This window comes from Cyprinodon tularosa, unplaced genomic scaffold (genome assembly GCF_016077235.1).
Source record: "Cyprinodon tularosa strain WSP-4 unplaced genomic scaffold, ASM1607723v1 ctg1348, whole genome shotgun sequence".
In the NCBI taxonomy this organism is placed as follows: domain Eukaryota; kingdom Metazoa; phylum Chordata; class Actinopteri; order Cyprinodontiformes; family Cyprinodontidae; genus Cyprinodon; species Cyprinodon tularosa.
In genome coordinates, this window is record NW_024038166.1 from 1 (window position 1) to 70,232 (window position 70,232).

Below are 70,232 nucleotides of genomic sequence, written 5' to 3' on the forward strand. Positions count from 1 at the left end.
GTACAAATATTAGAGTGGGGTTTAACTTGCACAATTCTATATCTTCAAAAGAAAATACTGTATTTACCTTCTCTCTAGGCGTTCAAATGAAACCGTTTTCAAAGTGGAAAACAGTCCTAATTCCACATTCATCAGAGCCGGTGATACTTCAAACATTGATAAACAGCATCTAATGAGTCTAGAGCTTATAACAATTTTTATTAATGGAGCAAAATGTTGCTTTTCTCTTTTAACAATGAATTCCTCTTATAAGTACAGATACTCACATCAAGCATAAAAAAGGGCATGCATATTGCATAGCACCGATTACACCAGACCAATAGTGTCCCCACCAAAGTTCAAATCAAACCTACGCCCTTGGGGAATACAGTATGATGTTATCAAGCAAGTTGAAAACACACTGCATATCCTTGATAACAAGGCTTTCTTTTTTAACCAGGAAAAGCTCAAACCATTTTGAATTAAATGAAACGTTTTTTTACTCCAAATTTGTGCTGGGGATGGTGGGACAACTACACTTGTTTAGGACCATCATGCTTTCCCCCTAAGTCACTAATGTCCCCTTCTTGTTTGTGGAAGCTGGTTGTTGCATCCTCATCTCCTTCATGGTCCTGTGTCTCTCCTGTCCTTCACCTGTCTCTCCTGTCTCTCTCCTGTCTCTTGCCTGTCAGTCTCGCCTCCTCCCCCCTTTCCTACTCCAGCACCTGCATTCTCATTCTCTACAGCAAACATAAAAAAACGAAAATTTATAATTATGTAAATATCTATCATATTACTTATAACGTTCCTAATGTAACTTGTTACATTAAATCACTAATTCATTACGGGACCTTACCTCCCTCTCTCTCATCTTGTTTTACTGCTTCCCTGTCTCTGCTTCGTGTGAGGAATTTCCTGATATCCATCTACAAACCAATGCAGTAATTTTCAGTTAGTAGCCTATAAATCATGTGGTTTCACTGGGAAAATAATACAATTGACAGGTAAGAAACATTACCAGAACTAAAAATGCGTCGCGGCCGCACAGTGTCCCATCCAAAACAGCTGAGAGCAGCGTGTTAATTTACCTGCAGTTCATGCAGTGACATGCGCTGACGTGGGGGAAGCTAATTCATCCTCAATTTGGAGTTACCAACACACTTGCTGCGCATTTGAGTAGAAATATACGTCTCCTCCCGTTGGAATTATCTAAATTGATGCATTAAAAAAAATTTAATACTGTTGCAAATATTCATGAGATTTATACTGGGGCACAGCTCATTTATACTGGGGCACGTGCCCCAGTAAATGGGGTCTGGCGACGCCGATGGGTGAAGGACAGGAGAGACACAGGACCATGAAGGAGATGAGGATGCAACAACCAGCTTCCACAAACAAGAAGGGGACATTAGTGACTTAGGGGGAAAGCATGATGGTCCTAAACAAGTGTAGTTGTCCCACCATCCCCAGCACAAATTTGGAGTAAAAAAACGTTCATTTAATTCAAAATGGTTTGAGCTTTTCCTGGTTAAAAAAGAAAGCCTTGTTATCAAGGATATGCAGTGTGTTTTCAACTTGCTTGATAACATCATACTGTATTCCCCAAGGGCGTAGGTTTGATTTGAACTTTGGTGGGGACACTATTGGTCTGGTGTAATCGGTGCTATGCAATATGCATGCCCTTTTTTATGCTTGATGTGAGTATCTGTACTTATAAGAGGAATTCATTGTTAAAAGAGAAAAGCAACATTTTGCTCCATTAATAAAAATGTTATAAGCTCTAGACTCATTAGATGCTGTTTATCAATGTTTGAAGTATCACCGGCTCTGATGAATGTGGAATTAGGACTGTTTTCCACTTTGAAAACGGTTTCATTTGAACGCCTAAGAGAGAAGGTAAATACAGTATTTTCTTTTGAAGATATAGAATTGTGCAGAGTTAAACCCCACTCTAATATTTGTACCTACTTTTCTCTCTCTGTATCAAGCAAAATAATACATTCATTAAAATATTAACTTCACTATAAAAGTTGAACATCTGGACTGTAGTTACTCTGTGTAGCCCATTTCATGTATTTTATCTGGGGCTGAAAAAAATGAATCATATTAATTGATTATTTCAATAATCGTCAACTAATTTAGTAAGTGATTCATCATTAACTGGAGTATAGAGACTTTAAAACATACAGTAATATAAATGTAAAATGTGCCTTTCCCCACAGAGCAACCCACTTAGATCAGTTATTATATCAAAATTGTAAAAATAAAAACAAAAAAATGAAAACAGTAATATCAACTTAATATCGGTAAAATGGAAACCCTCACATTTTCTTTTTTAGTTGGCTGTGTATGGGAGAATTATCCTGCCATGGCTTACAGCCTTAATTTGCCCATTTTTCCAGCAGTCTTCAGAACTCCTGGCTGACTCAGAATATTTCGTTTTATAAAAGAAAAAAAAGATTTTTGTTTTTTAGTGTACATGATATTCATTTTTTTTTTTTTTTTTTTTTTTTTTGGGACTAGTTTTGTAGCCTAATATTAATTGTAGTAACCGCGGCATTCTAGTGTGAATACATTTTCAATGTTGTGCTCCAAGCACACGCGGACTAGAAAACAGCCAATCAGAGAGAGAGAAGGCGGAACTTAAGGCAGAACAACCAATGAGAGGGGCGTTAAACAGCGCAGCACAGTTCCATGCGCTGCTACATGAAAGGGACAGGAGAGACCAGGCAGAGGAGCTGCGAGAGGAACAGAAGCCACTGCTGCAATAACTACTGCTGTAAATTATAAACATTTTCCTCACATCCAATTATTGGTAGGGACAATTAGGTCGGTTCAAAACTTTGGTAGGGACATGTCCCTATGGTCCCTATGCAAACCTACGCCCATGGTATTCCCCACACTAACGTAGGTCATCCAGATCTCCCTCACAATCCCAGTCTACAGCTGGAGTTGTGAAAGGTCATTCAGTGTGTTGAGAAGGCTCCACACTTGGCCGAGGTGCACAATGGGACAAGACAGGCTCCATCATCTTGCTATTTTATCAGTTGAAAAGGAAGAACTTTCTAAGCTGAGTCACAGTGAAGTGATTGACCACTTTGCAAAAATGATAAATAGGAGGTACACTTTAATGCTCAAAAAATAAAAGTAAACTTAGCTCAGGATGAGTTAAAATGTCCCCCGAACTAAAACTCTGTAACCTAGGAATTAATGATTACTTTAGAATGTGTAGAAGGAAACTTTTTATTTGTCAAAGTTGTTGATGTCTTATTTTTTATAGCTGCAATGTTGAAAATGTTCATGTTTGTTAAAACAAATATGCTCTTATACTCATTAATATCTCAACTGGTAATTTTGGTAGGAATGTATCAGGGTTGGGCAGTGTGCTTGTCTGTATTTATGTATGGAAGGAGGGGCATATGCACTAGGGGGCCAGTGCCCCAGTAAAGCTTTGTGCCTAGCAACGCCCCTGCTTTCTTCTATTGGTCTGAAGCACCTCAGTCAGCAAAAAGATTATAAGGATTTTGGGATTTAGCCATTAGTCACCTGTTCTTCGAGGCATTAGGATAAAAGCCAAAAGAAACAACATATTGATTTAATGATCCATCTAACCAGGAAATACAGCAAGGATAAAGCTAAGCTTAAGCAAATTGTATTGAAAAAAGGGTAAGTTAAGTTAAATACAGTGCAGAATGAAATAATCAAGTAATTCTTGAGTAAAAGCATTGATACACATTGTCAAATATTACTCAAATACAAGTAAAAGTTACTCGGTCAAAAATCTACTCAAGTTAAAGTATTTAAGTACTCACTTTTGAAAATACTTAAGTATTCAAAAATACAAATTACATTTTCTAATATCCGTATGTTACTGTATGATTTATAGAGTAATTTTAAAGAACCTTGGAACTTTCAGACACCATCTAATGATGCATAGAGCCACTGTTACAGATTTTACACCATCTGTAAAGAATTTCAGCATAAAAATGCCACAAAAATGAGGATAGATATTTTGATTATTATTTGTTATTTGAAAAGAAACCAAAACAGAAAACAGGAGTATCTTGATTCTCACATGTTCACTCTGGAATAAAGGTTTAAGTTTGAATTAATTACAGCAGAGAAACTAGAACTCTGCTTTGAGACTCATTCTACTGAATAACATGGCCACATTAGCCTGGGTGCCAGTCAGAACTTAGCCCCGCCCACAAGGTTTGAGTTCGGGGAAGTTCGGTCTGGCTCTGCTCCATAGTAGTGTGAGTATTATCGCCCACTGTCAGGCGATCCAATCAAATTGTCAGGGCAGACTTTATACGATGATGGACAGATGATCAAGAGTAACGTAATCAACCACGTAACCAAAGCGCGCTTGGGTGACAACAATAATGGCTGCCGCTGGAGAGTTTGGGTGAGTAGATTCTGCTATTAGGTCTGTTCTAGAAGATATCGACAGCAAATACATTTTAAAAGAGGAACAGAGAAACGCGATCAAGTCTCATCTTCTTATTCTAGGCGTGAAACTGCACGCTTTGATTTTTGTGGACAACAGCTATGCCTCGCTTAACATACGTCACGCACTCCGTTGCTCTTATTGGTTGTAGGTCTATCCAATTGAGTGCAGAGGCATTTTTTTTCCTGGTTCGTTCGAAACACGCCCCATAATCACAGCTCTATGGAGCAGTATCAGACTCATATTCTGACTAGAATTGAGTCGGACTACGTCAGGCTATGGCCACATAGGAACAACTAATGTCTTTATAAAATGTATAAAGTACAAACTATATCTGCCTTGAGTTTCTCACATCTGTGGAATGTCATGCAAATCTCTAAAACAATGGTGTCCAAATTCAGTCCTAAGTGCTGCTTTGCTATGTTGAAATTGCATTTAAAGGGAGAAAAATGGCAACAGTGGGTTACAAATCTAAGCTCAGCCAAAAGGAACAAGCAACTAGCAGCTTCCTAGAAATGTGGAGTAATGTAGTCGAAATGTCGAAATGTAGTAAAGTGGAAGTTAAAAGTATCCCCCAAAAAATTACTCCAGCAAAGTAAAGATACTCAAAAAATGAACTTAAAGTTGTAGGTAAGTCATATTTAAATGTCAAATTATTCTGGCTTAAACATATCAATGTAGATGTGTATTTATTCTTTATGAGACGATACTGTCCCAAAAGTTAGAAAATTTCTATTTAAAAAAAAATCTTGTCTTAAATTTGTTGTTTTTTTTTTTACTTATTTTATGCAGGTCAGTTAGTTATACATCAGCCTGTACACCTAAATTCGGCCAAGAGATCCTCATGAACTTCTACCGCTGCACCATCGAGAGGACCCTCACCAACTGTATCACAGTTTGGTATGGGAACTGTTCTACCTTGGACCGGAAGGTGTTGCAGAGGGTGGTGAAAACTGTCCAGCGCATCGCCAAGGAACCGCTCCCTGCTATCAAGGGCATCCACAGGAAGCGTTGTCTGAAAAGGACCACTTCTGTCTCCTTGAACCCCTGTCAGCCTCAGCAGATAGCCGCTCACACTTAGCCTGGTTCTGCTGGAGGTTGTAGTTTTTCCTCTCCACTGTCGCTAGAAGCATGCTTAAAGGGATTGCCTTCAAGTCAATGAGTCGATGCAATCAACTGGTTTTCCTTAGATAGAAAACTTTTTATCAATTTGACTGTTTTATCTGGTTGAATTGTAAAGTGTCTTGAGATGTGGGTGTTGTGAATTGATGCTATATAAATAAACTGAATTGAATTATTTTATAGCCTCTTACAATTACTCTCTGCTTACATATACCATTCATAGTATATGAATGGTATATGTTATTATTATTTACATTACAAATTTGCATCCATCCTGCTTTACCTCGAGATAGAATGAATGTGGGCTTATAAAAGCCTTTTGCTGCTTTTTAGTTGTACACTATAAGTACTTTAGAGCAACCGTCTGTAAATTGGATATTATGCGTAAATATTGAGTTAAATTTGCAGAATGCACTAAAAAAAAAGAAGAAAAATACCAGAAATTATCTCCATAGTTTCTAAAATTTGGAAATTCCGTAAAAGTTGAAAAAAAAAAATCACTGGACTTGGTTTCCAAGATTTGAAGACGTTTCACTACCTCTCTAGGAAGCTTTCTCAATTCAAATGTGGAAAGCAAATGCAGTTTTCAGAAAGGCCAAGGTTAGCTTATATCTCTGTAAAAAACAAAGCTATGACATTTATTAAGTTAAGTTGGACAACTGCCATTAAAATTTTTAATTAACTTAATTTTGTTTTCTTAATTTTTTTTAAATTAATGAGGAAACAGGGATATTTTTGATCAAGAATTGCAAGGTCATTGTTTTATGATCCAGTATGAACCCCCTCACTTAAGTTTTAACCAGTCTGCTGCTTGCCTGAGATGGAAAACTGCAAATCATGGTGTGTGTGCAGAAAGAAAGGTCAATTTAGGGTCATCAGTGGGTAATAAGGAGAGGAATATTAAGTATTGATACATACACAAAAAAATCTAAATAGTGCAAAGTTTTCTGAGAGATAAATATTTAAAGGCAGCATGTGAACCAAGAGAATGCATAAAGACAAAGCTCCATACTTTTGTGTGAATCATACGCAAATAATACACATGCAGAGTTGCAGATCCGTGACCAGTCAGGCAGTGTCCACGTTCTGAATACTCACCTTTTTTGCAGGTTTTATAAGTAACAGTTTGAAAACCACATAGTTCCTCATTAATGAGTGTGCACCGTGTAAATCTATGGTTGTGTATTAGTGTAGACGACACAATATGTAATTGCCTTACTTGGAAACTATCCAAAATGCATATTATAGGAGCAAAAATAACAGAAGGGTTAGACTAGTGATGAAGCCGTGTTCTTGAAGAAGCCAAGTGAAAAGTACACAACATAATGAGGGCGGTTTGTTATTAGAAAAATCATAAAACAGCCTGAGAGAGCTAATATACTGTTTATATATTTTCAGATAGATAGATAGATAGATAGATAGATAGATAGATAGATAGATAGATAGATAGATAGATAGATTTAAGGTGGACAATTGGAGTTGCCGCACAGGTGTGATGCCAAATTGTCTAATTACGCTCACTAATGTGACGTTGCCATGTTTAACTTAAAAAAATATTTAAACATTAAGTCATTTTATAACATATAACCAACTTTTTCAGTTTTTAAGGTGATTCTCTCTATGTTGAAAGGTATAACTCCTTTAAATGTCAGTAATCTCTGAAGTTGTAATTGCTATTGAACAGGAAGCAGTTTAAAAGCAGCTGTGATGTGATTTCCTCTAAAGTGAATGAGTAGTCTTCCGTTTGTGTGTTTATCTCTCTGACCACATTAAAGCTTTCTCTCGAAATAAAGCATCATGCCCCCCCCCCCCCCCCCCCCCCCCCCCCCCCCCCCATCTGCTCAGGAGACAAGGTTGCTGTTGTGGGTGGAGCTCCTGCTCCTAATAACCTGGGGGGACCCAGCGGTCCCCTGCACAGAGTGGCTCCAACCATCCCACCTGTAGTCTCTGTTTTAAACACTCCGTGGGATGAAACTAAAAGGTAAGTTTGATTAAGTGGTGGTTTTCACTGCTGGTATACTCACTTTGTTTCATCATGGAATCAAGAAATTCAAAGTATATCTTTAAATGATTAAAAGTGCACTTCCTTGTAGTGTTGCATTTTAAAATGAAAAAGACGAATAATTAGTGAATTTCTCTATATTGTATTGTAAGTAAAGTGCAACAACATAGAGAATTTTAGGCAGGTCTAGATGTCTATAAACATTAAATATGTTTTAAATGTAAGACACCAAATTTGACATTTTATTTGATAATTGGATTGGGAACCAGTGGGCGCTTTCATCAAAAAAGAAAGGGTCATTTTTTGATTTTTATTTTTTTAGCCTAAGAGTCTTACTGTTTGTTCATACAGAACCATATTTGAGCTATTTTCAGCAGCCCTGTAAAACCTTTATCCTCTTAGGTGTTGCAGAAACATCTTCCTGGAAATTTTGGTTCAACTCTCATGAGCAGCATAAGTCCTTTTAACCTAATTTTCAACAATTAATCTCTTAAAGCACACTTATCCACCTCATAACATGTCCTCGAAAAATAACAACATTTAGATAACTGAGATAATTCCAAATTACACCTGTCATCCATTCAGATGCAATGCAGCAATTTTTATTTCACACATCAGTTGTATTTTTCAGTAGATAAACTCTGACCTTAAATTAGTTTAGGCCCTTTAGCGGAGTTTTCCATATTCCTTGTGAATTATTAAATAATCATGGGAAAACATGACACACACTTCATTTTTTCATCTAGACTCCTACAAAAATACCATTTCTCTTGTTGTTGTAGGCTGTTTCAAACTTCGCCTTTCTAAAGCCTCAGACCTAAAGAAAGACATTATCACCTAAGAAAAAAAGGCTAAAAGGGTTTGTTGGTTTTAAAATGACTCACAATGTCAGAGTCTTCAAACTATATAAGCTAAATATGTGTACGGAAATACCCCAAATGTCTGGTTCTGATTGTCACTGGCCTTATAAAAGAAATAATTAAAAAATAATAATAATAAAAATCATAAAAAGAAGATATATATATATATCATTGTTTTTTTTATGAACAGCCATTGTTCACTTATTGTATCTCATTTGCTTAAAGGGACAGTGTGTAAGACTTACCCCCAACTAGTGGTGTACTGAATGAATTACAAGTGACGGACTGGTACCTCCCCATCAAGCCAAAGGGCACTACTGTAAAAGCTACTGAGGGACATTCTTCTCTTTTTGAATGGAGGGGACACATTATCCTCCCTCTCCATGGTCAAATAAAATAATAAATGATTATGAAAGAAGTCTATGTTCATTAGCCACTGTGAGCTCATCCAGTGTAGGCCAAGAAACAAAACTGTCCGTCTCTGCCAGGAAGACAGAGCCAGCTTAATCACATTTGACATATCTGCTAAAATTAAATATGAAACACATGGAAAATCTCCCTGAAAAATTTTGAAAGAAGCTTGCAGTTGCCTGTTTGTATGACTTTTGTGAGGAATAAACGTAGTTGAGGGCTGGTGTAAACTAGCAACAAACTAGCCATATCCGCTGGACTATTACACTGCATTGTTTCTAATGTTAAACCAAAATAAAATTAACGGTTAGACTCTTTTTCTCCAGATTATTGCTGTTCTTTGCTCTTTTTTTTCCTCTTGGCTCTCACGGGACAGAAAGTACAGTTGGTCCTCGGTAAGAACCTAAAGTGGAAAGCAAAATGATGCTGATGAAAGTTCTCATTCATTCAGGTCATAGTCATTCCGTAAAAATTCAAAAAAATATCCACTGGACTTGGTTTCCAAGATTTGAAGACGTTTCGCCACCTCTCCAGGAAGCTTTCTCAATTCAATATTACAGGCTAACGATGGAACCAAACGACCCATTCATCGGTTACCATTTGCATGTTTCCAAGCGATACAAGGCTTTGTCTATATAAGACTCAAACTCACTGCGGATCCAGACATTTGAATTGAGAAAGCTTCCTGGAGAGGTGACAGACGTCTTCAAATCTTGGAAACCAAGTCCAATGGATATTTTTTTGAATTTTAACGGAAAGTAAAATGATCTATGGTTGTCTTTGCTTGTCATAAAGTCCTCTCAACACATTTTTGGATTAAGGCAAAAAGCATAAGGCTGAAAAATGTGTCCTCTTTCTGCTCCTCTGATCAAAAATGGCGACACAACATGACGTCTCCCATACACTGCCCCCTATGTATTTATTAACGTATTCTAAACAATTAGAACACTTTTATTTACTAAATCAATATTTGTTTTTCAATGATAAAAGCCATACTTGTTACAAACTTGTCCCTTTAAGCCTTGCACTCTTTTCACCTCTTACTTTTCTGCTTCCCTCATATTTTATTAGCATAAACTGCCCAACATAATGCCATTAGTTGTAAGATTGCACATAAACTGTGTGAGAAACCAACCAAAGCTTAAGGAAAGCCTGCTGAACTATTGAATGTGACCTCTTTGCAAGATTAGTAATGCTAATAAATGCTATTCAATCTCTGTTTTTCTTGCAGGTTGTGAATTTTACCCTGAATTGATGGATGCCGATCCTTACTGAGTTTGAAAAGTGGATATTAGCCACCAAGAATCAGAGGTGAAGAATATTATAACGAAGTTCACAGTAAGATTTGATTCCTGTGTAGTTTCACTCATAATATGGACTCCCTTTCCAAAAGTTAATTTTTGTTTTTATGCAAGTTGTCTGTAGAAGTTAAAATATAGTTCGTCTAAACAGCCTAGTAAGTCCTTCAGCATGGCTACCAATGCCACCATGGAAGCAGCAGACATTGGTGTAGTAGCCGTCTACTTCATCCTGGTGCTTGGAATTGGTTTCCTGGCGATGCTGAAAGCCAATCGAGGGACAGTGAGTGGCTACTTCCTGGCTGGTCGCTCTATGAACTGGGCTGCAGTGGGAGCATCTCTCTTTGTCAGCAACATAGGGAGCGAGCATTTCATCGGACTCGCAGGGTCGGGTGCTGCTAGCGGGTTCAGTGTGGCTGCATGGGAGTTAAACGCTCTACTACTGCTTCAATTACTGGGTTGGGTGTTCATCCCTGTGTACATTCAGTGTGGAGTCTTCACAATGCCGGAGTACCTTTCCAAACGATATGGAGGAAGGCGCCTGAAAGTGTATTTTGCTGCTTTATCTCTCGTGCTTTACATCTTCACCAAGCTGTCTGTGGACCTCTATTCAGGAGCCTTGTTCATCCAGGAATCCTTAGGGTGGAACCTTTATCTTTCCATCATTCTCCTCATTGCCATGACTGCTGTGCTGACAGTCACAGGAGGTCTGGTCGCTGTGATCTACACAGACACAGTTCAAGCATTTCTGATGATTGTCGGAGCGCTCTGTCTTACAGGAATCAGCTTTGTCAAAGTTGGAGGCCTTGAAGGTGTTATTTCTATAACTTTTTTTATTTAAACATTTTTATCCGTTATGACTAAAGCAATAAGCGCTTTAACTTGACTCTTTTTGTCTTTTTAAGGGTTAAGAACCAGGTACATGCAGGCCAGTCCAAACGTCACTGCCATTCTTCTGTCTTTCCCTAATCTGACATATTCAGCATCCTGCGACCATCACCTGCACCCAAAACCAGATTCTTTGAAAATCCTGCGAGGCCCAAAAGATCCAGACCTGCCTTGGCCTGGTTTCTTGCTGGGTCAAACTCCTGCATCAGTCTGGTACTTCTTCTCTTGTATTTAAATCTTTTATTGTTCATGATTTTTTTTTTTTTTGCGTTACATTTACATACAGCACAGTCTAAATCAACTGGTAAATAGTTAGTCTTGACTTGTGATTACTTGAGACATGGTATTTCTGACTTCAGACTTTCCTATAACGACTTGAAATTTTTTTCTGATTTATCAAGAAGTTACTTCTTCCTACTTCAGTAAAAAAGGCAGATAAAGATCAGAGCTAGGAGTGCTTTTATGGGAAAAAATACAGACAAAGTTAATGGAATGCACTAGTATTTCAAAGGCTCTATTGGGAAAAGAGATGTGGTTGAACACATCTCAGGGTTAGGTATGATTTCATTGGGAAAAGAATTACGGACGGAATCCATGAAGTTAGGGACAGCCGAGACTGCAAAAATAAGTAAACAAATTGAATAATGTGTAGATGATATTGGGAAAATGTGTTCAGTAAATCATCCCGGAGGCTAAATTTATCGCCTTCTGTAGAAAAGGCTGAAGAGAATCTATGTCAGTCTTAACTATATGCTTGATTTAACAAAAATACAAAAACAACACAGAGCATCAGATTTACTGTTTAGGCTACTCTCTCTGCTTTCTGTAACTGTCTCAACTAAGATAACTTCAGCCAGTTTCAAGCATTTAGTATAAGTTATTTCACTCTAAAGCATCAACAAACACCAAGAAACTCAATTCTAAGAAGTCAGTACAAAAAGACCAGCAAGGATATTAGCAAGGATTTGTAAAAGACTTCTATATGTCTAAGAACATTTTTTACCCACTTGTTTTGGATGGCATTGGTTATAGCATCATCCTGTTTCATGTAATGCGACTTGAAAATAAACAATAAAAAAAATCTCACTTTCATTATAGGTACTGGTGTGCAGACCAGGTGATCGTACAGCGGGTTCTGGCTGCAAAGAACATTGCTCACGCCAAAGGGTCTACTATAATGGCAGGCTTCCTTAAAATTCTCCCCATGTTTATCATTGTCATCCCAGGTAGAGTCATCTTACCGATGAACTACTTCACTACGCCAGTGTCAGTAATTGCCTGATATGTGTATCATCTTAATTCCAGGGATGATTTCCAGGGTCCTCTTTGCGGATGAGTTGGCATGCATCAGTCCAGAACATTGCATGGAAGTGTGCGGTTCTGCAGCCGGCTGCAGCAACGTGGCGTACCCACGGCTTGTCATGTCGGTGATGCCAGTTGGTTTCCGCGGACTGATGATGGCGGTCATGATCGCTGCTTTGATGAGTGATTTGGACTCCATCTTCAACTCTGCAAGCACCATATTCACGCTGGATATTTACAAAATGCTACGAAAGGACGCCACGTCCAAAGAACTGGTGATAACTGGCAGGCTTTTTGTTGTCTTCATGGTGACCATAAGCATTGCTTGGGTACCGGTTATCATTGAAATGCAAGGTGGACAGATGTTTTATTATATCCAAGAAGTGTGCGATTATTTAACTCCCCCTGTAGCAGCGCTGTTCTTGCTTGGTATCCTGTGGCATCGCTGTAACGAAACGGGGGCTTTTTGGGGTGGAGTGGTAGGCTTTTCTCTTGGAGCTTTGAGGTTGATTTTAGGTTTTGTGTACCGAGAACCACACTGCAACCAGCCTGACAACCGCCCGTCCTTCATAAAAGATGTCCATTTCATGTATGTAGCAGCGTTTTTGTTTTGGGTGTCGGCTATAATAATTGTTGTTGTAAGTCTCTGCACTCCTCCGCCAGAAAAAGAGCAAATCAGAACAACTACTCTATGGGGGTTAAAGATGAGAAGGAAGCTAAAAGCACAAGAAAACAGTATTTGTAAAGAGGAGAGTAACAGTTTTAACCTTCTAGATCACACAACTGAAATTGGAAATGGTGTTGTTGGAGAAGAATCGCTCCATTGCGACCAAAACAAGCTTAACAGATTTAGCAGACCTGAAAGTAAAGAGGAAAACCCTCAATCAACAGATGGTTATGTTATTCCAGCCCACCCCACACTCCAAAATGGATGCTATAATCAGATCTCTGAACCTAGACTGGGGAATGAAGGAGAAAGGAGAGGAGAGGAATGCCATGGAGAGTTAGTGGAAAAAGTGAAATGTGTTAATGTTTTTGAACGTATTTGTGGTCTCCAGGACGAATCTTCACAAACGCAGGTCATTACATTCCAAGAGCAGGAGAAAATTATCAATGAGCTTCTTTACGAACCTCCCAGGACCAAAATTATACTAAACACAGCACTGGTGCTGGTTTGCTCTGTTGGGATATTTCTGTTTTGGTATTTCTCCTTATAGGCAAAGAACAGGTCAAACAAGGATTTGCACTAATCAGATCTTCTTTCTTGGGCCACAATTAGCCACGATCAGCTTTTTATCCAAATCTAACACACTGTATTTTTTAGGGATCAAGATTTTCAGGATCAAGAGTCAAGAATAGACAAAATATTAGAACATTAGTCACAGCGTAAGTTTCCTTCTGTTTCATTCCTTCCTCTCTCCTTTTGGCAGTAAACGGAGTGGATAACTGGTGCCAGAAATATCACAAGTAACACTATACACACCCACCTCTTAGGAAGTATAGTCAGGGTAGAATATATAAATGTAAATTTTACCCTTTTTTCTTGTAAAATATCTAGGGCCCAAAATATCGACTACTTTTATTCTTTGGTACCACTTTTTCATGTTTTTAAGGTTCAATCTTTTTACCTTCTTTCTTGATTAAACATGTAACTCAACCATCATGTTGGTACCCAAGCTAAACAAAAACAAAATACATTGTCCAATGACCAACAATACACTCAATGCATTATACTTAAATAGTTTTTCTCTAAACATTTGATTTACATTGTGCCTAAGTTTTTTTAAATGAAGAACTTTGTAATTTTAAATGGACTGGTGTGTGATGCTGGTAATAAATGACCTTGTCAGGATATTCATTAAATTGAAGTTCAATTTCAGTAAGTTTACCTGATAAACTTGATTGTAAAACACTGTTTTAAAGTAGTAATCCTAATATGTTGATCAAATTAAGTTGATGTTTTGGTCTCGTTACTCAACACTTTTAAGATCATTTTCAGAGTGTCCTACATAATAAAAAGAAGACTCAATAAATGACGGTTTGGTTTTGTCATTCCGAAGCTGTAAATTATGACCACTAACTTTGGTGTATTTGCTCTATATTTGACTTACTGGGTATTGAGTCACAGACAAAGATACAAATTAATAAAAGCATTTTTGTTTTGCTTCAACAGTTATTTTTTTGCAATTAGCTCTAAATATGTTAACTGGTATAGTTACGAATGGAAGACATTTTTTATCTTGGAAAAAGAAAGTTTCTATAAATGTGCTACTGACATTAATTAAAATATCACTGAATTCTTCCTTTTTTTTACCTTGACCTAACAGACATTCAAAAACACACAACTATTACTTATTTTATCCTAACAGGAACTTTATATTGACTAATTTCTATTTTCTATTCATCTCTTTGGCCTAACTAACCCTAACCCTTAACCTAACTTTCAATACTTGACTAAGCTAAAATTAATAAACACCTGGTCATAACCCCTAACCGATGAGGAGTGGATCCTTACTATGATGTATATTTTAAAAATAGGTTTTACAAAAATGTTTGACATACACATACCCTCGCAGTCCAATAATTATTGAAAAACTTCTCTTTACTCTTGTAAAACAGAGTTGCTTGAGTTTAGTTCTAGACATTTACAACAACCCTTTGGAAAAAAAAAGTCCTCTTGCTTAGTTGAATTAGACTAAAGGGTTAAATGAATGGGCTGCACGGTGGTGAAGTGGGTAGTGCTGTTGCCTTGCAACAGGAAGGTTCTGGGTTTGATTCCTGCCCTGGGGTCGTTCTGTATGAAGTTTGCATGTTCTCCCAGTGCATTTGTGGCTTCCCTCCGGGTGTTCCTACCACAGTCAGTCCAGAAACATGACTCTCTAAATTGTCCTCAGGTCTGAGTGTGTGTGTGCATGGTTGTGTGTCTTTCGCTGTCTGAAAGACACACAAGTCTGAAATTAACGAAAATGCTTATTAAGCCAGATATGTGGCAGATAATGTTTGGTTTATTGAAAGGTTTAATCTATCCCTGTGTAAATGGATTTGGTGTACATTTAAGCAGAGATTCTAGTATTTCTGCAGTGGACTATAAATATGATATTTATGATGACAGTAGTGCTGTTGAAACTCCCTAAAAATGCTATTAGCACCCCGAGCAGTAGTGAGAAGTTTGGTTATCCATCTTTGCATACTTTGTCATCAACTGTAACGGTTGCTAGGTGACAGAGCGTAAATTCAGTGAAAGCCAAAGAAGGCAGGAACTGGTTGAATCCATAGCCAAACTCTTCCGGCATCCTTATTTTCACGGACCTCGAAAGACCCAGTCCATGTAGAACGGGTCCTTGGAAGACGCAGCCGCTGAAATCGAACACACCATTTGTGTATTTCTGTGTTGCCCTGCAAAAGTCTGGCCACCTGTCCAGGGTGTACCCCGCTTCTCCCCATACACTGCAGGAGGGGCATCGGCCCCACTGCCACCCTGACAAGGACTAAGCAGGAGAAAATGGATGGATGTTAAATTAATGCTCAGTGTGTGAGTGTGTGCGTGAATGGGTGAATGACTTGAATAAATGCACTATATAAGTATATGCCATTTACCATTTACCATTTACTTTTAATATACATCACCAACAATAAAAATGTAACACATTTGATTTGTATAATAACAATACTGCGTCTTCTTCATTTTGTTTTTAGCAGTTTGTGGTGAGTTGAATGAGACGTCATTCTCATTCCCGTCAACGCCTTTTTACTTTTCATGATTCACTAAAGTTTTTTTTTTTCTGAAGAACAATTCTTATCACTTTGGGTAATCATACATGTTGTTTTCTTGTAAATGCATGCTATAGCAGGGTTTATATCTCAGAAAAACCCAATACCACAAACCATCAGTTTCTGGTAAGTATACTGTGGAACCTTACTATAAATGGAAAGTTAGTGGTTGGTTTATCGCTTCTTAGATTTAAAAGACATAAAGACATAAGAGTTGGAAATAGTTTTAATCTGGGACTTTTAGGTTCATGCTAAAATAAACAAATCTTCCAATAGAACACTGTCAAAACTCTTAAATCAGTGAAAAGTAAATCATCAGGTGACATGTTTTCCCACAGCCTTGCAGCTCAGGGTTTAGTGGACACGGCTTTCTTGCAGTGGTTCACATATGGGTTTGACCCACTTCTCTTAAGGGAAAGTCTCTTTTTGGTTTCTGTGTTGACACTTGGAAACTTGATATTTCACTACCTTAATGTGCACCTTTTTTTTCCTAAAGAAAGACAAATGTTTAGTGTTCAGGCTAAAGGTGGAAGGTTCGTATACAACATTTGATGATATATCACCATCTTATTGGCTTTTTTTTTTTTAAGTCTGGCTGGGTCAGCCCATTTTATTAAACCAAAGCTTATTTTTCTTGACAACCACAAACTCACATTTTTCCCTTTATTTTCTAATGAGTGGATCCTCCTGTGATTGTTGGTCAATAAACATCCATTTCATTTCCTGAATTCCTCTTCCTTCTAAAAGAAATTTCTCGTTAATGTCTCCAAAATTACATGATTTTCCCCATACATGAAGCTATTGCTGAACTTGAAATCTCCTTCCTCCCAGCTGCTGTAAGACTTTATAACCATCACTGTTCCCAAAAAAACCTAACTAAGGCCCCGTCCACACGAAGCCGAACCCTGGCCGAAACGCACAAATTTTTCACCAAACCAGCCTCTCATCCATACGAAGCCGGCGTTTTGGGGGTCTGTAAACGATCTTTTTTTTTATTCAGCCTTCAGAGTGGGAAGATTTTGAAACGCCGTTTTCGCGTTTCCATCTTTAAGCTCTAACCGCATTTTTTTTTTTTACGCATGCGTCATAGCGTCGCCTCTAAACACGCATGCGCGACACAGCATCACAACAACAATGGCACCGTACTGTGTTGAATGGTTGCTGCTAATGCTACTCACCCTGCTGTCGGGCTTACAACAGAATCTTCTTCTTCTGGAATATCTCCACGAAGAACAGAACAATATTGACGACATAGTTCAGCACCTAAATTTGACTGAACCGCGAAAATGGACCCACAGGGCAACCATGTATAAATATTAGTGCCCATGCCCAACATTTCGTCGCCTATTTTTGCTTTGGCACCACAGCGCCACTTACAGGCCTGGCATACATTTTGCAGCGTTTTCATGCATTCGTGTGGACGATCACATTTATTTTACGTCTCCGTCTTTACCACAAACGTCCTGGAAAATATTAGCGTTTCGTGTTGGTTTTGACTTCGTGTGGACGGGGCCTAAGTTGTTACGTTCATGCTGATTTTTGCAGTTTCTGTCTTAGTCAGATCAATAACATTCTGCTGTCATTTTTTTTGCACATCTCTGGTGTTGCTGCTGTTTTCTTATATCCATTACTGTAAAAATATCCACAGCTGTTATTGATTTTTCTTTTCTCCAGATACAGAGTATTACATAGTAAAAACACTGTACAACCCAATACTCAATTTATTTTAAATTCCTATCTGTTATTATTATAAACTTTTCTAAAGTGCACATTGTGTGATCTCTTCTACTATAACCTTTGCTGCTGTAAACACCACAATTTTCCCATTGTGGGACAATAAAGGGATTTTCTATTCTCTTCTATTTGGCAGCCTTTTGATCTTGTCGATGACAGTTGGGAGATTTGAGTGAAAAAAACTCATCTTTTGCAGTAGTGTACTTAAACTTTATAGACATAGGCTAAGGTTAGACATTTCTGTAAGCCGCAATGAAAGCTTGGCTTTAAGAAAAGCATGGCTGTCATAAAAACTGAGCAAAAGTCCAGCTGCCCCCGATTTAAGCTTATTTTGTGGTTGCCATGACCTAGATGACAGTTCCTCAAGCACCTTGGTTGTAAAGGTTCAAATAGCTTTTTGGTTTAGCTTTTACCCTACATATAATGGCTTTATTTGCTCCACTCTGACATTAAACAACCATAAAATAATTCTGACTGTTACATGTTATATGTTAAGTTTAAGACCTGCCTTTAATCCTTAAGGCAGTGGTTCCCAAAGGTTTTCTTCTGGGCCCCCCTTTGTATTACAATAAAATTTCCAACACATTGCTTAGAATGAACATTCTTTATCTCAACCACTTCCAGGAAATAAACTGGTTTGGTTGACGCGAAACAGGCCACAGGTTACGATTTAGAAACTGAACACCTTCAAGGAATGACGTTCAGGCTGCTGCTTCTGTTTGTCAACAAAGCCCCCATACATCTATCCTTTCAGTCCAGGAAATCCACTTGCTGGTGGACTTCCAGTAATGATAACCTTCAATAAAGTAGGACAGCTGAGCTGAAATACAAACATATACTGCACCAATGGATCTCAATAAATTAGAATGAGTGTAAAAAGTTGGTTTATATCAGTGTAACAGCTAAAAAAAAAAAATAATTACACAAATCATTGAGATTTTTTTTTACACAGCAATCAATGCAGCTAGTTTGTATGAAAATGTATAAATTAGGATAATTCATATATTAGGAATAAATTGACAATGAAATGAATTAGAAACTGAATACAACCCAATAAACGTTTGTCTATTTACTTGGCAGTATTTCTCTACAATAGATCACTAGGGCTTATTTTACATGGATATCTGCTTTAATGCAATTTGGTATGAAGGGGATGAGGAAGGCCAGGTTTCTCTGAAAAATTCAAGCTAGGCAAAATGATGACACCCACCTGCACCCTTTAAAAGGCATCTCGATTCATATTTTTTCAGTGGGGCAACTTTTGGAAGATGTTTTGTACCGCTGACCCCTGTTTTGCTTTGTGTGGTTCCTTTAAAGACTGTTTAGGCACTTGCATATTATTTTGGCACTGCTGACCTACTTTGCTCTGCTTACCAGTTTGTTTTAACACTTTTCTAGTTCAATCTAGACTGTTGCATTTGAGATAGGGCTGGATTTGTCATTTCTGTCCGTTGTAATGTATGTGAGGACCCTGCTTTTTGTGCATTTTTATATTAAACCCTCTTAAATGTTCTCCTTTTACCTCTGAACTTTTATGTTATCACCCCGTGATCCCCTCGACCTGGGGTTGTAAGTGTTACCCTCATTTCATAAAAGAAAAGTCTACAATGGTCACAGAAATATCTCTTTAAAAATGAAGGTCAGTCACTGTTTTTTGACAAGCCACAAAGCTTCTAGAAGAATTTCCAATGGATACAGGAGACAAAACATTTAACTTTTTGCTAAGGCACCTAAGCTCTAAGTTCATTGACGTTAATGTGAATCATATCAAGAGAAGAATACTGTCCCTACAGTGAAACATGAAGGACCCTCTGTTATGTTCTCGGGCTGCTTTGCTTCATCTGGCACGGGGTGTCTTGAATCTCTGCAGAGTACAATGAAATCTCAACACTATCAAGGAATTCTGCAGAGAAATGTGCTACCAGCTACCCAGTGTAAGAAAATTTGGGCTCAGTCGCAGATCATGGGTCTTGCAACAGGATCATGACCCAAAACATATAGCCAAATGCATCATAGAATGGGCTAAGAGGAGGTTTTAGTTTTAAAAAAAAATCAGAAGTTTCTAAAAAAAGTCATAAGAATCTGGGCAGGAGATTATTTTAATGGCATTCCATTTTTCTAATTTTACCATAAAGTTTGATTTAAAAACAAATTTATGTTTGTTAGGAAAGACTTCTGCCAGATGTTAAAGTGTATGTTTAATTTTAAATATAGCTTATGTAGTCTGACTAAGCTAATGGCTGGATTTACTCTATAAAGGATCAACCCAGTTGGAGTGAGAGACCTTAACTATATTCATGTCATTTAAACAGAAGCAGTCGTTATCCTATCAATTTATATGGTAAACCAAAACAGTTTATTTTCTATTTTAGCTGTTTCTTAGAAGAAGTAGTTTGCTAGCTGACAATAAGACTTCATGGACAGAGAAACAATTGTTTGGTGGTGTTTTAGCCTTCAAAAGCTTTTGAGCACTAGTTTCTATTTTTTCTTTTATCCTGGAAGTGAAGAGCAGAAAGCAAAGATAAGATTTAACTAACTGATCTAATATAACTAATAACAATATATCTGATCTAATATAACTAATTAATATAAGCTAATTTCATAACTAAAAAAAATGAATGTTGGAACTGTAACTATACAGTCATATGTTTACATTATCACTGCTGCTTCCCTTTATAAAGGCTGCACTGCAAAAAATGAAAATATCTTGAGAGCTGTAGTGAACGACATTTCTCTTTGTATACACTTGTGTGTACAAAAGACGAATAAAGTCTGTCTAAGTCTAAGTCTCTAAGTCTAATCTAACTAAATAACTACCTGATTTGATTCTTCGGGATATTTTTTAACCAAGTTCAAAAATCATTGTACGGAAAGGTCAGACTAATAGAAAATGGTCATGGTTTGAAATATTCTTAAACAAATTATTTCTAAGAATATCTTGGAGGTTGCTAATAATTTGCAGAAAAATTATTGCGAAACAAGGTTTACTAAGGCTGTTACATTAAGTTTGTACTGTAATAGATTACAGTACATTCAGATGTCATTAAATATCTTGTTATATGCATAATTCCAAGAGCCAAAAACACATTTAATGTGTGATTTAAAATTATCTATTTGTTAAATGCTGTAAAAATGACATTTGAGAGCTATTAAATATATATTTAGTATCATAATATATAACTATATAATATAATTCTTTTTGCAATGTCCAACAGAGCATGATAAGGCTAAACAGATTAAGACTAAGAGTGAAGGCTTGATTCTGGCTTTAGCTTGTAAGAAATAGAAAAGTGCCAATTTTACAGTTAAAAGCCTGATACAGTTTTAGTAAATCATTGTAGTGGTTTTTAGTTTTAAAATATTAATATTTTAAAAGCGGATACAATTATCTTCAATAAAATCTTGCTTAAAATATACCCCAAAAACGTATAAAATTTAATAAATCAACCCATCCCTGCATTTTTCCTTACTATTCTCAATTTAAGGCTAGTATCGCGGGAAAGCGCAACAAAAATCTCGCGATTTCTAGAAAATAATACCTTGGAGGCGTCTGTCAAGTCAGAAATTGTGTATACTGATTATAAGTGAGGAAGTTGGAAGTTGGTAAACAAAACTAAATATATATCTATTAATTAAAGAATATTTTTGTTAATTAAGAAATATAATGAAGTGAGAGTTGTACGTGCATATTTATCATTTGCCTTTTTTTATACAAGAAATTTGTTTTAAGGCCTACGGTATTTTATTTTGGAAATACCGGATGTGTTTGGTTGGATTAACGGTGCTAGCTTGACAAACTCGGGATTGTTTCTTCTCTGCCTCAGCTGAAGAACAAACCGACGCAGCTGGGTTGCATCAACTATCAATCCTTTACAGCCAAATCGAAGCATTTTTTCAATCCCTTTAAATTCGGCACCAGCTTATTTTTGCAGAATTAAATAGAAACGCTAAGCATATGAAATAACTGTCAATTAGCCGAAACCATAGAAACAGGCTAGAGGCAAAGAAGCCAAAACAAAACATTAAAACCCGGCAAACAAAGAGGTCCTTCTTTCAACGCCAACATTTTTCCTCCATATTCAATAGTTATGAGTCATGTGGCCGTCGAAAATGCCCACGGTCTAGAGCAGCAGGTAAGCAGTGTCAGTTTGCTGTGTCAGAAGCTTTGAAAGTGGGACAGCAACGGGGATAAACATTAGCTTGCCGGCTAGCCTGGTACTTTTAGCAAGATGCTATTAGGCTAGGTAGCTCGGGGTGCGTTTGAATCATACACCCGTAACTGTCTCCGCGCGGATAATTTAACACCGTTTTTATTTAAAATATACTATATCTTTTTACGTTTTACAAATCAATTTCTTTACATGAATACAAAATATCAGTGTCGGTTATTGTGTCTTTTTAGTGATATTATTGCTAAGTAAACATCAGCTAAGCCCCGCCAGCTTCTCCGTGTTGAGCATATGTAACGCACCTCTGAACTATTATGCTCACTGCGTTTTGTCTTGCAGCTTTTAACACTTCGATAAAATGGAGGTGGGGGAAATGGTGCCAATTTAAGACTTGCACAGTAACTGTGCGTGTTTTGCACGCTAAAATCCCCTGCTATGAAAAGTATAACCATCTTAGTGTTGATGGCATTTACCCGTTCACTAAATTTCTTCTGCGTCATCAAAAACGTAGCTGTCTGGTCAGGCAGTTTGGATAGCAACAGAAAAGTACTGCGTGTACTTCAATTATATTTGGATTATAAAATGCCTTCGCTGTGTTTTTTGTAACGGCTATGCACATTTTCAACTCTTAGATAAATGCAAAATAACTCAAAGCTGCATTGAGAACGATTTGTTCAGAATATCCGTTTTGCAAAAGCAAATGAACAGGAAAAAAAAAATACTAACCTGAGATGTTTTTGTTTTTCATCTGTGGCTCAATCAAGAAATGGTTTTCAAAACATTCAGATTTAGTTTTATTATTGTAAAGCTGGTAAAAATATATAATATGCTTTACATCTCTTTTAGTGTTTTTGAAAAGTAGGAATTTATAAAATTCAGATTGGACTAAATTTCTGAAATTTGCTTGCAAAACTTTCCCACTAACAAAGAAGCCATTTTACATATTTGTTTTACATTAGATTTCATTCATGTTAGTAAACCAGCTCAAACTGATGAACTAATTATATAACATAAACAATCCTGCATGCACCAACTCATTTCATAATTGCTCACTTCCAGTTTGTTCAAGGATGCTAATTTAAGTATCAGTTTTGTTTTTGGCAGTTGATGTGTTTTACTGAGTTGTGGGCCAAATAATCAGAAGATTTCATTACATTTATTTAATTATACGTTTATAATTAGATTTTCATACTTTGATTTTGAGGATTCTATACCACGAATGCTTTACTGTAAACTTGTTTGAGCCTGTTTAATATTGCCAAATTTAATACCCCTATCCCCTGATTAACCCGAAATAAGTTATATTGATACTGCATAGTATTTAATAATAATAATAATAATAATAGATTTTATTTGTAACGCACCTTACATTTCAAAGAAATCTCAAAGTGCTACAGAGACCAAAAGAAAAAGAAAAGAAAAAACAAAGACAAAAATAATAACAATAGTAATAATAAAAACAAAGAACAAACTGTAGGGCTTACAGCAATACATCCTACACCGAGCGGCACCAAAAACCAACAAGTGAAACCAACAATTAAAACTACAAATTAATCTCAAAGTGCTACAGAGATTAAAAGAAAAAAAAAAAAAGAAAAAAAAAATTTATTAGACATAACTAACTTTCCTTCAAGCAGATGATTATCAGATTAAAAGGAAGATGCATTTAGTAATTAGTTTGTATGAACCTTCGTTTTAAAATGCATTAGTATTGGTGAACACTTTTTTTTTTTTTTTTTTTTCTGGACAAAGCAAATAATTATAGTTTAAGTAGGGTGATGAATTGATGAAGAAATTAATTGAATTTTTGTTGGTTGAATTACAATTGCAGTGTCTAAAAGTCAAATTAAATTTTATTTGTATTAACAAACCTATTTGTTTCTGTTTTTGTCCTCCAGCTCGCTGTCCTAGACTTGAGTGCTCCGGATGGACAAGGCGGAGGTACTAATAGTAAGCAGTACACATGTTTCTGCTAACATGCTGTGCTTTTTATTTACATTTGCATGAATGAACTGTGAAATTAAGTCCTTACCAAAGGTTGACTTTATTTTATGTTCATTTCATAATCCAGGTACAGTCAAGGTGCTGATATGCACATTCATTCAAATGTTTAAAGTTCTAACCTTAAATGTTTTAAATTTGCCTTAACTTTCCATAAACATTTAGTTAAGAAATGTGATTTTTATTTTTTTTTTCCCTAAACTTTAAACTGTTTTCAGAGAAAAGGAGATTTGGTATTGATGAAGTGTCACATACTGTTATATGTTGCAGTTATTTAAGGCAAAATGCCTCATTTTGGAAATGTAGGCAATATTAAAAAGGTGGAAAATAATTTAGCTAATTTTTCTACAACTAGTGCAATTCAACTCGAGCAACATTGATATTTTGCTGATTGTTGCAACAATTGCTCCTAATCTAACAGATTATAAGAAGTATAATGTTCCGTGGAGCCTATTATGCCTCCTTTATCAACTTCTCTTGATTTATACTGTGCTTCAACAGCCCAATATCAGGATATCATGCAATTAAACATTTTTAGTTAGTAGCAGAAATGCTTATGTATTTATCATGAGTTTGATTGGGGGGTTATCAATTTTCAACATACCTTAGTTTATTGTAAGGCCAGCAATCCTCTTCGAAGCCGCTTTAGTGTTTATTTATATTTTGCAGTCAAGTTTTACAGGTAAAAAGTCCCATTAAAGCTGGAAGAAGCTCGGAAATTATTTGATCTTCTTTCCTTTATTACAAGCCTGACAAGTTAGCAATGTGTAAAACATTTTATGTAGTCTTTATCTAAAAGAGGTTTTTTTTTTATTGTTGCCTGGAGTGCGTTCATAAATAATGTTTTCTTACTTTTCTTGCTACAGGGCGATACATTCCTCCACATTTACGAAACAAGGATGCATCTAAAAATGGTGGGAATAGTCTAGGAGTGTAAAAATGAAAAAAAAAAACGAAAAAAAACGAGTGTGTTAAAAATCATCTGTTTGTCCTGTGTAGTGGGAAATGCCTTTGCTGCTGGCCGACCAGGGGGCTACACCATAGCGCCTGCAGCAAACTGTAAGTAACTCTGAACATTTACCACACTTAGATTCATTCAGCTTTCTCTTTGATCTTATTTTTGCAATAAGCAGAGAGGCTAGAAAACATCTAAAATCCCAATATCTAAATTCAGAGAGCAGAGAACACTTGATTGGTTTTATATTTATGCAACAAAACACGGTTTCCTCTGAGTATTTTGGAGACGGAAGGGAGGACTGAAAAACAAAATGGTGATATCAGTTAAAAAAAAAAAGTTTGAACAGCTTGCAAATATAAACTGAAAGTTAAATTAGTGATTTTATTTTTTTATTTTATATTCATTTAATTTTTAAAGGAAATGGGTGATACATTTCACCCTTAAATACTTTGCTCTACTTAATAGAGTTAATTAAATGGGCTGTTAGAATCAGAATAAAGTTTAATGCCAAGTAGGTTTGCACTTACAAGGAATTTGACTTGGTGTTCAATTGTCATAAGATCATAAATCCCCTTAAGTATTTCATTCTTATCTTGCTAAAAGGCATAAATCAGTACCTGTGAAACGATAAAAACTTCTGAAATTAGTGCTCTCGGGTATAAATCAAAGTTTAGAGCATCAATTTTCAGACCTTTGCAGAGGTAGATGAGATCTGTGGAAGAGATCGGTTTCTTATCAAAGTATCGGCTGATCAGTCGGTGCAACCCTACTACAAATAGTTTGATGTTGACAAGTTTTAGTGTTTTTCTTCAAATCCTGGAATGAAATGTAAATCTACTCATTCTCTCAGATGGGTGGGATGCAGGGCGCAACAACTTTGTCAACGGCTACCACGACAACCGCATGGCTGGCAACTCCTTTAACCGCGGTCCGCCACGTATGGAGCGGGGTCGCGGCGGTGTTGCCGGAGGCAGTTTCCGCGGTAACAGGGGGGGCTCATTCAACCCCATCAACCCAGCTCAGCCCATAAGCTTTGGTGGGTATCATGATGAAGGTAGTGCAGTTATTGGTTTTCTTGTGCCTTGTGAAAAATTCTCTTTAATTTGATTCTTTTATTGAAGCACATTTGAAATGTTGCTTATAGTTTAGTATGATTTTTGTACATTTTTTTTTTATTAGATGCTACTGGCTGGAACCCAACCAAAGAGGCTTATAGCAGCTTTGGCAACAACCGAGGAAAGTCTGCATTCTTCAACGACAGAGGCAACGCCAACCGAGGAAGGTAGGCCCTGCAACTGCTTCTTAAATCAGCTTTAGAAAAGAGAAAAAAGTTGAATCTCCTAACATGTCTGCGGTTCTCAGGTTTGATCACGGCGGATTTGGTGGCGGCGGAGGAGGAAACAGTCGCTGGGTGGAAGAGGCAAGGGATGATGGAGACTGGTCCAAGCCAATGCCGCGCAACGAGCGCCTTGAACAGTGAGTCTGCTGGACTGCTTCCACTTCCTGTTGGTGGCCTGTTCCTGGTCATCAAAGTCAGGAAGAGGGAGCACATTTACTTCAAATGAGTACTAAATCATTTCTATTTGACTAGAGTTAAAGAAATGGATCGAATTGGAAGCTTTTCATTAGAAATAAATATAAATTGCCGTCCATGTGTTTAACAATCACCTGTTGTGATGATCACAGCTCCTTTAATTATACGTAAATATATAAAAGGCATCACCTTTGGTGTGGTGGTATAATACAAGGCACTCTGAGATGGTAAATAATAGCCTGTAAGATATAAACGTCAAACCTCAGGCTGTGCTGTTGCTCGTCTCTGCAGCGAGCTGTTCTCCGGCAGCAACACTGGGATCAACTTTGAGAAATACGATGACATTCCCGTCGAGGCTACAGGACAAAACAGCCCTCATCACATCGAGAGTGTAAGCTGCTTCTATTTAAATAAAATCTGATGAAACATTAAATATGAACTCTCAAAATCTTGATTTCTGTGTAAATCTTTGGTTTTTATGCCTTAATAGTTCCAAGATGTCGACATGGGGGAGATAGTGATGGGCAACATTGCTCTGACCCGCTACACCAGACCAACTCCTGTACAGAAATATGCCATTCCAATAGTGAAGTCCAAGAGAGACCTGATGGCCTGCGCACAGACGGGTAATGACAAAATAAAGTGTCGATCTAAAAAAATATCTATGTGTTGTATTGAGATGGCTGCGTCCCACTTCACGTGACTGAAGAGTTTGACTGTATGTTGTCAGGATCTGGAAAGACGGCGGCGTTCCTGCTTCCCATTCTCAGCCAGATCTACACAGATGGACCAGGAGAGGCTCTGAATGCTGCCAAAGCCTCAGGACAGGTGAAGAACATAGAATCCCATATTCTGTGGCAGATTATTTTCAGAACATTCTTTAAATTGTGTGACTGATTGCAAATTAATGTGAGTCTATAGTTGCTACTAAGTGATTCATTGATCAATCAGATTATTTTTTTTTTTGTTTATGAAGATTTAATTTTTTAGAAAACCCGGATTATTTTTTTCTAGCTCAAAGTGACACCAGTTTATCACTTTTAGTTCTTAGATATAATTTTCTAACTGATAAACTAGCTGACTGTGACACCACTAGCTGCAATCCCATCATGTTTTCATTGTGAAAAAATATTCTACAAGCAGGTTTCACCACTTGAATTTTGTTGCCCTTAAGGTCTTCTACCAGAAGGGATGGATAAAAAAAAATCATATGGTATATATTTTATAAGTGTAAAAGAATCTATTAGAAAAATTGATTGAAAAATTATAAATCCTCTGCTTTTAATATTTTATCTACCAAAATGAAGAAATTAGAAACTGTCAAATGCTAATTCTTCTATTTAAGCTCAAATATTACTGATGTAACTGATCAATTGCAATGCAGCATTGGTATCCATCAATATAAAAGAAACTATTAGAATCTAAAATAAAAGGATATTTTGGCTTCCAGTTGTGTCTGCAGTATAAATTATATCTGGAAGATTTTCAGCTGACACATTTCTGTCATTTGAAATCTTATGTTCTGACTTTTTTTTTTTTTAGCCTGTGGCTTAACAGGCTACATAAAGTTCTTGATAGCTGAGGAGGAGCTGCCTCCTTCAGTGTCCTTTCAGCTACTTCTTCCATCATAACAAATTTCTTAAGCGTTTTACGGTTGTGATGGATCGCAGGTATATCCAGTGTATTAAACAGCTAGGTAAAGCATCGACTAACTCTGTGACCCCATCGCCTGGAGTACTGCATCTCGGTGGTGTCCTTTCCAAAAGAATTATAAAACAATGCTAAGTTTTTTTTTTTTTTTTTTTTTTCTTTTACGTTTATATTTTTCACTTTGTAATATTATTGATAACAGTTGGACACAATCATGTGAATTAAGGTTAAACTGTTTCATTGCCACTTAAGTTATATCAGCAGGATTCCTTCAGTTTATCTTGCTAAATACAGATTGTTAGTCATTTCCTGAAACATAAGTCTATACAAAAGCATTTTGATTCCATAATTGGATTAGCCTGACGTAGTCCGACTCAATTCTAGTCAGAATATGAGTCTGATACTGCTCCATGGAGCTGTGATTATGGGGCGTGTTTCGAACGAACCAGGAAAAAAAATGCCTCTGCACTCAATTGGATAGACCTACAACCAATAAGAGCAACGGAGTGCGTGACGTATGTTAAGCGAGGCATAGTTGTTGTCAACAAAAATCAAAGCGTGCAGTTTCACGCCTAGAATAAGAAGATGAGCCTTGATCGCGTTTCTCTGTTCCTCTTTTAAAATTAATTTGCTGTCGATATCTTCTAGAACAGACCTAATAGCAGAATCTACACACCCAAACTCTGCAGCGGCGGCCATTATTGTTGTCACCCTAGCGCGCTTTGGTCACGTGGTTGATTACGTTACTCTTGATCATCTTTCCATCATCGTATAAAGCCCGCCCTGACAATTTGATTGGATCGCCTGACAGTGGGCGATAATACTCGCGCTACTATGGAGCAGAGCCAGACCGAACTTCCCCGAACTCAAACCTTGTGGGCGGGACTAAGTTCTGACTGGCACCCAGGCTATAATTGGATTGTATGTTATAGATTTAGTGACAATTTAAACTTTTAATTAATTTAAAAAAAATTTTGGCAATTAAATTAAAACAAATGCCTAGTTAAAAGCTCCCAGTGAATGGAATTCCTGTAGATGAGTGAATTTTCTGAGCTGTGCTCTGAGCTAAAAAAAAACCCCACATGGCTGCTCCCTGTTGGAAAACCCTAATGCTTGAGTTCTGTTGCAGGACAATGGAAAATATGGCCGACGTAAGCAGTACCCCATCGCACTGGTTCTGGCTCCTACCAGAGAACTGGCGCTGCAAATATACGACGAAGCCAGGAAGGTATGTGGGGAAACCATGCGCACAGATTAGTGAGGCAGCGAATGGAGATGATGCATTTATATATATATATTTTTTTTTTCAGTTTTCCTACCGCTCCAGAGTGCGTCCCTGCGTGGTGTATGGAGGAGCGGATATTGGCCAGCAGATTAGAGACCTGGAGAGAGGCTGCCACCTACTGGTAGCAACACCTGGTAGACTTGTCGATATGATGGAGAGAGGCAAGATTGGATTAGACTACTGCAAGTAAGATGGAGCCAAAAGGAAGAAGTACGATATGAAATGCATTCTAGATGCTTTAAAGACTCAAGTGTTTTTTTTTTTTTTTTTCTTCAGCTATCTGGTCCTGGATGAAGCAGATCGCATGCTGGACATGGGCTTTGAGCCCCAGATAAGACGCATTGTGGAACAGGACACCATGCCACACAAAGGCATCAGACAGACCTTGATGTTCAGCGCTACGTTTCCTAAAGAGATCCAGGTGCGTTTGTTGTCACTCCAGTTTCTCCATTTAGCCTCAGACATGATTTTCTCTGCCAGCTTCTGAACGGCTGCCAGATCTGACTCGCTGAATCAGGGGTTGGTTCGCCTCAGGACAGCAACTTGGCAGGAAACTTTTTTCTTTTTCTACTTTTTTTTTAAGTTGAAGCAGGGGAATAACATTTTTTGCTTCACCTGCAGGTTCTAGCAAGGGATTTTCTGGAGGATTACATCTTCCTGGCTGTGGGCAGAGTGGGTTCCACCTCAGAGAACATCACACAGAAAGTTGTGTGGGTGGAAGAGAGCGATAAGAGATCTTTCCTCCTTGACCTGCTCAGCGCTACAGGTTAGTTTAACATGAATATAATTCAGTGGATGTAGCAGGATTTTCTGCTCACTAGAGGTGCAGAACCTCTTAACCTTTTTAAATTCACCGCAGCCTTTTAAAACGGATCCGTTTTACTGTAGCGTTCTGCATCCGTGCAAAGCCAGTTCTGTCTTTCTGCAGTGGTGCTGTATGATGTTATCCCCATCTCATTCATCGCATTGTTACCCGTCTCGTCTTGGCAAACCAGCGCGACTTTTACTGTTTACGCTGTTTTACTCATGTTCTTCCTTTGTAATATCTCTAAAAGTGGAAATATTAATTCTTGGGTAGCACTGGTGACGGATGGGTTGAATTTGATTTAAAATGTTTAATCAGTTGGCTTTGTTGCTGTTCAGGTTATGTCATTTAGTGCTGTAGAGGCATTAAATACCAGTTTAGGAATATTAGTTATAAAACTTTGATGTGGTTTTATCCCAAGTCATCCCCAACGAGGTACAGGACAATACTGGAGACAACGTAGAGAAACCTGGTAAGATTTACACCTAAGACATATAAATCTCTCATTTCATATGTTGGATAAGTTTGCTTGACTTCATGTGTTTTTGTTTTTTCGCTTTTTTTGTGGATTAAGTATCATTTCATTTAATTTAGGCTTTGTGTATCAGTTAATCTGAACTGCACAAGCCTGTTTTTACTTTAAAGATGTTGTGGCATCTATACACACAGGCCGTTTCTCAATATGTGTGCTTGTGCGTCGTCGTGTGGTCGGAAAAACCTCATCAGCCTCAGCCCGAGTACTGTTCCAATTCACAAGAAGACCGAGAACGGACAAAGTCCCCGGATTTTGTTCTCACCCCTCCCTCTTTACCCAGCATGCATCAGAGCAGACTTCTCCGTTCTTGAGATTGGCAGCTGTCCCAGCATGCACTGCGGTAGCAGCAGCTTTCAATGGGGCGCTCACAGAGCTCAGAGTATTGAATTAAAAGTTCTCTTTTCTGTTGCTGTTTTTCAATAAAAGTTAAGTTTTAAGATCATTTGAGGCGAGAACATTATACTTTTAAGGTTCACTATATGGCCCATTTATTGATTTAATGCGTAATAATAAAAAAAAAATAATAAAAAAGAAGTCGAGAGGACCCACGCAACCAGCGGAGCTCCGAGGGTAACCGCAGCCAGGGCTAACATTAGCCTGTCTGCAGCAGCCCTCTCTTGGCATAGCTGTGTGTGATGGACCGCTGCCTCATATTGCAAATATTCTATTATTTTTTTGGTCTTATTTGGCAAAATATTAATTTGATTTGTGTTTATCAGACTGGGTTAATTATTACTCCACTAAATGAAAAAAAAAAGTAAGAATTTATCTAAAGCCTATTAGTGACAGGAGGTGAAATGCAGCTCCAGATGAGCCGAGCGTGTGGTGATGTCATCAGTACGCTTCTGTTCAAATTGTCCTAGATTTATGCTGCATTCTCCCGTTGTCCCCAAGGCCATACTTTCCTATATTCCTCTCAAGGACACAATTCCATACTCACATTCTTGTGAATTGAGAAACGGCCACAGTGTCTGTGGTAGCTTCATGTTGGAGAGAATCTGGTCATGTTGGACTCCTGGTCATTCGTTGCCACTAAGCGGGTGTGAAACAAGTCACAATAGCAGAGAACCTATGGGGTGTAATGACACCTCGAACAAGTCTGGCCATCAATAGCTTTAAACGTTCAAGCATGAAAACTACTGCTTTATTTTAAGCTGCAACGCATCTTTTATTTTATTTTTCCTGTGTATATATTGTTTAATGTGCTCCGTCTCTCCCAGAAAGCCTGCATGTATCACACCACCTGTGGGACTGTTTTATTGCAGGGTTCCTACACAACCAAACAGGATAATGTTGAAACTTAGTTCAGAGTCATTTGGAACAATATAATTATTGTAAATTTATTTCCAGATATCAGTCTGCATCATCTTATCTAAAAGCTGAAAGCAGTTGCCCATAAACACCCCTGTCAACTTTCCCTTTACTGTCCTTGTTTTTGTCAAACTGTTGGTCCTCCATCTGTTCACCAGTAGGAATGGCTTCCATTGAGGATTTATTGAGACTTCTTTTATAATACTTCATAGCAACCAGTATTTATTGATACCCTTATCAATACTTCATCAAACGAAAGGGTTTTAGATATTTGAAATAGAAGTGCAAAATGGATTAATGTTACAGAAAAATTACTTTTTTAAATAGAAAATAGATAACTAACATTCTATATGAATAAAAGGCTAAAATGTTATATAAAAGCTATGTTGTATGATTATAAGAGAGGAATACACACCAAGTATGATTAAAACGAAAAAAATAAAGTAATAACAACATAAAGAGGAAAAAAAAATTATTACATAAAACACTATGATTAAGTTATATTTACATCCCACTTTGTAATCTAGATTGAAATCAGTGGAAGCTTTTCTGATGCTCTTCTTTGAGTAAACTTTTGGCAACAAGTCAAAATGCAAATGGCTTCAACAGCAAAGAAATTAGTTCCTTAATTTATTATCAGCCTAGGAAAAAAATGTATAGTACGGTTGGATGACATTTCATTCCACAATGCCCATTCAACATGTTTCCATACCCATTCTTTCTCTGGTCCTCTCATAGTTTGTATACCTTTTGCTTTAACATCAATCTGATTCTCTGCGCTTTGATCCCCTGTCCCCTTTTCTTTCATCTGTCTTTTAACCCATTTTTATTCTTTCTTTGGCCCGCTATTGGTGCATGGATCCTTCCAGTAGCTTTTAGTCTGTTTTGCAGAACATCAACCGTAAATTCATAGTGAACCGTTCTATCTATACCATTGGTTAAAAAATGCTAACTCTAGTGCTTTTAAGTCTGGGGAATTTCAGATGTGAAAAAGACAATGTGCTGGACCCCTGTTATAGAAAAGGCTCATTAGTGATGTCATACTCCTACAACACTGCAAAAAATGTAAATCTAAGGAAGTAATTTTTTTCTGTATATTTTTTTTTCGTGAATAGAGGAGATGAGCGAGACACGTTGCCAGTAGAATAAGACAATTTACATTTAAAATAAGAAAAAACTGCAGTCTAATTGTAAGGGTAAAAATTCTCAATCCATTGGCAGAGCATCGTATATTGCTACACTCAAATTAAGGGTAAATAGACAAATTTTAAGAAATTTTTACTCGTTTTCATAAATTTTTTGCAGTGTACATTTAGTTTGTTCAAGTTTCAACATTTGATCTCATATCGGCATAATACTAGCAAAAAACGGCACATCACTGCCTAATGTTTTTTGTTTCATCTCCATTGTTTCCATGATTCCTATGATCAGTTTCTTGGTGTCAATTTCCTGTTTACACAATACTGTTGTATTTTAAGGTCTATGCTACGTATTGCGTCAGACAAAAAAGTTTTTAATTTTAACTTGAGGCGTTTTTTTGTTGTTTTTTTTTTTTTGTTGTCCCGTCTCTATTTACCAGGTAAGGACTCCCTGACCCTCGTTTTTGTGGAGACCAAGAAAGGAGCAGACGCCTTGGAGGACTTCCTGTACCGGGAGGGGTACGCCTGCACCAGCATTCACGGCGACCGCTCCCAGAGAGACCGCGAGGAGGCACTGAACCAGTTTAGATCGGGAAAGTGTCCCATTCTGGTTGCAACTGCGGTCAGTAAACTACAAACTTAGTTTTTTTGGGAGACTGCCGAGTCAGCAGGACTGTTGTAATGTTTTTTTTTGTCATGTTGGTCCCTCAGGTTGCAGCTCGAGGTCTGGACATCTCCAACGTGAAACACGTCATTAACTTTGACCTTCCGAGTGACATAGAGGAGTACGTCCATCGTATCGGACGTACGGGGCGAGTCGGAAACCTGGGTTAGTGAGCACCTTTCTGACTCCTCGATAGAATGATGTACAGTAGCTCCTAAGTACAACAAATGTTAATGAGTCTTTATGCTACGCTGGTTCTCTGCAGGCCTGGCCACATCGTTCTTTAACGACAAAAACGGGAACATCACAAAGGACCTGCTGGATATCCTGGTAGAAGCTAAACAGGAGGTTCCCTCATGGCTGGAGAGCTTGGCTTATGAGCACCAGCACAAGAGTAGCAGCAGGGGGCGCTCTAAGAGGTGCTTATCAGCTTTCCTCTCACTATCCATATTGAGATCTAAAAAAAAAAAAAAAAAAAATCAGAATTCCCGTTTTGGGGGTCCAAATTTATGCTGGATTTCATGTCATCTCCAGGTTCTCTGGTGGTTTTGGAGCTCGGGATTATAGACAGACAGCCGCTGGAGGCAGCGCCGTGGGATTCGGGGGGCGAGGAGGACGCAACCAGCAAGGACATGGAGGAAACCGTGGCTTTGGAGGAGGTAAGGACTGTTGGAGGATTGCAGAAAGCAGTGCATAGTTAATGTTATTTGAATGTATTTAAAACGAATAAAATACGGTTAATACATCCATCCAAAATGTAAACTTCCGGCGTTTTCTAGGGTTAGGGAAGTAAATGAACCTGTGGATGAAGACAGGAGGTTGTGTTTGATTTAATATTTAAAAGATTTGTATTTCCTCTACTAAAAGTTTTGATTTGAAGTGAGAATTTTATCATGTATTTTTCATTACCGGTGGTGATTTAAGCCATTTGTTCACATCCACAGGTGGTTTTGGGAACTTCTACACAAGCGACGGCTATGGAGGAAATTACTCACATTCTCAAGTGGACTGGTGGGGCAATTAGGTGTCTCCATTCCACCTCACCTCGTCTTTCTTTCCCCCTTTAACTCTCCATCATTTCCCCCAACCATGTCGTCTCCATCCCATCCGTCGTGTCACCTCTATTATTCCCTGGAACCTCCATGCATGTGATTAAACTATTTATACTCATTTATATAGCCCCTCCTTCTATTCCCAGTCAGTCACGTCTTAGTAGCTTTAGATTTCTCTTGTGATTTCCATCTTCATTTTTCTCTACAAAGGTTTCCGTTCCTAATTTTCTGCCCAATCCTCGTAATGTTGGCCACTTTTTATAAAGGATCTTGGACTTCTTTTGTTGTTACATCCTGACTTCCCAGTAAAGATCTTTTCAAATCCCCAAAAATAGGAAATCTGCAGGCATTTGTCGGCAGGGTAACATCCTTTTTCTGACCTTTAGCTTCATGCATTTTGGTTGTTTTTTTCCCTCCATTTGACCACAGTCAGACAGGCTCCCTGTGTAACTGTATTAAATGCATGGCCGTGTCGTAAAGCAACGGCCAAAAAACTGGGCGAGACTGCAAAGCTAATATTTCTGCAGAAATTCAGACTGAAGAACTTTTTGTTCTCCTTTATTTAAATAGTAGAAAGAACCTTTAGCTCTTTTTCACTTAAAGCATCAATAATTGAATTACTGGTGTCTGACAAAACGACAAACCAGGCCATGAAACGCCATCTTTTCCCACTTGAAGGCAGAAAAAAACTTGCATTTCTTCCAACTCCCACCAATGTAGAGAATCTTTTTGTTTCTGTACTGTGCCTTTAAGAATTTAAACTATGTATGTTGCTTTTCTCACGATAATATCTAACTGGCTGCAAGTATAGTGTAAAGGTTACTGTATTTAATGTAGTGTGGGGGTTAAACACGCACTTCTTCACTCCCATTTGGATGAATCCAAACTAGGCTTGAAGTAAATCAAACCTTGGCAAAAAAAAAATACAAAAAAACAACCTAAAACAAATGAGGAAGGTTTAGTCCTCATGTCCTCTAGAGATAATATTAACCAGAAAGGTCTTATGAGGCATTTCCCTGAAACTTATAACCTCTGCAAACACATTTCTGTGTCGTTTAAACTTATTCGTTTTAGGATTTGGGGAATAAATCTCGTTTAAATCCAGAGCACCAATTGGAGCCTGCAGCTCGGCTTCCCACAGCCTGTGTCACTAATTGTCACCTACAGACTAAACCTGGTACTGCAGCATTAGAAATGCTCTTTCATGTTACTGCACCTGGTAAAAGGGTTGAAGTGTGCGAATAAAAGTCGGTCCAGGAGTTTTTCAGTACATCAGACAAGATTTAAAGTACCAAACAGATTTTCTTTTTTACCCGACTCTTAGTGCCACCACGCTCATGGGAAACCGAATCTACTTCCTCCTCAAACCTTAGTCTTTTTTTTGTTTTGTGTTGTTTTTATCCTGCAACTCTAAAAGGTAAGTTAAAGAAAAACATGCTCACTCTATCCTGGAGAGTTTAATGAAACATCTTCTTTAGAATAAATCTTTCCTTTTTTTTTATTTAAATTTTGGTTTATTTTCTGTTCAGTCCTTAAAATCTAAGTAAAAAGTTGGAGTTACTAATTTGTACTCTGACAACTGGGGCTTCCTGAAGATGTAATGCTTCATTTCCAGAGCACCTTGTAGCTACGTACAAGAACCACTTTCTGTGCAAACTAAACCTAATAAGGATTTTCCACCATCTTGTTGCTACCTTTTGTTTGCAACATGTTGAATTGGTCGAGGCACTGAACAGACATACAGCTGCTAATTATTCACCCACTGATTGCAGGAAGTTAACAAAAGGTCAGGTTCATGAATCTGAGCCGCTAAAATGTGCTAGTGTGTGGAGGGGAAAAAAAGCTCTGATCCTTAGGAAGCCCTGTTTGGCTTTGCAGATAAATCTAAAGCTCAAAGCCGACTCTGCACATAAGATATCCAAACTTATTTTCCTTGATTTAAATAAAACAAATCCATGTAAATAGCTGAAATCAAGAGGAATTTCCACAAAAAAAAAAATGTGAAGGATTAGAAGTGTGCAAAACGAATCACTCAACATGGACCAGACTATGTCTGGGAAGCTTTGTTCAGTGGGCAGTGGACAGGGATCAATAACATCCTTTCTTCAGTAACCTGCTGCCTCGAACAAAGCCGGACCAAGACAATAAAACATATGCGAGTGTTGTTGTTTTTTTGGTCAAGGAGTTAAAAACGCTGAGCAGATTGATGTAGATCTAAAGCAGGCTTTAGTGACAAATACCCGATTTTCCAATCCTGTAAATTTTTTTTCTTCTGTTTGACTTTTAATTGAAATTGTCCAGTTATTCTTTAGCTCCAGTTCCGTCACACGTGTAACTGAAACTATTTCGCTTTGTTATAAATGAAGCGTTTTCCGGTAAGAACAGAAGACGGCTGTTATGGGATGCTTTGTCTCACTCCACTGTCTCATTACACTTTATAGCCTTTTATCAAAAAAACAAAAACAGAAATTTAGGTGCATTCTCCGCTTCGTTAAACAAATTCACCTCAAAGTCTGAGTGATCGGTTTATGAGCTACACTTAAATGTGGATCATTAGAGCCCATCAGGTTTTTTTTTGTTTTTTGATTCTTGCAGCAATGGTTGATAGTCTCCATATTAAATTTCTTCATAGAACAGCTGCTTGATGTGAGCAAATAACCAGCACCGAGATAGAATCTGTAAAGGTACAACAGTTGCTAACGACAATCAACTTTGAAGGACAAACTTGAGTTTAAAAATTCTCGCATTTGGCTGTCATGTCTCCGTGCAGCTGTCCAGCTTCAAAGCAGTGTCTTCCATGATGATAAAAAGCAACCATAGTTGAGGGCAATCCTTCAAATCCGTAAATCGGTTTGACTCACTGAGGCTAACCACTATTAAGCTGTTTGAAATCGGAACAACCGACTTCAGTTTTTGACCGTGTTGCGAGCTGTGTTACCGTTACGTTTACCATTAAAATATGGATACCGTCAGCATTTGTTACTTGAATACGAAGCGGCTACTGCTCCCAAGCAGCCACTTTTACTTATGTATTATTCTCGTTGTTATTGTTAAAGTTAAATCACGTTCCCTGATTGAGTACAGTACAAGTTCTAGAAAATGCTGTGCCTTCTACTGACCACTAGGGGGCAATGAAGGAATAAGCACTTTGTTGGCAGCTGCATGTTTTGATATATTTTTTTTCTATTATTCTAAGCGGTGGAAGGTAAATTGTTTACTTTAATATTTGTAGGCCACTCCTGTCAAATAGAAGTCCGATATGCAATGCACGTCCGTTTTATGAACAAATTGCACTGTTAGTTGTTTTTGCCAAATAAATCGAGCTACCACTGTGTCCCAGATTTAAAACCTTGATAACACTGCTGGACACAAATTTCTACCAAAGTGAATTTTTTTTTGCTTGCTTAGATTATGTACTCAAAGCCCTTTTTGATTTTTATGCTACATTTAATTAATAATACTGTTAGCAGTTAGCGTGCTAATGGACTGACCTATTTCCAAAATGTGCATAGTGCCTTGTAATGACTGAATTACTTAATTCATACATTGCTTAGGGCTGGGTATGCTTTCAGTTGGACATGAAATCCAGACTATTGCTCTCTAAATATTGAAACTAGGTGTGTAAATGTGATATCTGTATGTGAATGTCACAGATCGACTACCTCAAGGTATAATTTAAACAACCAGAGGGGCATTCAGAGAGCTCATCCTTAAGGCTGGGGGCTTTATTTGATGTCTTTTTTTTTTTAATAAAGGAAATAGTTTTGCTAGTGTTGCCATTTCATCGGGTTTAATAAATTTCATCGCCAGTAGGGTTTTAACTCATTACTATAGGGTGTTTGCACCGTCTGCGGCACAAGCTCTTTCAGATACAAATCAGGCACAAACTGACAAAATATATTCTGGTGCTGCTAAAATGTAAACATTTTGTGTTATTACTGTTAATTTTAAACAGATTCTTGGCTTTTTTTTTTTTAGCTGCTTTACTTCAGGAATGTTTGTCATTCTCAATTTGCCCAGCATTATAGTCCCATTTGCAGTTGCACAAGGCTGATTCTCATGATTTACAGCTTTATTAGCAACACGTTTAGCACTTTAAAAGATCTGCAAATCCTTGTAGTGTTGCTTGCTAGTTTGCAACTGCAACCATGCTAATATTTAAAATGCAACATTTTGCAACACTTTTTTTTTTAATTATTGTTGACCTGTACCTATGCAGAATCTAAAACCATGTTTTTCCACTTGCTGGTAAAATGCGGATATAGCGAATTCATACAGATCATTTCAAGCACATTCTGTATTTTTTGTGACTAAAACCTTTATTTACCAGCACTTTATTTATTTTTTTTCTAAAACCCATTGATGCCTTATATTGGTGGCGGATACCCAGCCCTAAAGGAGCAGATAGTCGCGTTTGTTCCTGACATGCTCATTTACGCTGATGACTCTGTGCTTGCTAAGTTATTAGCAGGAACGCTATTAAAGATATGAAGAACAATTTATGGTGCTATGCTCCCATTGCTGCGGGCCTGCAGGCCTCCCTGTTGTGAAATAACTTTGAATCCTAACAGTGTTTTGCAGAAAATGCTGTTAAAGCTCGATTACGTTGAGTCTTATGTAGCACTCGTCCTTCATGCCTCTGGAGAGGTTTTACGACAAGGTATTTGCGGCGTAGCACAGCAAGGAGAGGTAAGGAACAATCCTTCCAGATAGAAAACAGTTTTTATTTTTATTATTTTATTTTAATGGGACCAGGTGGAGCTCTAGTCAGCAGCAACTGTAGGATTCAACCGTTTGCAGAGTCCTTGAGTCTTAGCTGCTAGTTTGTGTAATTTATCAAGCATTTTGGGGGCAATATGTTTATTTTTATAAGCCTAATACAAAAGTTGATGTTTTACAAAGTGACTTGACCAAAAGACAGTAAACAAAAACACTGGCACTTGAATGTTAAATGTCGTTGGTATGAGTGAAAAAAAAAATCTCTATTTTTCTGGGGTAGTGTGAGCTTTTTAAATGTAAAACAATGCAATGAGTGGGAGCTTCTCACTCATGTCACTGTAACAGGAAGTGCTAATTTGTGCTTTCTTTTAGAGTGCCAAAATAACTTTATTTTCATATTTAGAACTGGAACCTGTGAGGCGTTCAGGTACCTCTTGAATCCCCCGTTTCTGACAGGATCATCTTAAAACCAAAGTTTTAGTTTAATGCTATCACGGTTGGTTCACGTCGGATTGATTATAAGGTGGCTTGACCAAAGCCTGTTTGTTCAAACCTAAAATTTCAAGTAAAAGGTCTTTAAAATTGCAATATTGTCCATTGTTGATTCAATTGAGTAACGCTTTAAGTGAAGCATTGTTACCGTGACATATGAAGTGAAACGCCCCACACAGGTTATATTAAGTCATATTTATGGTCCATAAACCTGTTTGTGTGACAGGCTCCATTGCTAATTTTAGGATCAAATCTTCAATCGGCAAACTGATTAGAATAAATTCCAAATATGCCAAGGTTTGGATTAAAAACAATATGATTAAATACCATTTTGTAAAAAAAATAAAATAAAAAAACGATAAACATGCAGTACAAAAGAAAAAGGTCAAGATTCTCTTCAAGTTCTTTTTTTTTTCTCCATTCTCGTTAATACCCTCGTGAATGTTTGGCAAGTGGCCATCTTTAAAGTCTCCCTCACGCAGAATTGACTGTGGTTCTATTGCTATGTTGTTGTGATTTGCATATTTTTTTTAGGCAACAGTGCATTAATGCTGTCACAGGAGAGTTTCTGGCCAGTCAGGAAAAAATTTGGCTTTTTTTTTTTTTTTAAGCAAACTAATTGCACAGAAACAATATTGTGGTGACTTTCTCTGTTTAAAAATACTGCAATCTAAATAAGTAGAGGCGTGCTTTTGAATGATTGTGTTTTACTGGGTGGATTTAAGAGTCCAGTGCTGTCTTCATTACTGATTGGCCAGACCGCTCTACATGATCTAGCAGAAGCACCAGCCTGGTAGATAGTATTTGCTTTATGTATTAGTTTAGGAAGTGTGCATGAAGAGCACTGCACGAAAAGGAAAAGAAAAAATGTGCAACTATTCTGATTTTACCACAATTAAAAGTTTGGATTTGCAGATGTGATCGGTGTTTGTCATTTTTTTCTGCTGTTACATGTGTTTTAAGAGAAAATATGACTTACAGCAAGGAAAATAAGTACAGGTGCTGGTCATAAAATTAGAATATCATGAAAAAGTAGATTGATTTCAGTAATTCCATTTAAAAAGTGAAACTTGTATATTATATTCATACATTACATACAAACTCATATATTTCAGATGTTTATTTTGTTTAATTTTGATGATTACAAATGACAACAAATGAAAATCTCAAATTCATCATATCAGAAAATTAGAATATTACGGAAGACCAATAAAAACAAAGGATTTATAGAAATGTTGGCCAACTGAAAAGTATGAACATGAAAAGTATGAGCATGTACAGCACTCAGTATTTAGTTGGGCCTCCTTTGGCCTGTATTACTGCAGCAATGCGGCGTGGCATGGAGTCGATCAGTCTGTGGCACTGCTCAGGTGTTATGATAGCCCAGGTTGCTCTAATAGTGGCTTTTAGCTCTTCTGAATTGTTGGGTCTGGTGTATTGCATCTTCTTCTTCACAATACCCCATAGATTTTCTATGGGGTTAAGGTCAGGAGAGTTTGCTGGCCAATTAAGAACAGGGATACCATGGTCCTTCAACCAGGTACTGGTAGCTTTGGCACTGTGTGCAGGTGCCAAGTCCTGTTGGAAAATTAAATCTGCATCTCCAAAAAGTTGGTCAGCTGCAGGAAGCATGAAGTGCTCTAAAACTTCCTGGTATGTGGCTGCGTTGACCCTGGACCTCAGAAAACACAATGGACCAACACCAGCAGATGACATGGCACCCCAAACCATCACTGACTGTGGAAACTTTACACTGGACTTCAAGCAACGTGGATGAAGTGCCTCCCTTCTTTTCCTCCAGACTCTGGGACCTTGATTTCCAAAGGAAATGCAAAATTTACTTTCATCAGAGAACATGACTTTGGACCACTCACCAGCAGTCCAGTCCTGTTTCTCTTTAGCCCAGGCAAGACGCTTCTGACGCTGTCTGTGGTTCAAGAGTGGCTTGACACAAGGAATGCGACAGCAGAAACCCATGTCTTTCATACGTCTGTGTGTGGTGGTTCTTGAAGCACTCACTCCAGCTGCAGTCCACTCTTTGTGAATCTCCCCCACATTTTTGAATGGGTTTTGTTTCACAATCCTCTCCAGGGTGCGGTTATCTCTCTTGCTTGTACACTTTTTTCGACCACATCTTTTCCTTCCCTTCGCCTCTCTATTAATGTGCTTGGACACTGAGCTCTGTGAACAGCCAGCCTCTTTAGCGATGACCTTTTGTGTCTTGCCCTCCTTGTGCAAGGTGTCGATGGTCGTCTTTTGGACAACTGTCAAGTCAGCAGTCTTCCCCATGATTGTGTAGCCTATAGAACTAGACTGAAAGACCATTTAAAGGCTTTTGCAGGTGGTTTGAGTTAGTTAGCTGATTAGAGTGTGGCACCAGGGGCCATCAATTTTGAACCTTTTCACAATATTCTAATTTTCTGATATGATGAATTTGAGATTTTCATTTGTTGTCATTTGTAATCATCAAAATTAAACAAAATAAACATCTGAAATATATGAGTTTGTATGTAATGTATGAATATAATATACAAGTTTCACTTTTTAAATGGAATTACTGAAATCAATCTACTTTTTCATGATATTCTAATTTTATGACCAGCACCTGTATTTGAAGACCATAATATTTTGCAAGTTCTCTGACTTAGAAATCATGGTGGGGTCTGAAATTGTCCTTGTAGGTGCATGTCCACTGTGAGAGACATGATCTAAAAAAAACAATATCCAGAAATCACACTGTATGACTTGTTTTGTTTTTTTAAAACTATTATTTGTATGATTATAGCTGCAAATAGTATGTGAACACCTGAGAAAATCGGTGTCTGGTACAGTAGCCTTTGTTTGTAATTACAGACGTCAAACGTTTCCTCTAGGTCGTAGGTCTTCAACAGGGAGGTACGTGAACTCTATGGAGGTGCTGCATGGGGTCGCGAAAGCTTTGGTTGATTTTATTTTTTATATTCCCCCTGTAATTTTCCACCAATTGAAATGTTTTTAAATACACATTAACATAAATTTAACACACTGTAGTAAACAGATAAATGGAGGCAGATGTCTTTAATCATCAATACACACATTCAGCGACACACATGAGCTCTTTCAAGCTGGGCACCATTTCATTCACAACACCTGTCCCATCAACCAGGAATCCGGATCAGAAATACTCTAATAATCCCAGGGAGAAATTACTTTCTTTACATCACTCCATCTGTAATAGTCACCAGAGGACCAGTTTGATATAACACTATATAATTAGGGGGTCCCTACTCCATCTTTCAATCAGTTTGGTGGTCCTTGGCCTGGAAATCGTTGGAGACCCCTGTTTAGGTTTTTCACCAGATTTACACGTACTGCAGGAGTGATTTTGGCCCACTCCACACAGCTTTTTAGATCAGTCAGGTTTCTGGGCTGTTGCTGAGAAACAAGAGTTTGAGCTGCCTCCAAAGATTCTCTATTGGGTTTAGGTCTGGAGACTGGCTAGGCCATGGCAGAACCTTGATCTGCTTCTTCCAGAGCCACGCCTTGGGTTTTTCTGGCTGTGTGCTTCGGGTCATTGTCATGTGGGAAGACCCAGCCTCGATCCATCTTCAGTGCTCTGAGGGATGAAGGTTTGTCTCCCAAAATCTTGCAATCCATGGCCCCGATCATCCTCTCCTAATAAAGTGCAGTTGCCCTGTCAACTGCAGAAAAACACCCCGTAAGCATGATGCTACCATCCCCATGCTTCACATTAGGGATGCTGTTCTTGGGATGGTACTCCTCTTCCAGCGGTCTCATACAAATGCTTAAAATATTTATATATTTATGGATTTTTTTTTTTTTTTTAGATTATGTCTCACAGTGGACATGCACCTACAATGACAGTTCCAGACGCCTCCATGATTTCTAAGTGGGAGAACTTGCAAAATAGCAGGGTGTTCAAATAGACTTGGACGGATTTATTTTATCATTTTGTATACAGAAGTGTAAACAAAAAGAAATTTCATTAACGGCTCTCTAGCCTTTCATTTTTTTTTATTGTAGCCTTGGAAAAAAATATCAAATACAAAAAAACAGCAATATAAACATATGACTATATTTACAGTGCCAACATTTCAGGGTTATTTCTTTACTTAAATACTTATTTTTCATCACTTTATTTCCTCTATCATAAAAGAAAATTCTTTTAAAACATGGGGAAAAAGAAAATTTATTCAGCTAGAAACATTTACTCTCTTTTCTTCCTTTGGCACTTCAAGGCCTGAGGGTCCAATAGATTAAACATTCTAATCAGTAAAAATAAGCTGAATAATCAGCCATAGCTGGAATCTCATAGAGAGGGAAGGATTTCTTCCTGTCAGTCGAACTGCAGAGCGAAATGCATTTGGTCATGATTTGCAGGAATCGGGCTCTTTTCTGATCCGCTGGTCCTTATGGATGTCCAACCAGAAATCTGGGTTGTCTTGGTACCATTTCACTGGAAGATGCATACAAAATGGTTAATTAACCTATTTAAAGAAGTGAACTCTGTTAAAGTGTTCTTTAACAGTCCATATAGGATTCAAATCTAGATCTGTAGTGAAACACTTTAGAAACAAGTAAGTGTATTTCTATACTTTCCATGTTATTGCCAAAGTTATTAACCTGGAAACTAGGAACTCTAAAAAAATATATATATAACATCAAATGTTCTTCCTTGTTTTGTGAATCATTGTACCTGTTTGTCTGATGCCTTCAGCCCAGGACACCTCTGCTCTCCAGCCCAGCTGCTGCAGCTTCTCACTGCAGATTGGGTAACAAACGTCGACCTGAGGCCTATAGGAGCAATACAAGTTTTAACTTGGTATCTTGCAAAATTGCAAAAACCTGCCAAATATAACTGACTAACCTGCTGGATACGAACTCAATCCAGTCGTTTAATTCAGAGTCAGTCACATTTTTTACCTGAAACATGCAGAAATGGTCAAAGCATCTGAAAATGACTAATTGATAAACTTCAAACAAAATCTTTGACCCTACCATCTTTATAAGTTCCCGTGCCAGTTGGCGGATGGAAATCTCGAAGCTTGTTCCCATGTTGTAGACTTCTCCCACCGTTCCTTTCTCCAGAACCAGCAGGAAGGCCTGAATGGCATCGTCGATGAACAGGAAGTGGCGGGATAGAGGCAGGGTTCCCTGAATGGTGCTGCAGGAGGAAGAAATGAAGACTGTGGATCCTGTGTTGCATCAAATGGAGAGTTCTGTAAGTTGAATCATGCCTACCATTTTCTGTTGTTCTGCAGCAAGGTGAGAAATTTTGGAATAACCTAAACCATTTGGGAGAAAAAAGATGTTTAGATTGTGCCTTAATTTGCTTAAATACTCCTAGGATTGCTCTGAATACCTTCTCGGTGAACTGTCTGGGCCCATAGATGTTGTTGCTCCTGGTAATAATGATGGGAAACTGGCAACAGAGAAGCAGGATGAAGTCGATCCCAAAAAGGTCTAAAAATGGGGGGAAAAAATCCAGACCAAAGCTAGTTTACCTGATATTTATCCCAGTAGGATCTGACCAGATACTCTGCAGCTGCTTTAGTAACAGCATACGGATTGGTGGGGCTTAGCGGACTGTTCTCATCAAACGCCTGAGAGGAAAGAGAAAAACGGCTAGTCTACATGGAAATTCTGATTCAGCAGAAAATTATAAAAAAAACCTGACCGACCTTATCCAGACCAGGTCCGTACACTTCGTCCGTGCTGACGTAGATGAAACGCAGAGGCTGGTGTCGAGCTTGATGGGCGGCTTCCAGCAAAACTCTGGTCCCGTCGATGTTGACCCGCTGGAAAATGGAAGGGCACTCGAACGAGGACTCTGCAGGAAAAAAGACGTCATAATCTAAGCGAACTCTGACCGGATAGATCCTGAACTGTAATCTGATCAGGGGCAGCTCACCAACGTGGGTTTTGGCAGCCAGGTGAAAGACGACGTCAACGTTTTCAGTGAGGAAAATGTGATTTACCAACTGAGGGTTGCACACGTCTCCCTGTTCCCCATGCAGAAACAGAATCTGTATTTTTTTGCACATGATTTTCCAATAAATATTGCAAGATTTAAAAAAAAATTTTTTTTTTACCCGAATAAAAGAATAGTTGGCTCTGTTTTGAACTCCTTCCAGGCTCCTGGGACTGCAGCAGTAATCCAACTGCAACATAAAATAGATAAACCATTGTTTTTCCCATGCTAAATAATTTATCTTCTTTTTCCCCTGCCTGCCACAATTATCTTAATAAACAAACTAAGTATGCAAATTTTTGTTTTTCAACAAATAAAGTACCCTTTATTTGTCTTTATAGGAGATTTATGGGGGGTTATGGGCAAATTATTTAAATAAACAAATGAAAAAGGCAGAAATGAAGGCATGAAGCTACAAAACTTGGGAGCAAATTATAAAATACAGATCAATCCTGGAGGAAAACTGGACAATACATGCTTAATACATTTTAATGCTGTTTAACTATGTACTATTAAAGGTCGTTACAGGAAAACCACTTAATTTTTTCTTGGTCACAAAATGTGTAATGAGTCGTTCAAGACTTACAATATCCAGGTTAATGATTCTCCAATCGGGGTAACTGGCAACCAGCGAACACACCAGATGAGATCCTCTGCAAATTTACAGAATATTTAGAGCATATGTATTCGGTATGTATAGAAAACACGAGTGTTTTTAGCTTTTAATCATATTTAAAGTTAACCTACATGAACCCGGAACCTCCTGTAACCAGAACCGTCTTGTTAAAGTCCATTATCTGCTTTTCCTCCGACTGTCATGGCCTCTTTAGCTATTAAATATAATTTTATGACATTTTGTAGCTGATTGTGAATACCGTGTTTTCCTCTTTACAGTACACGGATTGTGTGAGATGTGCGACAGTTGTAGAACTTTTAACGGCAATGTTGACACGTTGAAAGTGGGAGGTGCGTAACTGTGCGTGTCAGCTGCTCTCTATAATTTGATTGGGTATTGGCTATGATGTAAGAAGGATTCCATCATTTCAATTGGCGAATTACGGGTCAATCAAACTGTCAGCTGTAAAAAAAGGTTGAGAAGCTGCTTTAAGTGAGCTAAAATATTTGATGTTCCGGGATTCTTTTCAAAATAAAAGCCTTAGTTGGGCCTGATGGATATGAGGTAATTGACTTTATTAATTATTTTTGGGATTTCTTTTCATTTGGTCGGTATTCTCTTCTAAATGTATTAGTCGATTATCCTTCCGTTCCTTGCTCCAAGTTAAAATCAAATGTTACTGTAAGCTTTTATTTTTGTACTTCAATAACACCTTTCCGGTTTAACCTTCGGAGAACATGGCTAGCTTCGTACCCCGGCAGTTCCACTTCTGACTTCGTGGCTCATTGAACTGATTAGCTGACGTTTATTTTTCTTTATCGTTTCTCGTCAAAGCGGAGGATAATGTCACATTTATCGGCGACCCTCGCCGTTGCGCTGCTGTTCATCTTGGAGGCTTCGGGGAAAACTGTGAGGGGGGTCTTCAGGAGCGAAGCGGCCAGGGAAGAAAATGGCCAGTTCATCACCAAATTCATGTATCAAGGTAACGGTGCTGATGTACAGCTGCGGCTCCAATCAGACACAGCTGCTCAGCTACAGTAGGGAAACTAAATGTTCATATTTTTCACTGCTTTACTTTCATTTTTATGTGTTATCTGCATTAAAGGGGTGTAACTCACTAACTAATCATTAACTTTCATGTTGGCAGTGATTGTCAGCTAATAAATCTCCCAATTTTTTTTAACCTTTAGGCATAATTACTCTTCTGAGGACCGCTAATAATAGTTAACTATTACAAAAATAGTTGATTATTCAAAATAATCAATTAATCATGGATATTCGGATTGTTTCATCCCAAAAGTCCTCTTTGGAAAGTCATATAGACTGAAAAACTAAATGATCAAGTATCGATATTAAAGTTCGATATTCGATATTTAAATAACAGATAAACACAGTTACAAAAAATCAATAATGTGTAAGAAAAAAAAACACATTGTGTGTGTGTGTGTTTTTTTTTTTTATGTAACTGTGTTTCATAAGTAGTAATGTATTTTGAGAACTGAAATGAATGAGGACATTTTTTAAGAATATATGATGGATAAAATAAAAATTTTATAATGTAAATAAGTTTTTTTTGGGGGGGGGGGGGGGGGGGGGGGGGGTTGAGACCCAGATCAAGCACAGTTTTGCATTACCACTTAGTACGGAAGAGGATTAGGACCACTGAAAAAAAAAAATGTTAACTGATCTTTAAATTTTATTTCATTATAATATGAGAAAAAAGTCAGAATTCTGACTAATCTCGGAATTCTGACTTTTTTTTGTCAGAATTTGGACTTTATCTAGGAATTCTGACTTTAATCTCTGAATTTTGACTTTAATCTCTGAATTTTGACTTTAATCTCTGAATTTTGACTTTAATCTCTGAATTCGGACTTTAATCTCTGAATTCGGACTTTAATCTCTGAATTCGGACTTTAATCTCTGAATTCGGACTTTAATCTCTGAATTCGGACTTTAATCTCTGAATTCTGACTTTAATCTCTGAAATCATGCTTTAATCTCTGAATTCGGACTTTAATCTCAGAATTCTGACTGAATTCTGATAGCTAACAAACATATTGGCATCAAGCCATAGCCATGTCTGTTTTAGAGATTAGCTCTCTTGTATTATTCACCTTCTGCTCCTCCATAAATTAAATAAAAAGTCGCCTAATTCCGTCATTTTTCACCAATGTGTTACTGGCCCTCCCAAAAAGCTCACATCTTTGTCAGTGAAGCTGAGTGCTTCCACATTTCTTCCTTCATGGTGCCCATCTACATTAAGATCCAAAATTCTGAGATTAAAGTCAAAATTCTGAGATTAAATTCTGACTTTTTTCCCCATATACTGAAATAAAATTTAACAATCAGTTCACTTTTTTTTTTCCCAGTGGCCCTAATCCTCTTCCGTAACTTAGGCTGTTATGAAGACGTTTTAGTTTCTCCTTTATTTTATTTCCTTAGAAATTGAACATAAAAACGTCCCAGTTCGTTTAACTGTTATTTTAATAGTAATAATAGTTTAACTTTATTAATCTCACACTGGAGAAATTTACCTCTGCATTTGACCCAGTCCATTTGGGAGCAGTGGGCTGCCATTGTGCAAGGCTCCCGGGGGAGCAGTGTGGTTAATGGTCTTTGCTCAGGAACCCAGAGTGGCAGTCTGTGGGGACCAAACCGGGCACTTGCACACTGCTCTAACCACTATCAACCGACACTCCTGTTTTCCAGGTAATGCCGGCCTGTTGGTGTGTCGTCTGGACAACCCATCCCTGGCAGCAGAGAAGGAGGCTAGACTGCTGCTGTACCAGGACCTGGATTCAGACCTGGACAACCTGAGCTGCTCCCAGCGACTCGGCAGAGCCCAGTTTAACAGTAGGTATCCCGCTGTGATGGTTAAACTTTCATCTTTAAAGCAGGCAAGCAATATTTCTGTATTCTTCTCACCTCCTGCTTTAGTTCCTCTCAACCAGGAAGAACGTAACCAGACAATCCCTCATCAGTCTTCACCTACAGCCTGGCAGGTCTTCTATGCTGACAGATATACTTGTGAGGTAAATGAGTATGTTACTTTTTTTTTTTTCCAAAAACGCGTGGATAAAAAAAAAAAACTGAAGAAAAAGGATTGGTAAAGATGTCCCATTTCCCAGCAGGAAAGCTCAGTAACTCCATCCTATGCCGATGTCAGCTTCAGTCTACTGCTGTTTAATTCCGACTCTGCTGGGAACCCGCTGGATCACTTCAGCGCAGAGGAAGCAGGTCAGACTACTCTGAACTATCCTGCGTCTGTTTGTAGCTCCATCCACCTTTCAATCCACTCTTTAGATAGAATAAAAACCCCTTTATTGTCCCACAATGGGAAAATGGTCACAAAAATATGGACCTTAAAAAGTGTATAAAAATAACAGAATAAAAGAGTTAAGTGTGTTTGTTTGTCCTGTTTCTCTGTGTTGCATAATACCGCCCCTACCATGTTTTAGATTGCAGCCAATGTGTTTAAAAGCACCCTGTTCATTATCTTTGCAGTCTAGATTTTGAATAGCTGCTGTAGATTGCCATTGGGACCAGCTTGGGGAATAGCATAGAACCTTAAACCACCCTGAAATGTTTCCCACCCTGATTCGTCTGCTGATTGTTTTCGTTTTTTTCTCAGGGCTGCATAGTTTCTACTTCCTCCTGCTGCTGGCCTACTTCATCGCCTGCTGCATCTACATCCAGCCTCTGCATCAGGCGCTGAGGAAAGGGGGGCCCATGCACACTGTCCTCAAGGTGCTGACCACAGCGCTGGCTCTGCAGGGCTGCTCTGCCCTCTGCAACTACATCCACCTGGCCAGGTAGGGTCTTTGCAACCATTAAAGTTCAGCTTTAGTTTTTGAACTTCTTTTGCAACAATTACAAAAGAGAAAAAACTCTAAAGGAAAAAGATAAACAGTTATTCTAATATGTATTTAAAACACATCAACTCTGCTTAGCAACATGCATGTTGTTTCTTCCTGTGAGCCTGACAGACGGGTTTATGTCAGAAACACATTTGTATTGAGTTGAAGGGATGTTAATATTTGAGTGTGGTGCAGCCAAATGCCTGACTTTATTCTGATGGAGATTAAATCACATCTCAAATATTTTCAGCTTCTTGCAAAAGATAAACCATGAAAAAAAAAACAAGTGGAGACATGCACAAAACTTAGGAGGAATAATCCAGGTGCAACAGGTAGCAAAAGCTCAGATAATGAGAGTCGTATAAGTAAACACATTTGTTACACTGAGTGAAATATTTTAATCTTTTACTTTTTTGATGATTATGTTTTGCAGATAAAAAAAAACTAAAATAAGAATATTACATAAGATCACTCTTCCGGATCGAACCTGAGAGAGTATTCAGAGGAAACCTAGAAGAAAATAAAGTCTTATCTCACTTTAAGTTGGATAATGAGTGAAATCAGTGACTAAAAATGTTGAACTTAATTTTTTGAAGGTATCGATGTGAGTGAAAATGATCTCCCAGCAGTGAATAAATCTTAACCATCCTGTAACCTGGGGTCTTATTTTCTGCAGATACTCCAGAGACGGAACTGGCATCCCGCTGATGGGCAGCCTGGCAGAGTGTATGTTTACTGTCATCCATACTTCCCGATAACACTACTTTAAAAGTTTCATGGCTAAAGATTGAGCTACCAGATGTAGATCCGTTTGTTCTGATCCACTCTCCCTTTGTTGTCTCTGTGCAGTCTGGGATATGGTGTCCCAGGTGTCCATGCTGTACATGCTGCTGAGCCTTTGTATGGGCTGGACTCTGAGTCGAGGCAGGAAGCCTCAGTCCAGACCACTGCAGTGGGAACGGTCCCCAGCTTCAACGGCCGTTGCCGTTGGGGGGGTGGTCACTCAGGTATGTAGGTTTTTCTTCATGTAATCGGGTCAAACGTTTAATCATGAGTTCTGCAGCTTGGTGGTGGCCTGGTTTGTGGTTTCCAGGGTGTGCTGCTGCTGTGGGAGCAGTATTCTGAATCAGAGAGTGAACATCACAGCTACCACGCCCAGCAGAGTCTAGCAGGTCTCCTCCTCCTGGCTCTGAGAGTGGGCCTCTCCCTCCTGCTGGCGTCTGTCCTCTACCAGATCATCTCCACAGAGAGGAGCACCCTGAAGAGGGACTTCTACCTCACCTTTACTAAGGTGACTACATCCAGCAGCACAGCATGCTCCAAACCTACAGTGTCCTCCACAATTATTGACACCCCTGATGTTAATACTTTGTACGACCCCCCTTTTGCCAACAAGAAAGGACTTAATCCGCTCATATAACATTTCAGAAGATCGGAGAACACTTTCTTCTTTGCACAATCTATCTAGATCATCCAGTACCCTATCTTATGCACTATCATCTTTAGCTATCCCCACAGGGTTGAGGTCTGGGTACTGATATAGCCATGGGAGGACCTTGAGTTTGTGACTGCTGAACCATTTTTCTGTAGATTTTGCAACATATTTTGGATCATTATCCTGCTAAAAGACCCAATTTAAATCGTCTTCAGCCTTTTGGCAGAGGCCATCAGGTTTTTATTTAAATGTCCCTGCATTTCAAAGCCTTCACAATACGGTGGGCATGAGGTGATTTTCGGCACACTCATCTTTTGTTAAACGTCAGACCCACTTAGATTGTTTGTTGCCAAAAAGCTCAATCTTAGTCTCAGGAAAACCAGATTAAAGGAGAATTCCGGTTTTTAACACTTTTAGCCCATTTTCTGTAGTGTCCAGGATGAAATCGAATGATCGACACCAAAATTTTGACAATTGCTCCTGTCTCTGCTTTTTGGCTCATTTAGAATCCACCCCTGGCTGCTTTAGAACGGCTTCCATAGTGCATGCCCGATAATGTCCTTAAAACAACCTTAAACGTTCTTTTTTTTAAATATGCTACTCACCGTGTCGTCAGCGCTGTTCAATGACGTTCCAAAAAAAGTTTCGTAAAGAAAAAACGTTCCTGTAGTGTTTTATTTAGCATTTTGTAAATCCCATTGAGTTCTGTTGGAATAGTCAATATTCCCCTGCCACCGGAAACGGAAATGGGGCCTGTTTACACAGTTTTAGTCTTTTCGCTTCACTCTGTGTACTCCGACGTCGAGGTGCTAACGTCTCTGTTAAACACTTTAAAAAACTCTGAAAATGGAATACGAAAGGTGGATTCTTGATTCTCGACGTCGGAGTACACAGAGTGAAGCGAAAAGACTAAAACTGTGTAAACAGGCCCCATTTCCATTTCCGGTGGCAGGGGAATATTGACTATTCCAACAGAACTCAATGGGATTTAAAAAATGCTAAATAAAACACTACAGGAACGTTTTTTCTTTACGAAACTTTTTTTGGAACGTCATTGAACAGCGCTGACGACCCGGTGAGTAGCATATTTTAAAAAAAGAACGTTTAAGGTTGTTTTAAGGACATTATCGGGCATGCACTATGAAAGCCATTCTGAAGCAGCCAGGGGTGGATTCTGCATGAGCCAAAAAGCAGAGACAGGACCAATTGTCAAAATTTTGGTGTCGATCATTCGATTTCATCCTGGACACTACAGAAAATGGGCTAAAAGTGTTAAAAACCGGAATTCTCCTTTAAAGTCATGGTGCAAAAGGCATTGATCTGGAAAGATCAGTTCAGTGCAAAATAAATAAATATGGTGCAAAATGCAGTAGAACATTGAGTTGTGTTCTATTTCAAGAGATTATAAAAAATCATTTTGAAAGACTTTTTCCAAGTGTGATGCAGAGACATGATTATGCTACGTTCAGACCGCAAGCAGCAAGAGCAGCAAAGACGTGCAACCTGCTTCATTTTTTATGCTTGTACAAGTTTAGTTCTGATGCTCGGTTGAAGCATCTTTGCTGCTCTAGCTGCGCGGAGGATAAAGTGGGTCTGATGCACGTTGGGCGGAGCTCCCCTATGCTTTCTTTGCCTGAGAAAGTCCACCTAAAAACTTAATCTGTGCAGTCAGTTCATCCAGATTACCATCCTGCCTTCAAATATTATTTTGCTGTCGGAGCCGCTCAGACCCCCATGTACCGGCGATGCGCTGTCAGTAGGAATCCCATTCAACAGCATTTTAATTGAGCTGTTAATAAACAGTTTCAGAGGAGTGAACATAGTGATCTGTATCATCAGCGATGTGTCTGTCTCTCTGCCAAATCCCAGATCAGCTTCTCTGATTGGTTGATATGGCGTGTCCAGCAGCAAAAGTAACAGCTGCGTTTGCAGCACGTCGCATGCCTCAGATGCTCAAATGCTCAAAACGCGCTGCTTCAGCTGCTCAGACGCGCTGCACATGCTGTTTAAAATGCTCTGCAGGACATGTTGTTGCGCCTTGATGCGCATCAAACCATTGACTTTGCATGTAAACTAGCTTCTCCTGCTGCCTTTGCTGCTTGCGGTCTGAACGTAGCAGAGTTTCAGCTGTTCAACATGCTGATGGTAGTGGGGGAAAAGCTGTTGCAGAACCTGCTGGACCCACAGCGAATGCTGCAAAGCCTCTTCCCAGAGGACCGTAGGAAGAACAGTCCGTGGTGGGGGTGTGAGGGGTTGCTAATGATGATATGGGCTTGGGACACGGAGCGCAGGGATGGTCTGATGGTTGTTTTGGAGACTTTGTGACCCCAAGATTGCACTGTTTGATGCAATTCTGTGACAGTGAGCTTAGGACTTGTTTTTACTCGTCTTACCTTCCTCCTCACTGCGCGTTGTGTCAAGATGAAATTGGGATCTCTTCCAGCCTAGATTGTCGCTGTTACAGTTGTTTTAAAGTTCTTAATGATTCCTGTGACTGTAGACACAGGCAAGTTAAGGCAAGTGGCTATTTTTCCTGTATCAATTGCCTGACTTATGAAGGTCGACACACATCTGCCTTACTTGAATTGTGTGTTCTCTTGTCCTTGCAATGTTGACAAATGGGTAAAAGAATTAGGCCTCTGTGTCACGTCATATCTATACCCCAGGGAAACAGGAAGTCACCAATTACTAATTAAAAGTTCCTGACCTACTTTAGCAACTATAGAAAAATATATTTAAAGGAAATTAATAATTTTTTTTTTTAGCTGAATTGTTAGGGGTGCCAATAATTGTGGAACACATGATTTTATTTCATTATTTTCCTAAATATATGATTTTTATTTTTGCCATCAAATAATTTATTTAAATAAAAGGTTGTTTTTTTTCTCTTTTTTTTGCCTTTGGGTTCTATGCTTTTTTTTTAAAAAAAGGAGAATTTTTCGAAGTCGTCAACCACACCTTAAACAGGGGTACCAGTAATTGCTGAGGGCGCTGTAACACCTATAAACTCCATGGTGTCTTCTCTCCGCAGGGCTGCTTCCTGTGGTTCCTCTGTCACCCCGTCCTCGTTCTCATATCTGTGATCTTCAACGACCACCAGAGAGAGAAGGTGTGAAACCAACAAAACATTCTGAAATGCTAAGCTTCGTTTACGATCTTCACCGTTTCTCTCACCGCCTTCCTCTAGGTTGTCACCATCGGAGTGATCCTCTGCCAGTCCATCTCCATGGTGATCCTCTACCAGCTCTTCCTGTCTCGCTCCCTCTACTGGGAGGTTTCCTCCCTCTCCTCTGTCTCTTTGCCGCTCACCATGTCCAGAACGAACCACAGGGGGCGCTTATGAGCTCAGCTGCGTTCCCAGCTCTGTGAGATTACGGCGCGGATTGCGGCGTCTCCTCTAACCATCCTCTGTCTCTGTCAGAGGAGCTGCTCAGCTGTTACTGCAACGTTACTACCTCTGACTTCTAACTGCAGAATGTGGCTGGGGATAAAGAACCACTTAGAGGGTCTCTGGGATGTTAAGATGCATGGCCAAGCATGCATCAGCAGGTGATGTAGACATTAGCAGATAAAACAATTAAGCTTGGATGGTGCAAAGTCACCATGCTGATATTAGATAATTGAAAGGATCTAAGAGAGTCTGCATGCAGACAGGGGTCCTTGCAGCAGATTTCTGACTTCTTTTCATATCTTACAACCACAAACTCTTTGTTTCCTTTCACTCTTCACAGCTTAAGGGAGGAAAAATGAGCCATTAGCACAGATTAGCAGTTTAGGATCTGCTGGATTGTTCTACCAGGATTCTTCTTTGTTCTGCTTCTTATCCTGTTGTAAAGAAAATGATCCCCACAGCATGATGCTGCCACTGCTGTGTTTCACCATGTTTGGGATCTCAATTTCTGACCTTCAAAAATCTTCATGGGGTAATTTATCTATCTTGTGCTGAAAGCAAACAGGGGATTGGTTTGAGCTGTATTTCTCTGCAGCTCCTCCAAAGTTCCCAAAGAAACTAATGGCTGCTTCTCTGATTAGGTTTAGGTCAGAGGCCTTCAAAAAACAAGCTTAACTTGTCCATTTTTTCATTCATTTACGTTTTGTTGTTTAATCTCAATCCTAAATAAACTACATTGCAGTGTGTGGTTATAACGTGAATAAAAGTTTACAGGGTAAGAACAGTGTTGCAGCGAGCCGCATAGAGATGCAGGGAGTTTATATTACAGTTTGGAGCCTCTAATTTGCCAAAGAGATGGATCAGCTTAGATTTAAACAGACCAACATTTGTTTTAGCAGCAGATTCCCGCTTTTGTACATGATTCTATAATTATAATTCAATATTTTTGGTGGGCTTTATACATTTTATTGAGATTTGGGGGGATAAAAAAGTAAAAGATGAAGGTGAGCTCAGTAAAGAGGTTTCTGTGGCTTATCGCAAAGTGTCTGGATAGCTGAAAATGTGACAGTAGCATGTGGGATGCAAATCATTTAAACTACATTATCTCTGTAGCTGCCGCGTTTAGCATGACTCTAAAATGCAGATATAGAGGATTACTAAGGCTATCTATGACATGAAATTAAGTGTATATACATTCCAGTGATATTTTTTTTTTTTTTTTTTATTATTGTGCTAAAACTGAATTATGTTTGTTTCAAAATGCTGCCTGATGGAATCAGATACACAACTGCAGTACAGGAGCCAAGAGAGAAACTGACATCTTTTGTATTTATTCATGTATTTATTTTTTTTAAGTGATTCAAAAATAATTTACTGTATAGTTTCAGGTGGGATTTATTCAGCAGACTGTTTAAAAGTAGCTATTTCCTACCGTTCTGTCTGCTAAATCAGAATTATTTTAATTAGCAGTAAAAAAGGGCAAAATCCTGCACCAGCACTGCTCAAACTGTTTGGTCAAAGAGGCTGACAAGCTTCTACACGAACATTAAAATATACTTGAATGTAAAGTTTTTGTTTTTCTCTGTTATAAATGTGCAAAATAATCGTATTCCATGTTGCTTTGCACTTGAACAGTGCATGTGTCGATCATTGCTTTATGCGTTATACTGCAGCACAATGACAATCTAGCATTTAGTAGCCTATAAAATGTAAAGTTTTGGTATGTAAATGTATCTATTCCAACATGATTGCCCATGTCTTACAAGATGTCACCTGTGGAAATAAACATGCCAACTGGATTAGATTAACTGTCTTTTTTTTTAAATAAAAGAGAAAAGCTAACAACGTCCAAGTTTATTTTATTTTTCTAGAAGAGCTGCAGAGATCCTCTCCGATCAAAGAGTGACTTGAAAAACACAGACTCTTCCTCTGGCTGGCATTGTACAGTGCCCGGGGAGCAGTGTGGGGTTAAGGGTCTTGCTCAGGGACCCAGAGTGCAGGCTGTGGGGATCAAACCGGGTACTTGCATCCACCTCAGAGCACAAGCATTGCTTTAACCACCAGGCCAACACTTCCCCCATTAAGGCAATCGTTGCTGCAGCTCTCTGAAACGGGAGGCTCAGTGGTGTAAATTAAATCCAAACATCACGGATTGCATTAACAAATGTTGAAACTCATAAAACACATCACTACAACGGGTGAAAATAGCTGTTGTGAAGAGCTCTGAAATAATAAATTCCAGAAACCATGTCAAGTGTTCAGCACAAGATAGCTGCTCGGAATGATCACTTTTCCCTCTCGAATTGTGAGGAAAAGCTTCTCGCTGTCTGGCCACTGTCAGCCAAAAATCCTTCAGTGTGTTTGCCAATCACCATTGAGCAGCAAGATTCATGACCCCCACCTGCTCTATAGACCATCTAAGAGCATTAGCCTCACTGGAAGTGACGTATTTAGACGTATTATCCAGTCAGGGCTCTACTTTGTCGTTGCTTACCTCAATAGATCGGGGCTTAAACTTAACAGGGATTTCTCATAGAGGTTTACAGTGGATGAAACAGTATATTAATTAGCAAGATACTCTTGAGAAATTAATTGCATGACTACGATTTAATTTCCCCCTCGCGGTTTTCAGGCTCTTCAAACTTCATATCTTCATGTGCATGTTGCACAGATGCAGCAGGAAGTGTTTTAGTTGCAGAGAGAGGCTCCTTGGCCAGGTGCAACTGTTTGGGAAGAACAGTGCCTTGCAGCAGCATGTCCCTGTCCTTCCTCTTATCCCTCCTAAGCAGCCTACAAGACATCCATCCATCCATTTTCTTTACCTGCTTATCCCAAGTGGGGTCACAAGGGGTGCTGGTGCCTATCTCCAGCTGTCTATGGGCGAGAGTCGGGGTACACCCTGGACAGGTCGCCAGTCCATCTCAGGCCTTCAAGATTTATTATTTTATACATCTATTTTTTATATATCCTCCTTTCCTGAGGTTATTACATGCATGTATGTGTATGTTTTTTTCAGGTTAAATCTTATTGTACTACAGTGACTCATCATGACTTATAATAGAATGATGAATAAAATCATTTTTATTTAGATGTGCATAAAAAAACAAAAACAAACAGGCTTTGCATTACTGCAAAACCACCGAAGCTAATTAGAAGGGAAAAAAAAGCAGCAAAAGGCAATTAAAAAAAATTGTTTCACCTACCTTGTGGAACCCACAGGAGCACTGAAGGCTTCTCCCAAACAGATCCCTAACGTTTGTACTGTTCTGCAAGGGGCAAGCATCAATTCTCTCCAAGGCCTTTTTCCATTTTTTGACCCCTAGCTGTTTGTCAGTTGAGAAGTGGAATTGGCACATTTCGAGCAGATGTCCCACCAGTAGCTATCTGGCTTACCTGTCTTAGTCATCTGCAAACATCAAATATAAAACAGGTTGACATGGATCTAAGCTATGAGTATATACTGACATACAAACGACAGTAAGCAAAGTTTTTACAGCAAATAGACGAATAATTAAGTTATAATTGGTCTGATACGCCACATTATTTTGCACTACTAAACTGCAGAACTTTTATAATCCTTTTAAATAGAATGCAACTCAATGTTTTATATTCATTTTGCACTGCATTTTTAATATTAATGCCCTTTTGCACCATTATTTTTTAAATGTTTTATTTCTCTCCTACACTGTTTACATTCTGATTACTGCTGCACTTTCTAAATGATAATGTTCATGCCACTCTTTCACTTTTGCAAGCTGCTCCTTACACAGTGGCAAGCTGCTCATAACACATAACATTGTTGCAAGTTGTATGCAACAGAATTTCGTTTTGCATACACTCTGTGCATATAAAATAACAATAAAGTTTCTCTAGTCTAATATTACGTATATTCACATCCTAGCCACACAGTGCAAGCACATAAGAAAGTTTGAGTAACAGTTAAATATCATGCTGCTGGGATGGGAAATTAAATCGTTTATTTATCTATTTATTTTTATGGCGGTGTTTTAGGCTAACTAAATCGTTTATTTTTATTTTTTTATGGTGGTGTTTTAGGTAAATTAAATCGTTTATTTTTATTTTTTTTTTATGGTGGTGTTTTTATGAGTATTAATCAAGTTTCCATACCTTTTTCACGTTCTGTTGTTGATGCTTACTGTAAAACGTCCTCTACGTCACGGGACCGTTTGGACTGGTGATTGGTCCTTCGTCCTCTCATGTCACGTGAGCCGTTCCGACGGAATTGATTGGTTCTCTGTTGAAACACTTTTATCCCGTTCGGACCTTGTTCGGACCTCGTTTGAAGTTGTTCGGAACTTGTTCGGACTTTGTTCGGACCTTTTGTAATGTGTTAGGACCTCAGAGGCAGTCAAGTAACTGGCGGGATTACAGCAGACTATTTAAAAATAGCCATTTCCTACCGTTCTGTCTGCTAAATCAAAATTATTTTAATTAGCAGTAAAAAAGGGCAAAATCCTGCACCAGCACTGCTCAAACTGTTTGGTCAAAGAGGCTGACAAGCTTCTACACGACCATTAAAATATACTCGAATGTAAAGTTTTTGTTTTTCTCCTGTTATAAATGTGCAAAATAATCTTAATTCATGTTTCTTTTTTTTAATAAAAGAGAAAAGCTAACAACATCTAAGTTTATTTTATTTTTCTAGAAAAGCTGCAGAGATTCTCTGCTCTCCGATCATAGAGTGACAAGAAGATAGACTTTTCATCTGGTCAAATCACACAAAACTTTATGTCAAGGTTCTATGCTTTTTGGTCAGGCAATTAAAAGAAAGCAAATTGTCAAAGAAACATTATAAATCTTTATTTATTTTATATATATATATGTAACTAAATCCATTTTATCTTCACTCCTCACCACGTATAAGTGTAAAATGTTACATCTAAATGCTTGTATTAGTCCATGTTTGAAAAAAAAGAAGAAAATTCCAATAAAAATATTTCTGATCCATAATATATAAAGACAATTTATATATATATATATATATATTTGCTTTTGTGTCAAAAGTGCACATATTTCGATCCCACATATGAAATTGTTAAAACATACAATTCAGGTCATAACATTTTTACTTAATGGAATTATGCTGGAGGCAAGGGCGTAGGTTTGATTTGAACTTTGGTGGGGACACTATTGGTCTGGTGTAATCGGTGCTATGCAATATGCATGCCCTTTTTTATGCTTGAAGTGAGTATCTGTACTTATAAGAGGAATTCATTGTTAAAAGAGAAAAGCAACATTTTGCTCCATTAATAAAAATGTTATAAGCTCTAGACTCATTAGATGCTGTTTATCAATGTTTGAAGTATCACCGGCTCTGATGAATGTGGAATTAGGACTGTTTTCCACTTTGAAAACGGTTTCATTTGAACGCCTAAGAGAGAAGGTAAATACAGTATTTTCTTTTGAAGATATAGAATTGTGCAGAGTTAAACCCCACTCTAATATTTGTACCTACTTTTCTCTCTCTGTATCAAGCAAAATAATACATTCATTAAAATATTAACTTCACTATAAAAGTTGAACATCTGGACTGTAGTTACTCTGTGTAGCCCATTTCATGTATTTTATCTGGGGCTGAAAAAAATGAATCATATTAATTGATTATTTCAATAATCGTCAACTAATTTAGTAAGTGATTCATCATTAACTGGAGTATAGAGACTTTAAAACATACAGTAATATAAATGTAAAATGTGCCTTTCCCCACAGAGCAACCCACTTAGATCAGTTATTATATCAAAATTGTAAAAATAAAAACAAAAAAATGAAAACAGTAATATCAACTTAATATCGGTAAAATGGAAACCCTCACATTTTCTTTTTTAGTTGGCTGTGTATGGGAGAATTATCCTGCCATGGCTTACAGCCTTAATTTGCCCATTTTTCCAGCAGTCTTCAGAACTCCTGGCTGACTCAGAATATTTCGTTTTATAAAAGAAAAAAAAGATTTTTGTTTTTTAGTGTACATGATATTCATTTTTTTTTTTTTTTTTTTTTTTTTTGGGACTAGTTTTGTAGCCTAATATTAATTGTAGTAACCGCGGCATTCTAGTGTGAATACATTTTCAATGTTGTGCTCCAAGCACACGCGGACTAGAAAACAGCCAATCAGAGAGAGAGAAGGCGGAACTTAAGGCAGAACAACCAATGAGAGCCCCTCTCATTCATGTAACAGCGCAGCACAGTTCCATGCGCTGCTACATGAAAGGGACAGGAGAGACCAGGCAGAGGAGCTGCGAGAGGAACAGAAGCCACTGCTGCAATAACTACTGCTGTAAATTATAAACATGTTCCTCACATCCAATTATTGGTAGGGACAATTAGGTCGGTTCAAAACTTTGGTAGGGACATGTCCCTATGGTCCCTATGCAAACCTACGCCCATGGCTGGAGGGGATCAAGGTTGGATGATTTATAGATTAACATGGTGGGAAAAAAGCCATTAAAAACAAATATATTTTCAGGATTCCAGCATTACTTCTGTGACATATTTTGAACATAATCCATATAAAATTTGTAAATGTATTTGAAATGTAATTATAAATGTATGTTTCTTTTATGAATACATCAGATTAATAAAACAAGGCATAACTGTAATGTTTTTTATTCAAATGATAAGTATATACGGTCTTCTTGTGCCTTTAGAGCAACATAGCCTATTTCAGACATCGTAAATAGTATGTGCAGTCTGCGTCAATTTACAACAGTAGGGAGTTTTAGGTTGCAAAAAATAAGATTTAAAAAAATGATCAATAAATTAAACATCGTCACGAACAGGATTCGAACCTGTGCGGGGAAACCCCATTGGATTTCGAGTCCAACGCCTTAACCTCTCGGCCACCGTGACTACGTCCCCTTAATGGGTGACGTCACAATATATATACGCGCAGCAAATCCCTGTATGGCAGGGCGATTTTTCATAAGATCTTATTCTGCCTATCCGTAATTAATTCTGAGATATCAAAGAAAAAGTTTTGACTAGGAAAAGATAAGTTTTGAAAGATAATTTGAGATATCTGAAATTATATTATGACTGGTGACACAAGATCACATTTTGAGTCAAAATGCATTTTGAGATATCTCAAATGACAGACATCACCTGATTCTTCATTTAAAGTGTCACACATACAAATTATAACCAAGACATATAAATGTTAATTTTGACTGGTCAAACTATATATTTTTTTTAAATCTGAATGACGATAAATAAAAATAAGTATATGCCGATTAAGTATATAACGATTCAAAATGTCTGGAACGTAAGAATAGTAAAGCCGTTTTTGTGATAAAATAGCCTGCCATACTCGTTTTTTTTTAAAGAAGTCTTGCATTTATTTTGTCAGAACTAAAAAGCGAAACGACATTTTCTTTATTTAATTTTAATACTATTCAGTTGCGGGACTTCAGCTTACCTCGTCATCGTATAAGTTTTGTCACTGCATGCTTTCTAGAACTTTCAAGGTTGCCCCAGTATGTAAATAAGTTGGAGGTTGGGGAGCATTCAAGGTCACCGAGTAAAACACATTACTTAACATTTCACATGACACCGGATTGAAATAATAGTTCAGTATGTTTGCAAAGTTATCAGTGCTGACTTAACTACATATCAGCGACACTAATTTGATTCATAAAAATATTGTGCGACCTTTTAAAAAGAGTGCGTTGAAACAAGATGACACAGGTTTCCATTTGTTCTATTTTTTAATGAAAGCATCACAATGACGTCCCAAAAAATGCTAAATTTCTATTGGCCTGTCGGGTTTAAGCCCCGCCTCCTGTGGATTAAGCTAGCATTAATAGAAGTTCAGGCTTTTACGCCGCATAAGAAGAGCGAAACAGTAACAAAGATGATCAACTGGAAGGTAAATATGACAGAAATATATTTAATTAAACCACAGCGTTCATGTTGTTTTATTATCTAAGCAAGGTAGTTTCCATATATGTTGCAGCTGATCGGAATGCTATGTTTTCAGAGCTGTTTAGCTTCATAGCTAACCATACAAATATAATATTATGAACCTTTTTTTGTCAGAAACCTTCACTATTTATTTTTTTAGCAAGATTTTGCGCTAATGGTGCGCATTAGCTGTTGAAGATGCAGCTTCTAACACATGGGGGTGTGCAGCTGCTTCTCTCTTTCACCCAGCCTCCCCTCTCTGTGACTAAATTAACTCCTTCCTTCAGCAAACAGCTGATAAGCCTCTAACATTTCCTCTTCTGCCTCCCTGACTGTTCCACAGATTTCTTTTCCCATCAAGGTTTTCTTAACTCATTTTAATAGATTGTCTTGTTCACTTTTATCATTTTTTCCCCCCAGGGTTTGGACAATGTCCCTCTCCTCTTCTACATCTTGGCTCTCAAGACCCTCCTGCTGTGCCTGGGTTTTGCTGGGGTCAAGATTTACCAGAGCAGGAAAGCAGATGAGGCCCTGAAGAAGCAGCAAGCTGAGAGGAGGAGGTTGGCCCAGCAGTCACAGGAGCTTCTTGACAACCTGAAGGAAGACTGAGTACAACTAGAGAAGAAGGTTCAACTTGGTTACTTTTACTCTTAATAATGGCTTAAAGCTTCAATGTTTTCCAGGCCAAGGACCCCCAAACTGATGGGAAGATGGAGCGGTGACCCCATAATTATATATATTGTATGAAATTGTTATATCAAACTGGTCCTATAGTCACTCTATTACATATGGAGTAATGTAACTAAAATAATTTCTCCCTGGGATTATTAAAATATATCTGATTCAGATTCCTGGTTGGTGGGACAGGGGTTGTGAATGAAACGGTGCCCAGCTTGAAAGAGCTCCTGTGTGTCGCTGAATGTGTGCATTGATGACTGAAAGACATCTTCTTCCTCCATTTATTCGTTTACTACAGTCTGTTGAATTCATGTTAATGTGCATTTAAAGATATTTCAATTAGTGGAAAAAAGTGTAGGTTGGAATAAAAAAAAAAAAAAAAAAAAAAAAAAAAAAAAAAAAAAAGGGATCAGTCAAAAGTTTCGTGTTTTCCTCTGTGTATCCCCTAGGGGTGGCGGACCCCCTGTTTAACACCTCCACTCTTGAGCTTTCTCCTTTTTTAATATATGTATATGGCTAACAATTAATTTCAAAAGAAATATTCTGAAATGGATGGAAAATCGACATTTTCGCCAAAATGGCAATAATTTTTTTCATTCTACTTATAGTATATCAGTTATCGTATATCAGTTTCACAAATTGAAGCAAAGTCTTATAAATATACAAATAATATTCTGACTTTAAGGGAACTTAAATTGGTAATCTGTTTAGTCTGTTTGCTGTAACAAAAAGCGGAAAAAATCTTTAAGTTACCCTTAAGAGTTTTAGAATAGAATAAAATCAAAAGTTATTGTCATTACACTGTCACAAGTACAAAGCAACAAAATGTTTCTATCTATCCAAAAGTGCAATACAGGATATAAATATGTATTTACATGTGTACAGAGACTATGTATGTATTGATTATAAATACTATATATAAACAGAAATTAATTGTAAGAGGCTATAAATAAATAAAAAAATACAAGCTATATAAAGACTATACGGGAAAGTTAAGATATGGATTATATATATATATATTAATAGGGTTATAATAAAGGATAAATAATGACAATAGCAGATAAAAGGTTTACCGATTATATATGCAGCTATAGTTGAGAAGTGCGTGTAAGTGGTGTTGGATCATGATGTTTTAGATCATTAAATTCATTTCAGTAAGATTAATATCCACAGTCAATACAAAACAAATTCTTCCAAAGTTTTTGGTCCATTAATGGGAGTTAATTCTTTAATATTACATATATTGAAGAATATATACATTTATACTTGTGGGTTTTTAAGTATGGAGTGAGAATGAGCTGCTTGTTTTTAAGGTAATTCTGCTCCATTCCAGTTGTTTTTGAGTCCAGACTTTGACTAGGCCACATTTTTTCTTTTGAGCTAATCAAAGACTTGCTGTTTTGTCTGTAATTATCATCTTCCTGCTTAACAAGTCTTCTTGGGCTTATGGTTACAGACTGATGGTCAGACATCAGACAGCTCCTAATTAATATAGATGTGGTGCCAAAGACAGATGGATAATAAACCTACCCAGTTAACCATAAAACTTAAGTCTGAAGTGTATAAATACCTCTGTGAGGCACTGTAAAGATCCCCTATGGACTAGTTTGGTTCAACTTTTTCTTCTCTCTTCCTGATCAGATCTAATTTCTCCCGACGAGTCGGAGAACCGGAATGAGGAGGACTTTGTCGCTCTGCTGGAGGCTTGCCGTTCAGCACCGGGATGTTGAACCACACTTGTTTTATGCCTTATTTATAAAACTTTGACTTTTTTTTTAAGAAAACAAAGCAGAAAATGGGATAAGTGTTGTTCTGAGTGTTTGGAGATTTTACTCTGTGCAATATTTTGTGCCAATTTTTATAAGCCTAATAAATTGTTTCTTTCACTTTGTTTTTTGAATCTTTCTAGTTTTTCTCCATTACTTCCTACTTTTATGAAAAATCATAAAAAATAAGCCATGATGGAGAAATCAATACATTCTTAATTCACTTTTACTGATATTGTATTTAAATTGGAATGTTTTGCTTGTTCTCACCGAATTTTTATGTAGTAACATTCAAGATGATCACAATTGGAGTAATTAATCCCTTGATATTAAATCAAAGTCAGAGAAATATTTCTAAACAATGTAGTGGTGACAAAAGGACTTATTTAATATATGTATTATTACGCTTTAAACCAAACTTAAACATTTGTAACATCTGTTTTATTAAATAGAAATAATTTCCGGAACACCCACTATCTATGTTATGATCTTCTCTTTTCTGATTAGAAATAGTTGAGAAATCCAATTATCCTCTCAACTATTTATAATGAATGTGAAGATTTTGTGTCGCCATATCGACGGTGATCACAGAATGGACCCCGGAGTCAGAACCTTCACTTCAAAATGTTCCTGAACTGATAGAAGTAGTCCAAATATAAAAGTTGGCTTTTTAAAGAGGTTTAGTGAAATAGAAAACATTTTTGGCTATTTTACAATATAATGTCAATAAAGAGACGTGGATGACATAGTGGAAAGAAAGACAAATCCAAATGGAGCATCCTGAACACCATCAGTGAGGTCAAACAAAGTGTTCCCTCAAACTTACACTACAACTTTTTGTTGCTGCTCTTCAACACGTCCTTTGATTATCCTCTGGTTTTGACCCCAACCTTTTCACAGCATCACATTGAGTTGGATCTTCAACCGTAGCACCATCTTTTACCAAAACAGTCCTTTACCTAGTATTCGACTTGAGGGGGGATGGCCTCCCCCTTCCTAAATGACCATCCCCCCATACCATACCCTGTAACATTTAATCACTGAATTTGTACATTTCTAATATATATCAACAGTAATAGAAATAACATTGCCCTTTCAACATTTGGCAGGCTGTGTACTTACTAGTATCTTGATGAAATTATAGTGGCCCAGAGGGCACTTGCAATTTCATTTTCGATTGGTGCAACCAGTGGAGCAGGTGACGGTGTTCTGAACAGCATCACGGCCAAGCGGCAAGACATCGCGATTTGAGGGACTTCATTTTTAAGAAGGCAAAAACTAATACTAGGTAGAACCAGACAATATGTGCCTCGTTCTAATGGAGATTTCTTCCTGTTAAAAAGGAGTTTTTCCTCTCCACTGTCGCTACAAGCAGTCTTGGTGTGAGGGATTTCCTGAGGTAATGTAATTAACTGGTTTTAGTTAGAAATATTTTTATCAGTTTGACTGTATGATCCTGTTGAATTGTAAAGTGCCTTCAGATGACTTGTTGTTAATTGGCGTTATAAAGATAAACTGAATTGAAATTGAATTGAATTAATGAAAAGCAAAGAAATATACGAGGAAAAAGAAAAGCACATTTATTCTTGCTGCTTATAGGGAGGTCAAATCTATTTGTCGGGGAATTTATTATAACAGTCTTCATGAAATAGAGAGTAGAACATGGTATAGCCTAATTTTCTGCAAATTGTAGAAAGGAAAACAAATGCCCCTAACTGTGAATATGAAGGATGCTTTTTCAACAATGGAATCATTAAACTAGGCTGCAAAAAATCACCTACCTATGCACTATGGACTATGCACTAAACCTGGTGAAGGCATTTGTTCCCTGCTGCTGCAAACGCTTCAAATCACTGTAGGGAAAATCTGCCTTTTAGCATACTCTTGTTTTAAAGTTTAATTTTCATATCATTATCAACATTTAGAAAAACAACACTTTTCTTTCTGTGATTTAATCAGTTTCTAAAAACTCAATTAGGGGAACCAAATAGGTCTTTCTCACTATATTGACCTGCCGTTTTTTTAAAGCTATACAACTTTACAAAGAACTGTGTTTTGTGTATGTTGATCGGATTACAATAAAGTACCATCAGCAAACTTATCATTAAGCAATTAATGCAGCTGTCTGGAACTATAATTCATATTAGGATGTACCAAATCTAGTAGACATTTTAAGCTATTTTGCTCTGAGGTAAGGTTTTATTAAATTAACTGAGGAGGAGGAAAGTAGAGGAGTCATATAATGGCACTAAGGAAAAAGTGAGTTCTTGGGCTGAATTGTTATTGATTTGTTTATTTTTGTGTTTAAATGTTTGTAAAAAAAAAAAAAAAGCTGGAGCAGTGTTCTTAAACTCATTTTCAATGTATTCTGAAATGTAGAGCTTGATCAAGAGAATATGAAGAAACATTGTTTAAAAATCTCTGAAAGTTTTGTAATAGTTTAAAAGAGCGTCATATTTCAGCTCTCTTTAAAGCAGTGTCTTCTATAAGAGGTAGAAATAGCTGTAAGGAACCACAGCTGGATCTAAAAAGAAATATCTGCAAGTTTCTATTTGACAAAATGCCTTCCAAAAGTCAAACCCTTATATTTTAAGCACTCCTCACCCAGTCAGAGATTTCAAACAATTTTTGCTAGTTAGTTTAGATTTTCAAAATTGAATTTTGCATGTGAGGCAGGAATTGACGTTTTTATTATCTCTATGTCACATTGCACTAATGCAAATAACTTATACAAAAGAAGCCTTTCCAAGTATGTAGAATTGTCTCTCTAACATTCCTGCACAGAATTTAATAAAGGCTCATATTTTATCAGAAAAAAAGTTTTTTATTGGTTTGTTGCAATTTTAGAAACTAAATTTGGGGTTTTCTAAGATAATTATAAAATTAAGAAATGTGCATCTTTGTTTGTATTGATTTTTTTTAATAATGCCCTTTATTTGTTTGAAATTAGTGCATCTTTGTTGGATCCCAACTCAGTTACTTTCTGCAATAATAAATCTGTCCACTAGAGGTAGCAAAGCTACTTCCACAAAGATACATTCAGTGGTTTATCCAACTCTATTAAAACACTTATAAAGAAAAATATAAATCTCTGTTACACTTGAATTTTCCTCTTATCTTAGGAGTATCAAAAGCTTCTTGACTTCAATTATAAATTAATAGGAAGATAAGCAACCAAATAAATACTAAAGCAAGGAAATGCTAAGTTAATACATCTGCTTTAATGCTTAATGGTTATTCGTTTCCCACTCAAATATTTGTTGTTAAATAAATTACAAACAACAAAACATTTCCACCCCTAACCTTAAGGTTAGATCTGTGAGAAAAAAGTATAATAAAACGACTGAGTTGCAATAAAAATGTTGGCCAAATTTCGATATATATGCCAACATTCCTATCAATGACTTGACTGGGTTGGGCACAAGAGAAATACTGAGAAACTCATTATAGGAGGCTACCAACATGGCAAATGTTTGAAAAAGAATGGATCTGACATTTATGGACAGTTAAAGCTAAACCATTATTGTTTTTCTAAAGAAAAATGAAGCCCAGTTTTCATGTTTGTCAGTTTTCTAAGTTGTGGAGCTGTCCAGGGTTCTGAAATGAGGACCTTTCTGCATGAAGGGTTTTGAACAGGTTTTCTAACCTGTGATCATAACTCTGTTGGAAATGTATGTACACTCTACAATAATAAAAACCAGACGTGCAGGAAAAATAACAAACTACTTACTTAAAACTACTTATTTAACTCTACACAAAGATCAGAACAAAACCCTCTAAACTCAAGATAGTGATCAAACAAAATAAAATGTTCAAACAAACATAAGATTTATCTTGAAATAAAAATTTCCTCAACACCAGCAAAGGATGTACGTATAACCCATGAACACTTCAGCTGATAACTACTGCTTTGCACCACAACATACTGGTGCAGTGTCCGCATTATAGCGGCAGATGCACTGATTGGTCTATTTATGATCTTATTTATAATGGAATATTCCCCTCATTCATAAACAGGACCCCAAGATACCCAGTGTAGATTCGCAAAAACCAGAGATGAAATCCGTTGGTCCCTAAACCAGACCTACTCTGGTTCTTGACTGAGCCTGTTCATACAAGTTATGAACAGGCCGGTGACAGAGTGCAGCCCTGGCTGAGACCAATGTGCACTGGGGACACTTCTAATAGGCCCTAGCTAAGGGCCTATCCCAGACATTTCCAAAATTAATATTTAAATCCCAAAAATGATAGAGTGAGTGAAAGGGACGCTATCCAGCACCCCCATCAAAGATGCTAACAATGCCTGTGACTTTACCACTGATCAGCATCATAAAGGGCATCTGAACCACTCTTTAGTTGATCAGTCATCCAGAGCCTGTTTGATTGGGAGACCCTGTGAGGGGCATTTTACCCCCGACGAGATAACCTAGGGTAACATATGAGCATTGAAACTCTTCATCACGTTCA

General features: G+C 37.8%; 5 protein-coding genes, 1 long non-coding RNA gene and 1 other non-coding gene across 13 annotated transcripts; 4 read left to right on the top strand and 3 right to left on the bottom strand.

Moving 5' to 3' along the window:
- Nucleotides 1-7,474: 7,474 nt before the first annotated feature.
- LOC119778535 (sodium/myo-inositol cotransporter-like) lies at nt 7,475-14,374 on the top strand. The gene is made up of 5 exons (XM_038277804.1): nt 7,475-7,532; nt 10,056-10,934; nt 11,028-11,223; nt 12,109-12,236; nt 12,316-14,374. The coding sequence occupies exons 2-5, from the start codon at nt 10,295-10,297 to the stop codon at nt 13,527-13,529; spliced, it is 2,178 nt and encodes a 725-aa protein (XP_038133732.1). The 5' UTR covers nt 7,475-7,532; nt 10,056-10,294; the 3' UTR covers nt 13,530-14,374.
- A 7,241-nt stretch (nt 14,375-21,615) lies between these two features.
- On the top strand, nt 21,616-36,748 carry ddx3xb (DEAD-box helicase 3 X-linked b). Of its 3 annotated transcripts, none has more exons than XM_038277797.1 (20): nt 21,616-21,950; nt 23,885-23,936; nt 24,854-24,901; nt 24,987-25,046; nt 25,796-25,981; nt 26,125-26,227; nt 26,308-26,421; nt 26,771-26,870; nt 26,970-27,105; nt 27,210-27,307; nt 29,259-29,357; nt 29,440-29,600; nt 29,691-29,835; nt 30,036-30,180; nt 30,641-30,691; nt 33,645-33,826; nt 33,916-34,033; nt 34,134-34,287; nt 34,403-34,527; nt 34,813-36,748. In XM_038277797.1, exons 1-20 carry the CDS (start codon nt 21,906-21,908, stop codon nt 34,890-34,892), a joined length of 2,202 nt encoding a protein of 733 aa, XP_038133725.1. In that variant the 5' UTR covers nt 21,616-21,905; the 3' UTR covers nt 34,893-36,748. The 3 variants fall into 3 exon arrangements, with proteins under 3 accessions (XP_038133725.1, XP_038133727.1, XP_038133728.1); XM_038277799.1 differs by having other exon boundaries at nt 23,885-23,927; XM_038277800.1 differs by lacking the exon at nt 30,641-30,691.
- Nucleotides 36,749-44,136: 7,388 nt separating this feature from the next.
- On the bottom strand, nt 44,137-47,039 carry LOC119778536 (dTDP-D-glucose 4,6-dehydratase-like). 2 transcript variants are annotated; one of them, XM_038277806.1, is made up of 12 exons: nt 46,850-47,039; nt 46,689-46,755; nt 46,224-46,292; nt 46,043-46,133; nt 45,813-45,961; nt 45,636-45,734; nt 45,494-45,553; nt 45,373-45,416; nt 45,130-45,295; nt 44,999-45,054; nt 44,828-44,892; nt 44,137-44,587 (listed from the first exon to the last, which is right to left on the bottom strand). In XM_038277806.1, exons 1-12 carry the CDS (start codon nt 46,894-46,896, stop codon nt 44,499-44,501), a joined length of 1,002 nt encoding a protein of 333 aa, XP_038133734.1. In that variant the 5' UTR covers nt 46,897-47,039; the 3' UTR covers nt 44,137-44,498. The 2 variants fall into 2 exon arrangements, with proteins under 2 accessions (XP_038133734.1, XP_038133733.1); XM_038277805.1 differs by having other exon boundaries at nt 44,138-44,587; nt 44,828-44,925; nt 46,850-47,038.
- Nucleotides 47,040-47,454: 415 nt separating this feature from the next.
- Nucleotides 47,455-57,206, top strand: gpr180 (G protein-coupled receptor 180). 2 transcript variants are annotated; one of them, XM_038277801.1, is made up of 10 exons: nt 47,455-47,700; nt 49,431-49,574; nt 49,659-49,753; nt 49,850-49,958; nt 50,353-50,533; nt 51,255-51,304; nt 51,428-51,585; nt 51,672-51,869; nt 55,045-55,122; nt 55,201-57,206. In XM_038277801.1, exons 1-10 carry the CDS (start codon nt 47,562-47,564, stop codon nt 55,354-55,356), a joined length of 1,308 nt encoding a protein of 435 aa, XP_038133729.1. In that variant the 5' UTR covers nt 47,455-47,561; the 3' UTR covers nt 55,357-57,206. The 2 variants fall into 2 exon arrangements, with proteins under 2 accessions (XP_038133729.1, XP_038133730.1); XM_038277802.1 differs by having other exon boundaries at nt 49,853-49,958.
- An 820-nt stretch (nt 57,207-58,026) lies between these two features.
- Nucleotides 58,027-62,897, bottom strand: LOC119778534. Of its 3 annotated transcripts, XR_005280082.1 has the most exons (4): nt 62,837-62,882; nt 59,533-59,781; nt 58,608-58,810; nt 58,027-58,331 (listed from the first exon to the last, which is right to left on the bottom strand). It is a non-coding gene; the product is annotated as an uncharacterized LOC119778534 (long non-coding RNA). The 3 variants fall into 3 exon arrangements; XR_005280083.1 differs by lacking the exon at nt 59,533-59,781 and having other exon boundaries at nt 62,837-62,897; XR_005280081.1 differs by lacking the exon at nt 62,837-62,882 and having other exon boundaries at nt 59,533-60,156.
- On the bottom strand, nt 62,190-62,271 carry trnas-cga. The gene has a single exon. It is a non-coding gene; the product is annotated as a tRNA-Ser (tRNA).
- A 263-nt stretch (nt 62,898-63,160) lies between the features above and the next one.
- LOC119778537 (small integral membrane protein 11A-like) lies at nt 63,161-63,948 on the top strand. The gene is made up of 2 exons (XM_038277807.1): nt 63,161-63,286; nt 63,742-63,948. The coding sequence occupies exons 1-2, from the start codon at nt 63,272-63,274 to the stop codon at nt 63,928-63,930; spliced, it is 204 nt and encodes a 67-aa protein (XP_038133735.1). The 5' UTR covers nt 63,161-63,271; the 3' UTR covers nt 63,931-63,948.
- Nucleotides 63,949-70,232: the final 6,284 nt, after the last annotated feature.

Excerpts from the sequence above, each read along its gene's own strand:
- LOC119778535 (XM_038277804.1), top strand. The coding sequence starts at position 10,295 with ATGGCTACCAATGCCACCATGGAAGCAGCAGACATTGGTGTAGTAGCC. Across the intron at positions 10,935-11,027 it reads CAAAGTTGGAGGCCTTGAAG|GGTTAAGAACCAGGTACATG; the intron begins GTGTTATTTCTA and ends TGTCTTTTTAAG. Across the intron at positions 12,237-12,315 it reads GTTTATCATTGTCATCCCAG|GGATGATTTCCAGGGTCCTC; the intron begins GTAGAGTCATCT and ends TCTTAATTCCAG.
- ddx3xb (XM_038277797.1), top strand. The coding sequence starts at position 21,906 with ATGAGTCATGTGGCCGTCGAAAATGCCCACGGTCTAGAGCAGCAG. Across the intron at positions 21,951-23,884 it reads CCCACGGTCTAGAGCAGCAG|CTCGCTGTCCTAGACTTGAG; the intron begins GTAAGCAGTGTC and ends TTTGTCCTCCAG. Across the intron at positions 24,902-24,986 it reads CAAGGATGCATCTAAAAATG|TGGGAAATGCCTTTGCTGCT; the intron begins GTGGGAATAGTC and ends TGTCCTGTGTAG.
- LOC119778536 (XM_038277805.1), bottom strand. The coding sequence starts at position 46,896 with ATGGACTTTAACAAGACGGTTCTGGTTACAGGAGGTTCCGGGTTCAT. Across the intron at positions 46,134-46,223 it reads CCAACTATTCTTTTATTCGG|GGAGACGTGTGCAACCCTCA; the intron begins GTAAAAAAAAAA and ends CATGGGGAACAG. Across the intron at positions 44,588-44,827 it reads TGAAGGCATCAGACAAACAG|TGAAATGGTACCAAGACAAC; the intron begins GTACAATGATTC and ends TGCATCTTCCAG.
- gpr180 (XM_038277801.1), top strand. The coding sequence starts at position 47,562 with ATGTCACATTTATCGGCGACCCTCGCCGTTGCGCTGCTGTTCATCTTG. Across the intron at positions 47,701-49,430 it reads CACCAAATTCATGTATCAAG|GTAATGCCGGCCTGTTGGTG; the intron begins GTAACGGTGCTG and ends CCTGTTTTCCAG. Across the intron at positions 49,754-49,849 it reads CTGACAGATATACTTGTGAG|CAGGAAAGCTCAGTAACTCC; the intron begins GTAAATGAGTAT and ends CCCATTTCCCAG.